General features: G+C 39.3%; 6 protein-coding genes across 9 annotated transcripts in view; 3 read left to right on the top strand and 3 right to left on the bottom strand.

The window, feature by feature from the left end:
* LOC124544425 (eukaryotic translation initiation factor 4 gamma 2) overlaps positions 1–6,824 on the bottom strand; it is a 10,224-nt gene extending 3,400 nt beyond the window's left edge. The window contains exons 1-4 of one of the 2 annotated variants that reach the window (XM_047122960.1): positions 6,665–6,824; positions 621–853; positions 259–534; positions 1–181 (exon numbers count right to left, since the gene is read on the bottom strand). The exon at positions 1–181 is cut by the window's left edge and continues 699 nt beyond it. In XM_047122960.1, coding sequence (XP_046978916.1) covers positions 1–181; positions 259–384 — 307 coding nt within the window. In that variant the 5' untranslated portion in view covers positions 385–534; positions 621–853; positions 6,665–6,824. Of the gene's footprint in view, positions 182–258; positions 535–620; positions 917–6,664 lie in introns of both variants that reach the window. The other variant, XM_047122961.1, reaches the window with a different exon arrangement.
* A 5,935-nt stretch (positions 6,825–12,759) lies between these two features.
* On the bottom strand, positions 12,760–24,434 carry LOC124544423 (tyrosine-protein phosphatase 10D-like). Of its 2 annotated transcripts, XM_047122958.1 has the most exons (14): positions 23,832–24,434; positions 22,293–22,554; positions 21,888–22,172; positions 19,518–20,096; positions 19,337–19,446; positions 18,876–19,184; positions 18,674–18,797; positions 18,432–18,604; positions 17,952–18,354; positions 17,799–17,878; positions 16,916–17,162; positions 15,856–16,830; positions 13,719–14,756; positions 12,760–13,483 (listed from the first exon to the last, which is right to left on the bottom strand). In XM_047122958.1, exons 1-14 carry the CDS (start codon positions 23,988–23,990, stop codon positions 13,452–13,454), a joined length of 4,776 nt encoding a protein of 1,591 aa, XP_046978914.1. In that variant the 5' UTR covers positions 23,991–24,434; the 3' UTR covers positions 12,760–13,451. The 2 variants fall into 2 exon arrangements, with proteins under 2 accessions (XP_046978914.1, XP_046978913.1); XM_047122957.1 differs by having other exon boundaries at positions 18,674–19,184.
* A 17-nt stretch (positions 24,435–24,451) lies between these two features.
* On the top strand, positions 24,452–29,165 carry LOC124544427. 2 transcript variants are annotated; one of them, XM_047122964.1, is made up of 3 exons: positions 24,452–24,807; positions 25,056–25,232; positions 27,997–29,165. In XM_047122964.1, the coding sequence occupies exons 2-3, from the start codon at positions 25,073–25,075 to the stop codon at positions 28,194–28,196; spliced, it is 360 nt and encodes a 119-aa protein (XP_046978920.1). In that variant the 5' UTR covers positions 24,452–24,807; positions 25,056–25,072; the 3' UTR covers positions 28,197–29,165. The 2 variants fall into 2 exon arrangements, with proteins under 2 accessions (XP_046978920.1, XP_046978919.1); XM_047122963.1 differs by having other exon boundaries at positions 24,455–24,766.
* LOC124544426 lies at positions 29,059–62,769 on the bottom strand. The gene is made up of 5 exons (XM_047122962.1): positions 62,446–62,769; positions 37,270–37,483; positions 37,038–37,151; positions 29,862–30,008; positions 29,059–29,393 (listed from the first exon to the last, which is right to left on the bottom strand). The coding sequence occupies exons 1-5, from the start codon at positions 62,446–62,448 to the stop codon at positions 29,188–29,190; spliced, it is 684 nt and encodes a 227-aa protein (XP_046978918.1). The 5' UTR covers positions 62,449–62,769; the 3' UTR covers positions 29,059–29,187.
* A 2,845-nt stretch (positions 62,770–65,614) lies between these two features.
* Positions 65,615–66,852, top strand: LOC124544463 (transcription elongation factor SPT5-like). The gene has a single exon (XM_047123028.1). It carries the CDS (start codon positions 65,824–65,826, stop codon positions 66,778–66,780), a length of 957 nt encoding a protein of 318 aa, XP_046978984.1. The 5' UTR covers positions 65,615–65,823; the 3' UTR covers positions 66,781–66,852.
* A 1,362-nt stretch (positions 66,853–68,214) lies between these two features.
* LOC124544435 lies at positions 68,215–70,264 on the top strand. Its single transcript, XM_047122985.1, has 4 exons — positions 68,215–68,415; positions 68,641–68,781; positions 68,909–69,062; positions 69,465–70,264. The coding sequence occupies exons 1-4, from the start codon at positions 68,367–68,369 to the stop codon at positions 69,598–69,600; spliced, it is 480 nt and encodes a 159-aa protein (XP_046978941.1). The 5' UTR covers positions 68,215–68,366; the 3' UTR covers positions 69,601–70,264.
* The last annotated feature ends 1,825 nt before the right edge of the window (positions 70,265–72,089 follow it).

Here is a 72,089-nt window from a genome sequence, read left to right as displayed (position 1 = left end):
CGGCGGCGGCGCGCCGGGCCAGCAGGTTCTGGATGCAGCGGTGCAAGATCGACTCGGCGAGGATCTCGAGCTTGCCGAGCTCGCCGATGAATTTGATGTTGCCGAGCATTTTGCATTTGGCTAGGTGTCGTTTTTCTTCTTCTTCTGGTGTGAGCGCCTTGTCGTCGAAGGCCGCGAACGCCTTTGGAATACAATGCGATTCGATTAGTGCTTTCGTTTACCTCGAGACATCGTAGGCGCGCCAGAGTGAGCACATACCTGAGCGCGGTTCTCGAACTCGGTCCGACATTTGTTAAGCAAAAGCAGCTTGAAGGTGCAAGGCTGTCCGGGCGGCTCGAAGTTCGGTGCCTCCTCGCTGAGCCGCTTGCAGAGCTGCGCGTACATAGACGAGTACTTGGGCTCATCCAGCGCCTTCTCGAATATGAGAAGTATGACTCCCTTCAGCACCTTATCCGAATTCAATTCCAGACCGAGTAGATCATCACTCAGTTTTTGGAATTTCTCCGGGGTGAGTTTGTTCAGTATGCCGCGCACCTGTGACAACAAACGGACTCAGTGAGCGGTCGCCGAGCGGCGCCGAGCGGCGCCAGGCGGCGCAGGCGGGCGCGGCGCGGCCTCACCTTTCTGTGGATGATGTCGTGTTTGGCGTCGCCGTCGGGCACATCGTGGTGCCGCAGCGAGGAGGGCGGGACCCAGCGCCGCCTCGGGGGGACCGGCGTCCGCCCCGCGGCGCGCAGCACGGGCCCCGACTGCCGCGCGCTCTCCGTCTTGCGGCCGGTGTCGCCGCCTCACGCACACTCGCCTCGCCTCCGCCTCTCTTCGCGACGCGCTCAGCGATCGCCTCCGTCTGGCTCTGTCGACGTGAACACTCGTCACACTCGTTACACTCACTATTGCTCCTTACTGCTAACCCTCTCTGCGAAATTGATAAGGCTGCTTGTAGTTTGGCTCGCCGAGTAGTCGGCGTGGGATTCAGTTATCTTTTCTAAAATGTTTACTACAGAAATCGAAAAGTATTAACTGCGGTTGCATATATCAATCGACTGTCCCTGTATGTGTATTGAGATTGTATAGATTTTATTGCTGTTTTATTTTTATTGATAAAGGCAGTAGCAAAACTCGTTGACTAGTTGAGTGCAGAAAATAGAAATAAAACATCACAAATAATATGCAAAAATAATAATAATTAACTCCTGAATAATGTCGATTCAATGTGAGAGCACTCCCTGCTTAGTGATCGTCAAACAAGTAGCACTTGTTCAGAAATAAATTCCTCAAAGCCGAACAGGGCCGGTGGCCGAGTGTGAACATTAGCCATGGACGAATGAACAAAAATTTTCTACAAAATAGTCAGCTGCGTTAAGATCGGTGGACTAATAAAATTGTACCATATACTTCAGTTTATTATTTGGGATGAAAATATAGCTTATAATGTGGTATTAGGAATTATAAGATGTTATGCAGCCTAACAAAATATTATTTTTTCAGTTGTAAATAATGTTACAAATATTTTTTGTAATGCTAATGGTAAATAATTCCATACAAAGTAAGTCTGCGTTCAAGTCGGTATAGCAACAAAATATCATAAGATAGATAATTCCCCAATACGGCGTAGGCCTGCGCGAACTAGCAGTGGGCAATTAGTGGTCGGACACGAGCCATCGGCTACTACCACAAAACGCTACCACCGGTATATTTTCTGTAGTTTTCACACATATTGTATGGATTCGCCGATTGTAGCGTGTGGCGTCAAGCTTTTTATGGTTGTGGCTGGTGGCTCGTTTGCGGTGACCCTATTATATATATTTCATGCAGATTGCTGCATTGGATGATAGGTAAGGCATTGCTCCGCTACATAACGTCCCGCCACAAGTGAAGTTGTAGCGCAAACACAAAAAGCTCGTTTAAACGTAAATACAAACTGAGCAACTTTATAACATAAACATGTGTTATTTTTTTACATTTTATAATTTAGAAAACCGTCACGTAGTGTCGTCAATGTCGTTTATTTTAATAAAAGTTACGAATTATTCGAGGCTTTATTTCTTTTTGAGTTTACGCAAGTGCAGTTGACCGAGTCTGAATCAATTAGGCTTATTTATAAACGTTACCGGAAGATAAGAAAACCATTTGAAATAAATACCAATTTAATGTGAACTTGTAGGTGGCCACCCTAAGCAGAAAAGTAAAGATGCTCCCATTCGTCACGTGCTGCATAGTCAGTCTAAAGACTAATTTTTGTGTATCCGCTCCTACCGGAGTCATAATCATAGTGAATGCATTTACTTTTACTGGCTGTTGTCTTATTGTTGACGAAGTGCTGGCTAGATGTTGAAAGTATTATCATATTATACCATTGTATTAACTCATAGCTCGCTACTCATGTACCAACTCGGCGTCAGCCGAACTCGCGGCAGGTGCGAGTGGCGCTCAGCAGCCGCCGGCCTTTGCGACAGTTTCGAGACTATATCATTCTGCGCTCGAACTCGGCGGATATAACGTCGTCTAGCTCATGCGATAAGTCGAGGGGTAGAGCCGGCCGCGCGGCGAGTGCGACATGGCCCGTCACTCGCTCGATAGCGCGGGGTCGCCGCACTCGCCGCTCGCCCTCTACTCGGGGCCTTGGGCTGCCGCGGCAAGGTCGCCGTAACGTGCGTTACACTCTCCGATCCAGAGATAGTCATTTGCAACATCGTTCGCTATCGAATTATACCGATCTCTAGTCAGGGCTAAGGTACACCGGACGTAATCGGACAGTCAATGACAGGCTCCACAATGAACATAAATTTCGATTTTCAACAGAAATTTCAAACGCGCGCATTAGACGTAAAGGATCATATCTAGTGTACGGTGTGTGTTTAGAGGAGAGAGGGCAGACGACACCGGTGCACTGTGCGGAGGGTCGTTGCGCGGCGCGGTGTCAGTGACCCGAGCGCGCTGCATCCCCCAGGTGCGGTGCTCGGGCGCGCGGGCGGCGAGCTGGGCGCGCGGCGCACTCCACGCGCGCCTCCCGCGCGGTCGACGACCCCGCCGCGCCGCCCGCGCGCCGCTCGCCGCACTCCCCTCCCCATCACACACACACCTAACCATTTTGGTGAACACCAACGCGAGAGCGGACCGATGCAAAATTTATAAAAATAAGCGTTGATATCGACAACTTCGCCTGCCTTGTCCTCAACAGTGTCGTATATCGTATAAGAGCGAAGCGACAGAAAGGCGTGCTGGCTGCTGAGCAAAGTTGACAAAATATTAATTTAACTGAATCTTCATTTGTATGTAAACTTTGTTCGTTTCTCACTGGACTTATACTGGACAGCGAATAGATAAAAAAATAAACATTTCGTAAACCTAGTCTAAAAGAAACGCGCATCCGAGTACCCTAACAGTGAGTGCTGGAACATATATTTTAGTTATCTTAAACGTTCGGTTAGTACTGCGCTTCATATGGTGACACTATTGAATGTTACCATTCAACGTGCCTATTTTATTCATATACAAATATTCTTTGTTTGGTTGATTTTTTCCAATTTCTACTCTATTAAAATAAACATATTTAAAAAAAGTTTCAGTCATATTTTTGTTTCGAGATGTAGGTGCATAAACTACTACACTCTTTCGAGTTAACATTTTATTCGAAAGAACATTACAATATAGAATGTGTATTATCACGGAACAGAGCCATAAACTGGGCAAGCAAACTGCTTCGACGGAAGAAACACCGCTTGTAGTATCACTACTGCTAACGTTGGCCGCATAATTGACGCAAGGGATGCTAAATTTTAACGAAAAATGAAAGAATGGAAAATTCTCGTAATTGATTTCATCAATAGTGTTCATACGCCCAATGGAATTACAATATTTGTTGTTAAATGGGTTTTCGAAACAACGAGGAGTCAAGAACCAAATCGCGTTCTGTGACTGACTGACTAAAGAGAGACAAGTTCAATTTCTTTTTTGTTTAAGTTAAATTAACTAACATTATACCTCATGTGAAATTACATTTCTTGTCATTTGCTATTCTACATATTTACATCTGCCAGTCATCGACATACCGTTAAAATATAGCGAAGAAACACGCATGGATTTAGGAATGCGAATCGTTGTCACATTTTTTAGATTCGCAAGTTACAAGTTTTGTAGCGTGGGACCCTTATGCCCGCTGGCCCCGCTCGCCCGGGCCTGTTGTGCGTGTAATCGCCGAAAAACAAGGAGTGAGAGAGACGCACGAGGAGGTTGCTGATGGGTGGCCGAGGGAAGGGTCGCTTTAGATGCGCTACCGCGACACTAAGCACAAAACTGAATTTGAGATTTTGGTGTATGAATATTAGCGCCGCAGCAATGGCGGGCGTCTCTTTAAGTAACGCCATCGAAAGTCGATACAATTAGATTATCGTAACGCTTACAACAAGCGAGTCAACTGTTCGCTGGTGAGTTAGTCGGACATATTTGCCGAATACGAAGCAGTCCTAAACTAGCGCTTTGTTTAAACACAATTAAAATTTATTAAATACTTCTGAATGTTATAGCCATTAGAATGAGCTGCTTGGAGGGCAGAAGGGTCGGTTTATATTGATTGGATTTACTAGTAGTATAGATTCGTAGTTCGCATCGGCAGTGATACGTGATCACGAAAACACTAGGATGGCTCATTCAATGTATTTTTATGTTTTGTTTCATTTATTTAAAATAAAACAAAAATGATACATGACATTAAATAGAATTTGGCAATGTAAACTCCGTACAAGTCTAATTTTCTCAGTATATGTTGCTTTCAATTTGTCATTGTGGGCGAGGTCATTAACCGTACGTACCTAACCTAGCCAAGGTCAAGATCTACGTAGTCCGGCCGAATGGCGCGTCGTCGCTTCGATCCGTAAATCGACATATGCGATCGCACTAATCCTAGCCTATAATATGATGATAGGAACGGGTAGTTTTAGTTGCAAACATCGATAATATCGAATAAGTAATAACCTATATGATACACGTTTATTTTTCGGGATAACTCATTCGTAGGAGGTAGGCGCGAGCGGCTCGGAGGTAGCAGGTAGAACGGATCCATAATAATCGCATAGCAATAAAAGCGCAATAGACAAGGGTCGCAGGGGAAGGGCGCGGAGCGGGGCGGGCGGGCGACCCACTTGCAGCGGCCGTGGCGTGCTGTGGCGCGGCCCGCTCCGCTACCATTGACCCAGATCCATCGTACGCGCCCGCTCCCGCTGCCGCTGCGTCTCCCTCGCTTCCTATGCACAGTACGAGCCGCGAAGGCCTTGCCGCGACCTGACCTACTAACCAGACTGCCTAACTCAATATGCATTATACAGCCATTTACTACTTTTTTTAACTACAAATATTGCTCTAGAAACCTACTTACAGTTGGATATTTATCAATATATTATGGTTTGATAATCAAACAATAAACACATATGCTTAAAATGTAGTATAACAACACAATAAATCAATTGTTATGTAAGTGTTTAAATATTAATGATTGTGATACAACAGAGCAAAGCGATCACTTGATCAACACGGACATTTCTTTCAGATATGGAGGAGCCGTTATATGCTTGTATATTAACGAAGACTAAGTTATTGGCAATTGATTAGAATCACAAACAAAGTGAATAACAAAAGTAAGTAATGCACTTCTGAGGCAATGAATAATTTATATAATTCATGGAATTTATTTGACATTGAAATATTATTTTCAAACAGCACTTCTCATGTTATAATTGAAGTATAGGGAGGCTAAAGTCAAACATGTGCAGTAAACACAGATAACAATGCTAGTCTCCTATCTGTGCATCTATCTATAAGGACTTGTTGTAGACTTTAGTGTGTTAGTCACATCAACAAGTGAGTGCATTATTTAAAAATATTATGAAATATTTATTACTATATTATATATGTATAAATGACTTTTTGCAACTCCCTTAAAAGGGATGCATACTTATACAAAAACAGAAACAGTTTTTTTTTTGTAATAGGGTATTTTAGTAGTGTTTGTAATATTTTTAATTGTTGGATTTCAGTAATTAATAATATTATCTTATTGCAATGAATATGTTTCAATCTTAATTCAAAAGCGGGCTTCAATTTATTTCACTCAATTCTCCACAAAATGGATTAAAGTGATATGCTTATTATAGAAGAAGATTAATAACAGGGTAACCTATTAGTTACAGTTATGGTAAAAAACTGTTTCGCCCATAAAAAAGCACATTGAAGTTATTCACTTCCTATACATGTTAAGGTTAGACCCGTGATTCGGGACAATAAAGAAACAGAATGTAGCAAAAACACACATAAAGGAACAAGCGGCCAGCTAGCGCCACTGGCAAAATACGACTTCCTTGTCCTTACTGTGATAGGTTAGAATGCACTTTACCCTCATCAAGTTATCGAATCTCCCGTGTTTTACTCATCTCATGAGTTCAATTCGACGTTAGTAATAAACAATGCACGAGATTCATACAGATTCTAGAATAACAGGAACTTGTAAAATGGCTCACAAAGGTGACGCATCGACACGAACCGATCGAATATTCTTGGCGGATCCTTAGCATCCCCCGCATAATGCGCTCTTCTTTCGTTATATTTAAGGCCATGGGAAACGTTTGGAAGCCACTAAATACACTATAATATATAAAAATCACAAACTTACGAGGCGATGAAAGTCAATTGTGGAAAGCACACGCACCGCAACGCGACAAGCGAGTTCTTTTGAACGCACACAACTGCCAAAATTTGTGACAGTACGGTTAAATGTTTCACACATTCGAATATTTTACTCACACTAACATCGTGACAGTGAAAGTTTTGCCATAGATAATCTCATATTCTATCCTACACAGTAGACAGACTATACAAAATACAGGTAACAAAGTTAACTTGCAATAACATTCTTTGAAATTTAATTTAGAACCTTTAATTAAATTTAGATTTACAAAAATAATCTCTTTAAGTAATCACATGAACTTAATTATTTTTATATATTTTATTTTAAGAAACATACAATTTTTAAAATATTTATTTGTTAGTCCAGTGAATACACTGATTGTTTTTTGTATTTTTCTTTGTTTCATGGAATATTTTTTCAGTTTAATTATAACTTTATATTAACTTAGCATTATCTAAGGATTTTTAATGTTATTCCAATACGTATAAGTAAATTTATTTATTTTTTTAAATTTCAGTTCATCATAATAACTAGTTTAAATATTCTGAAATCGTGTAGAAAAAATGTATGAGTAATATTTGTTTATATTTATAAAGGAACCTTCTTTTAACGTACATCTTACACTATATTATACTGTCTGAAAATAAACTCAGCCATAACATTAAATTAACTTTTAAACCTTTTTTATTTTTATTCCACAAAGATACGTTCAGTCATTTTGATGACGTCAAATTAATGAAAACAACAGTTGTGTATGTATGTATGTAATGTACGACTGGCACTCATTCAACATTAACAGCTATGAACATTTGGTGTTTATTGTCAAAATATTGCTTGTGTATACTTTAAACATACTAGCATTAAAACCTTAGAAAAGTTGTTCCATTAAATTAAATTCTTAGTTTCATGGAAAACTGGTTTCTTAAAGTGCCAGATGATAACGACAATTTTGCCTATCTGCCGCCACACCACTGCGGCTCGTGTTTTAGTCTCGTGATATACAAATTATAAATTACGACTCTTTAATTTTAATGTCATAAAATAAAATGCGCTTTTATTTTGTAAATTCAAAATGTTTAAGTTTATTTCTACATATAGATAATTTTTATAAAAAAATATAGTTTATTTTTTACTACTGAAAATACCATATAATTTAAAATATTGGTAATGTTTATTTCAAACGATGGTTATAGCATAGCATATGTTGTTATTCTTATTAAGTATTTGTTGCGAATTGACATCAAATCAAAGAAATGTAAATAAGTATTATAGATCTCTGCAGTAGCATATAATACATGCTAGCCTATGTATAGGTCTATAAAACTGTTTTATCGACTGCAATATGTATCAATACGAGTTAAGACTACAGTAGTATCTCGTCTTTGAAATCAATGTAATGATTTAAATGTACGTACCTACTGCATTTAAATAAAATCTTTAACATTAATTCCATTGGTACTTATGTTAAAGATTTTTTTTACCAGATTTAAGATTTTATGGTAACATTTTACATAGTATATAAAAAACAACTCATGAGTTGTTCCTTGATTTTTACTCGAAAGTCACCAAAGTAAAATACAACAGTTTTTCGCTAATTCTAAGAGATATTCTAGTTTTTACATTCATCATCAAGTCTGAATCATAGTTCGTATTTTTAAGGGTTGGTGGATCTCTTAACTTGTCAGATGTGGATTGCGGGCGGGCTTCCACATCTGTTAATTTTACAACTTCGGTGTTAAGAAATAATAAAACGTGGATTCTAAAAATAGTGTATATTTTAATAATTATAATTTTTATTAAGTAGATACCATGTCAGTGTCATCACACTCAAAGCATTTTTAATGCGAAATATTTTCCAATTTTTAATTGGATTTACATACCTTGTTTTGTAATTTCGAAAATTGTTGAATACATTTAGTCAAAATAAAAACTATTTGAATAAACTATAAATTTAAACCAATTTATACAAAAATGTAAACAATGAAAATGAAGTAGCAAGTAAATAAGAGTGTGTCGCTACCGAAAGTGATAAGAAAGAAAAATTTAAAAGTTTACATTTTATATATTTTCAATTAAACTAACATATTATACAAGAATACATATGACAGACGAGATACAAAATGCTCGATCAATATATTTGTAAAGCTTTTAATGAAAATTAGTACAATGTTAGATAAAAAAAGTAAAAGTCAATTGTATAAAATACATAGAGTTGCAGATTTAGTTTCACTTGATAAAATCAAATTAAAAAGTAAAGCTTAGTTTTATATATATATTTTTACATAAACATTTTTAGTTTTGCGATATTCATTTTAAAATAATATTCGCATTTAAATTATATGCAGCCAATGATGTTCTAGTAAACAGATATGTCATTAACGCGCAAAAAGTAAAGACTAGAAAACGTCCCAATTGGGACGTTTGTCTTTAGTCGTTTTACGTAGTAATACGTTTTAACACATCATAATTACGTAGTAATACGTTTTGCGTAATTAAAACATCTAGTTATCCCTTTTACTTATTGTTTTTAACAGGCTATCCTTTTTACTTGTAACGAAATGTATAATAAACGGTCCCCGGCGCGGCACACTTTTTTCTGTTGTTTAGTACAGGGCCGTAGCCAGGATTTCATTTCGGGGGGGGTTCGTGGTCCAGGAAAAGAAGCAACAGGTTTATTTTATAATAAAATAAGCGTAAATATATTAGAAGTATACACAATTTATACATATGTATTTAAAAGTCAACCGACGACTTTTTTTATATTATAGGGGGCAAACGAGCACGATGCTCATCTGATGGAAAGTGATTACCAACACCCATGGACATCTGCGGGGCTTGAAGGTGCCTTACCGGCCTTTAAGGAGGAGTACGCTCTTTTTTTATGGTTCCGAAGTCGTATTGGTTCGGAAAAAGCGTCGGTGAAAGATGGTTCAACAGAGTGGTTATGCAAGGAAGAAAATGTCTTAAAAATCGTGTTTTTGTGGATTTTTGAACATTAAGGTGGTGTGGGTGAAACTTTGAATTTTAACGAGATGTTCGAAGGTGAAATTCAGCAGCCGGGATTAATCCGAGCAATGCCTCCGAACATTTTCCATGAAATATTCGGTATAAGATGCAGAGTGATCTAACATCTCTACGCAAAGCCAAATGATCAAGCAGGTCGAAAAGGGTTTGATCGTCGATAATTCGAGCAGCTCTGCGTTGGATACGGTCAAATGGAAGGAGCTGGTACTGGGAAAGCGAGCCCCGCCAGAGGTGTGAGCAATATTCCATGTGAGGTTCAATTTGCGCTTTGTATAGTTTTAGGCGATGGGCCGGCGTGAAATATTGTCTTGGCTTGCTGAGCACATCGAGCTTTTTTGATGCAAATTTGTCTTTGCGTTCCATTTGACCGCGGAACTGAACGAGCCTCGAAATATCCACGCCAATTATTCCGATACTAGCTGTGGTAGCTATTGGAATCTTCTGAAATAGTGGAGATACGAGAAATGATGATTTTTTTAGCGACTAACGCGCAAACTTGTGAACTAATTTCAGCCGGGGGGTCCGAAGCTTCTAAGTGAGAGTACTTCCCCGCCATCAGATATTTTAATTGCAAAATGCAGTTCGAGACTTTGTTTAATGAAGACTCGATTTCAGACACAAGTTTCTTCCGGTTTTCTCAGACGTTTACCCGAGAAATATTAGCTCAGCCGGTTTTGAGGTGTCTACAGTACTGTCGTCTGCATAGCTGTGAATGTTACATATTTGCAAGAAGTCATTGATATGCAGAAGAATCAGAGTGGGTGATAGGAGCAGCCTTGTGCCAGCATTAACGAATTTTAAATTAGAGCATGCACCATCCTCATCCTCATCAGCATTTTGCTGTCTACTGTTGAACATAGGCCTCCCCCAGAGCGCGCCACGCTGCTCGGCCCTCTGCATCCCTCATCCAGCCTCCACCGCCGATCCTGCGAATGTCGTCGGACCAGCGGGTCGGAGGTTGTCCTACATTACGCTTACCGAGACGCGGTCTCCATTCTAGGACTCGTCTGCCCAAGCGGCCATCGGTCCTACGACAGATATTGCCAGCCCAGCTTGCTGATCCTCCTAACTATGTCCGCTACTTTAGTTTTCTCACGGATAACCTCATTTCTGATTTTATCCTCGAAAGAGACACCTAACATAACTTACTAGTGGACTCACTAGTGGACTAGCCTCACCGTTAGTGTCCACGTCTCGGCACCGTTCGTCATCACCGGTAGGACGCAATGATCAAAAACTTTCGTTATCAAGCGTTGTGGAATCGCCGACGTAAAGACCCGACGGAGCCTGCCGAACGCTGCCCAGCCTGAACGAATCCTCCTATCAATCTCCCTCTCAAAGTTGTGTCGGCCTACTTGGATAGTCTGGCCAAGGTAATCCTGCACAACCTCAAGGGGGATGCCGTTGACAGATATCGGTCCCGGCACGACATGTTTTTTGAACATGATCTTGGTTTTGTCCAAGTTTATGCCTAGACCGACCCGCCGGGAGGACCCATTAAAGTCGTCCAACATTCCTCGAAGCTCTTCCAGCGTCTCTGCAAAGATGACTATATCCTCTGCGAAACGAAGATGTGAGATGCGCTCTCCATTGACGTTGACGCCTCGCGCAGTCCAATCCACAGTCTTGAAGACGTCCTCCATTACGATGGTGAACAATTTTGGAGATATTACATCTCCCTATCTCACCCCGCGTCAGAGCTGAATAAGTCTTGTTCTCTGGTCCTGAACTTGCACGGTCACCGTCGCAGCGTTGTAGAGAAATCTCAACACGTCGATATATCGCCAGTCGATATGACATCGCTGCAGAGATTCCAGAACAGCCCAGGTTTCGATGGAATCGAAGGCTTTCTCGTAGTCCACAAATGCCATACACAGTGGCTGATTAAGCGCTTAGTGCCATACGCTATCGAAGGCCTTCGCTAGGTCCAGACTGACCGCCAATGCCTCTTCCTTGCTCTCAACTGCTTCTGCCCATCTATGATTAAGGTAATCTAGAAGATCACCAGCTGAACGACCCCGATGGAAACGAAACAAGGGGGTGATGGGTATTGGCCTATAATGGGACGGGCCTGAGCTCGTTTTAGGGATAGGATGCACCAAAGTAGTCTACCAGGAGTTGGGCTGCTTTCGTAGTCGGCGACTATTCGGTAAAGAGCGCCGACTATCCGTTTTTTTAATTATATAGTATGTAAATTCTCAATGAAATATACATATATAGAATGTATCAGAAATTTTGCAATCTGTCATACACATTTCAAAATGTAATGGCACTCTGTAAAAGGTTTATCCTCTTTAGTAACTAAAATTTCTAACATGACATTATGACATCAAAAATTAGTATCTTAATAAAATGTGAATAACGGTTTGATTATTATTGCCTTTGCGTAAAATGATTCATTTTGTTTAGATTTATTGTCGTATCTAGAACAAACGGCTTAATTTTCTGAAGAAAACTATAAATACTTAAGTTTTGTTTGTTTAATTAGCGCAAAATATTTTTTTGATAATACGATAGCGTTTAGGAAAAAATTTCGGGGGGGGTTTGAACCCCCAAAACCCCCGCCTGCCTACGGCCATGGTTTAGTATGGGTATAACATATCTGTTTATTAGAATATCATTGTATGCAACCGTATTTCTTATAGTATGGTAATCAAAAGCTGCAATTTATACATATACCCAGTAACACTGTGCAAATCAAGCTAAAATCAGCGCATCGTGACAACACCACTGTTACATGACCCTCGATGCAGTTTAAGTCCGTTTAAGTACAATTCGAAAGTAAAAACGTGTGTCGAGTTCCAGACCTACAGAAAAAGGTACTCGAGATAGGAAGCTGGATTGGAAATAGAACTTCTGTAGTTGTGAGACGATTTTATTGTTCCGCATAATACTGTTATGAAATACCGAGACCGAGAATCAACGCATTTGATGAATGAATGAAAGCGTAAGCTAAAATGAGATGATTTCTAAACGTAACGCTTGCCTTTGAACGCTTCCGCAGTCGCGTGTCCCGTTTTCTATTGGTCTGAGTAGTAAATACGTAATATGTTTTATTTTTTGGACGTTTTCACTGTCTTCCAGCGTTTACTAAAATGGGATACCCTTCAGGCGTGAGCCTACAATCTCATATTTAATTAAGTACAATTTGAGATTCAAGTAGTCATTGCTTAAAATCATATCTTCATAAAAATAAGTATATAGTGCCATAAATATATGGTTGATAAAAAGTAGGCATTACGGCGGGCGTCCAGCACGATCCTTTCTCCATCACTTATTTAAAATGAATCAATCATTCCTCCCAAAGTGGAAAAAAGGTAATAACCATTTTTTTACGGGCCCGATTCTAAGCGAAAATTGACAAGCGTCTGATAACAGGGGACTGAATAACTGACAATGGAAGTTTTCCAAGCAGCTGCGTAGAGCATCGCGAGACCCTACAGCCGGGACCCGCTCGGCGCGCGCCGTAATGCCTCATCTATACAAAACTACATCTAACTCAATCTATATACACGATTGGTCCGCTTTCTCAATGTACATTTTTACAAAAGGTATATTATTAAAAAACTTAACACTATAGTACAGATAAACTCACAGCTGCCCGACGACAGCTTTAAGTACAAATAAGAACCACGATCCGTTACGAAATGCAATTCTTGTGCGGGACGGCGGCGGGACGGCGGCGGGACGCGGCGGGGCGCGGCGGGACGCGGCCGGCCGCGCGGGACGGCGCAGACTAGCGCCGACGTCACATGCCCGACTCGGCGATGCCCTCGTCGTCTGAAACACACGGCAGCTGTATGGGCGCGCGCGGGGGCGGGCGAGCGGGCGCGGGGGCGCGGTTAGTGGGTTAGTGCAGAGACACGACTAAGAGCAAACGAGACGGCATGCGAGCTCACAGTTTCGCTTCGCGCCCCGACAGGCGGCGGCGTCGCTAGCGGCCCCCTGTCGCGACAGACGGCACATTAGTGGGGCGCGGCGGCCGGCGGGCGGGGGCGGCGGCGGCGTCACCTACCTTCGAAGGCGGCGTTGTGGTGGTGGTTGTTGGGCGGCGGCGGCGCCAGGTCGGCGCCCTCCAGCGCCGCCACGACGCACTGGTGGATGCAGATGTACTGCTGCTCCGTCTGCACCATCCAGACGCGCTCGCGCCGCATGGCGTGCACCATGCCGAAGATGTCGAGGCACTCGGCGTGCGCGTCGAGCTGCTGCAGCGCGCGGTCCAGCGTGATGAAGGTGCCCGAGCGGCCCACGCCGGCGCTGCAGTGCACGATGACGGGCCGCGTGTCGGGCGGGCAGCGCTCGCGGAAGGCGCGCACGAAGCGGGCCAGCGCCGTGGGCGGGTCGGGCACGCCGAAGTCGGGCCACGTGGTGAAGTGGAAGTGGCGCAGCACGCGCTGCTCGGCGCCGCGGCACACGGCCAGCTCCGTCACGGTCCAGTCGGGGTAGCGGCTCTCGTTGAGCGCCGTCACGGCGATGTCGCCGTAGTACACGGGCCGCGTGTCGTAGGGCCAGTAGCGGTCGCACTTCTCGCGGCCCTTCTCCACGCAGCGCGTCAACATCACGATGGCGCGCGAGCCCGACTCCCAGCACATGCGCCAGAAGTCGTCGCGCGTGCAGTGCAGCGGGCCCTGCGTCACGATGAACTCGCGCGGGGAGTTGTGCCCGGGCACGTAGTTGGCGTTGATGTAGTCGGAGCCCTCCTCGTCGTCCACCGGCTGCAGCTTGTAGCGCGAGTGGTCGTAGGGCAGGATGTTGGTGAAGCGGTTCTTGGGGCGGTTGCAGGGCAGGTCGGCCGCCGTGCACGGCTGCTCGCGGCCCACGTGCTTCAGCTCCTCGAACTCCTCGCTGAAGCGGAAGTCGGAGTCGGCCGACATGAGGCGGTAGTGGTCCGCGAAGTCGGCCACGCGCACGGGGCGCGCGGCGGGCTGCGGCGCCGGCGCGGCGGGCGCGGCGCGCGCGCGGCGCCGGCGCAGCAGCAGCGCGCCCGCCAGCAGCGCCGCCGCCAGCGCGCCGCACACCGCGCCGCCCGCGATCCAGCCCGTGTTGTCGGCCTCTGCGCGCACGGGGACACGGGGTCAGATCTGTTCTACTCGTGCTCTTTATATTTTTAAGCGAATTTAATCGATTCTTTGCCGAGCGTTCGTTCACAGAACTCGAATAGTAGACGTCCGAGGAATAACGGCTACCTGGCTGTTTGATTCATAAATATATTTTTTAAATTATAGTTAGTACGTTTCCATTAAGCAGACGAGTACAAATCTAATAGAAACTTTGCTCAATGGTGTCTCAATGATATCGTAACATAGACGATGAAATATCGGGTCAGGTCAGGTACACGTAAGTAACGAGCAAACTAATAGATACCCTCACGCCTAAGCTTCACTGTGTCGTTTGCCATCGTTTAAAACAATCGTAGACGTTACGAGGACATCGTCGGATAGTAACCGAGAGGTGACGGCCGGCTCGAAATAGACGATCCGACGAATCGCTCGGCGGCGAACACGCGACTGGCGACGCGCTCGATAGCGGCTATCAGCACTCGCGACTGGAGCCGATACCGATCGCTTATCGAGGCGAACGATCGACTAATTAAAGCGCCGCGACACTCGCTGTGTGTGGCGTGTGATTTTAAGATAAGGCAGATATTGCTCGTGTTTTATATCAAGTGACGTTTTATATCTTCAATAAACGGATTTGAAACGCGGAAACATAATGGCACTTTAAAGTGTTTGTTAAAAGATAGCAATTAAACAATGCCCTGCAGAAGAATGCAAATGCAATTTTGCTCAAATTCAAAATATACTTCGTTGGAGTACTGATGGTGGTGGTTAAGAAACTGGTGTATTATTCGAATTTATTAGGGCATCCATGTAACATTCGTTTTTAAAAATAAGTTTTTGTGGCGCGGCCGAGGCGATTCTCGGGCGGACCCGACATAAATTCGGAACTCAATCTTAGCGAAATGAATTTTGGACATCGAAAACATTAAAGCATGCTTTTTTTATATACAACAAATACAGATATTCTGTCATAAGTGAAATAATAATTTCAGTTACTCTTGTTTTGAAGTCTGGCAAAATTCAGTTTTTAGCTCTACATTACATAAATGACATCGACAATTTGATAGAACACCGCACAGCAAGGCGCCTCACCAGTGTACACGACGGTGTAGGCCGTGTCCGTGAACTTGTCGGGCGCCGTGAAGGCGCGCAGCTTGACGTAGTAGCGCGAGCCGGGCTTCAGCGGCCCGTTGCAGTAGGAGCGGCCGCCGCCCTCGCAGCGCTCCGAGCCGATCGTGAACTCCTCCACGGCCGACGAGTGGAACGGGTAGTAGGGCTCCGTGACCTGGTAGGGCGGCCACACGGGCAGGCGGTGCACGTCGCGCCACGACGGCAGGCGCGCCGGCGTGTCCGCGCGCGGCTCCTCGGCCAGCACCAGCGTGTAGGCCGTCACGTTGCCGTTGGCGGGCGAGAAGTAGTCGGCGCCGAACGACACGGCCACCGTGGTGGACGAGCGCCGCACCTCGGCCGGCAGCGCCGTGGGCCGCGGCGGCGCCGCGATGGCCATGCGCTGGCGCACGCGCGCCGCCGCGCCCTCGCCCGCGCCGTTGGCGGCGCGCAGCCACAGCTCGTAGTCGCCGCCCGCCGCCAGCCCGCCCACGCGGCCCGCGCGCGCCTCGGGCCCGAAGTCCACCCAGCGCGCCGCTCCACTCGCGCCCGCCGGCGCCACGTAGATGCGGAAGCGCGTCAGCACGCCGTGCGCGTCGCGCGCCGGCAGCGCCCACTCGAAGGCCAGCTCGGTGGGCGTGGCGTCGATGAGCTGGAAGCGCGTCGGCGCGGCGGGCGGCGCCTCCAGCGTGCGGAAGCTGCCGGAGCGCGCCCGCGAGCGCGTGAGGATGGTGGCCGGCGTGCCCGCCTGCACCACGACCGTGAACACGTACAGCGTGTAGGGCCGCAGCTCGGTCAGCGTGAGCGCCAGCCGGTCCGTGGTGCGCGTCTCGAGGCGGTCCTCGTCCACCAGGTACTGCACCTCGAAGTCCGTGAAGTCGCCGGCGGGCCGCGCCCAGGCCAGCGAGATCTCGCGCGCGCCCACCGCGGTGGCGTTGAGCTCCGTGATGGGGCGCGGGTCTGCGGGCGGGCGGGGCGGGGCGTTAGTGCGGCCGGGGGCGGCGGGGGGCGGCGCGGGGCGGCGCGGGGCGCGGCGGGTACTCACAGAGGCGCGCCTGGCGCTGCACGGGGTGCGACGTGACGTTGTGCGAGACGGTCCACATGGTGAGGTTGTAGAGGCGGCCCGGCGTGAGCGAGCGGAAGGCCACCTGCTGCTGGCCGGCGGCGTCGTCGGCGGCGTCCGGCGGCGTGGCGGGGCGCTCCTGCCAGCGCGCGGGCGCGTTGCCCCCCTCGAGGCGGAAGCGGTAGGCGTCGAACATGCTGGCGGAGGATGGCGTGGGCGTGTAGAGGACCTGTGCGAGGGGGGGACACGACTATGAGTTATGACACGTATATGACTGAAGACTGAAGACATATTCAGGGAAAGGGGTGGACCAGACTGGAGAAGGAAAGCTCGAGATAGAGACAACTGGAGGAAGGTGGGGGATGCCTAAGCCAAAGAGGCGACTTCCACAAAAGATTAGATGCATTTTTTAAGAATAATATATTTATATATGCAGTTAAATTAATGAAATTATATAATGAAATGGATAATTATTAAAATGGAAATAATATATAATTTAATATAATATGAATATTGTGAGCATGTTTTGTGGTAGAATAAAGGCTATTTATATATTTTTATTTTATTTTACGATATAATTTGTCATTTGACTGCTCGTCACTGAAACCCGGTTTTTCCTAGAACAAATCGAGTCGTAATAGAAATGGCGTGTACTAAGTATCGATCGTTGCAACTCATGAAGTTCCATCTATATTTGTATATATATAATATAGTTTAGGCAATGTCGATTCTAAGAAAAAAATCTGAATCTACCCTCGATCGCGATTACATTCCGGTAGATTTAGATCCGAGGATCGGAGACAGTTCTAGTGGGGATAGCGAGTAGGAAAATGGGGGAGCTGAGGGGGTTCGCATCGTGACGTACCAGAATAGCCGGCAGCGTGTCGTTGTCGTCCCCGTCACCGGACTCGTTCACGATCGTCATTTCGGACTGGATCAGGGGCCCTGCTCGACAGAAACGGCGGCGCTTAGAATCGAGACAACCCGCAGGCGAGCGAACGCAAGCGGCGATACGCACGTGTGCGCGTGTGCATGGTGAAGATGTCGCTGGCCAGGTCGTGCGAGTGCGCCGCGATGGACACGGAGTAGCCGCGGCCCGGCGCCAGCTCGCCCAGCAGCGCGCGCACGGAGCGCGCCCCGCCCTCCGCGCTCACGTTGCGCGCGCCCGCCGCGCCCGCCGCGCCCGCCGCGCCCTCGCCCCGCCAGCGCACCTCGTACCACTCCACGCGCCCCGCCGGCCGCGGCCACTCCAGCGTCACGTTGCGCGTGTCGGCCAGCTGCGCCACGTTGGACACCGGGTTGGGCCGCACGGTGTGCTCGGCGCTCAGCGGCTGCCCGCTGTCCACGCTCTCGCCGGCGGCGTCCTCGCTGGCCGTGTCCAGCTGGATCTCGTAGCGCTCGCCGTGCGTCATGTTGGCGATCTGCGGACGGGACGGCCGTTAGCGGGCGGCGGCGCGAGGCCGGCGCGAGGGCGGCGGGGTCGGCGACAGCGGCGCACCTCGGCCACGTCGGCGGTGGGCGGCAGCGGGTCGAGGCGGCGCCAGGCGGCGGCGGCCGTGCGGTAGCGCAGCACGAAGGCGCCCACGAGGCCGGCGCGCGGCCCGCGCCAGTGCACGGCCACGGAGTTGGACGTGGCGCGCTCCACGGACAGCCACTCGGCCGGCAGCGGACCTGCGCGGACGGGCCGTGAGCGAGCGGGCGGGGGGCGGGGCGGGGGCCGGGGCGGGCGGCGCTACTCACGGACTGGCTTCAGTACGGTGTGGCGCTCGCTGCGCAGGCCGTGGCTGATGGCGACCAGCTGGATCTCGTAGACGGCGCCCGGGTAGAGGTCCTCGAGCGTCGCGTTAGTGTCGGCGGTCACGAGCTGCGGGCAGAGGCGGCGGTCAGAGGGGGCGGTCCGCGGGCCGGTGGCGGCGGCGGGCGGGGGCCGGGCGGGGCGTACCGTGGCGTAGGGCGCGTCGGCGTCGCGGCGGCGGTAGCGCAGCTCGTAGCGGTCCTGGCGCGAGTTGACGTCGGAGCTCCAGGCGAGCAGCAGGGCGCGCTGCTCCGCGGCGGCGGAGCGCAGGGCGGGCGCCAGGGGCCTGGTGGCGGCCTGGAACACGCTCTCGTTGGACTCCACGCCGCGCGACACGGCCGCCACGGTGACGGTGTAGTTCCGGCCCGGCAGCAGCGCCTCCAGCGTCACGTTGGTGTTCGTGGTGGTCAGCGTGTTGCTGTCGTCTCGCGAGGGGCCCGTCTCGTGGTACGACACCTGCGACAGAGACGCCGGTCAGTCGGTCACGGTCAAAATCTAAATAATACTTTAACGCACTGCTTACATCGACATAGTTAGCTTTTAAAGACAATATCAGAAGCACCATATTCTTTAAAAACCACTTTAGTCGTCTGGCGCGTCAGTATCACCTTGTACTCGTCCTGGGTGCTACCGTCGGCCGGCTTCCACCAGAGGAACACGCCGCCGCCGTCCTCCGTGTCCACGGAGCGGCCCTGCAGGTCGCGCACGGGCAGCGGCTCTGCAACGAGAGGGCGCGTGAGGGCGGGCGCGCGGGCGGGGCGGGGCGCGGGGCGGGGCGGGCGCACTCACTGAGCGTGAGGTCGGCCGTGGCGGGCCACGACGTGACCTTGCCGGACATGGTCTTGACGGTGACGGTGTAGTGCGCGCCGGGCTCCAGGCCGTCGAAGGCGGCGGCGGGCGGCTCGTCGCGCGCGCGCAGCTGCGGCGGCAGGCGGCGGCCCGCGGCGCCGGCGCCGGCCGCGGCCACGGACACCTGGTACTTCTCGAACTCGCTGGGCTCGGCGGGCGGCAGCCACGTGACGCGGAAGGCGCTCTCGGCCAGCGCGCGCGCCGGCACGCTGACGTTGCGCGGGCGCAGCGGCACGGTGCGGTACTGCGCCGTGGTGGGCGCCGACAGCTGGTCGTCGGACACGGTCTGCACGGAGATGTCGTAGGCGCGGCCGGGCACCAGCCCCTTGAAGGCGGCCTGCGCGGGGCCCGGCGGCTCGCCCTCCTTCTCCACGTACAGCTCGGACTCGCGCGCGTCGCGCGGCTCGATGGACACCTTGTAGTGCGTGTAGGCGCCGGGCGGGTAGGGCGGCTGCCACAGCACCAGCAGCGTCGTCTCGTTGCGGAACCACACTATGAACTTGCCCGGGGTGTTCGGCTCTGAAACGTTACGCTTTATTTTCAGCTCTACTTGCTCTGCACGATGAGTGCAAAAATATAAAAATGTAGTATTTTATGCACTACGGGACTTGAGTGCGTTGTCTATTATAATATACTCATATTTTTTTGTAATTATATTTATAAAGTGTTGTCGCTTAAAATACAAACACAGCCAACAGTAAAGGGGTCCGGTTTGTATTTGTTCTGCATCCGTCCCCGAGATACGAGGACGCAGAGTACTTGTACATTAATTCAGATTACGTTGTAATTAACAAGGTCAAACTTGTAACATCGATAACATTACTAGTTGTACATAACACACACTAAGGCGCTACGAGGACATCACAACAACATAAGCCGGTATTGGAAGAGAACAGCAAAATAATAAAAACGAAACAATGGACACTTCGACAACAGCGCGCCGCGTGACGCGAGCGCCTCCATTTGTGCCGCTCATTAATGATATGCAATAAAAATTATGATTATGCAGCTACACGACGTCGCTATTGAATTTAATGTGCTGAGAACATATGAATACTTCGACGATTTCCAATAAAAATATAATTGGTTTTCTACTTCTGGTGTAAAATTGAAAAAGAAAAAAAAACTGTTATTTGATGATGACGATGACAACCTTGTGGCTGGAGTTACACTGACTCACTCACCCTTCAATCCAGAACACTAGAAATATAATGTTTTACTGCTTGCACAAAGCCCACCAAGTTAAACTTTGTCAAAAATAATTTTAAATATTGTTATAAAAAAGCGTATATAAATGAATAAAAATAAAAAAAATGTATATAAGAAAAACTGAGAGACAAAACATAGAAAAGCCTGGATTAATGGTTATTTTTTTCCTACGATATCAACCAATTTACTCTATGATAGTAAAAACGATGGTCTGCACATGATAGTCAAGTCAAAATGGCAACCTATAGTCCTCGCGTAATACTATCTCATTTTCAGCTGCTACTAATGCTCGATTTTCAACAATAAAATAAAGGAAAAGTTGATTCATCGACCCACTGGAAATAGTTTAGTTTATGTTATTTAACATTATTGGGCCGCGACTGAGCGAGGCAACCATTTGTAATTTATCAATGTACATATCATCTTCATCATCAAATCTTCAAATAACAATTGAGAGCGTAATATATCTAATAAATGAGTCGTGGAACTGATGCAGACGGGCGCAAGCGGCAGGCGGGTGCGGAGCGTGCAAGACTCGAACACGATACAACCAACGCAAACAGTACGGGAGCGACAAACATCATGCAACAAACGAAAGTAGCAAAAATAATGTCGTGCCGCAAACTAAACGGACACCGGTCCGGGACGCGCGCCCGCCGGACCCGGCCAAGCTACGCTACGTGCGGCGGGAACGGTTAGTTTGTACCAGCGCTGGCGAAGTTCCGCGCCCGGCGCTACGGACCCGGGGCTGCGGCGGGGCTCCGCTGCTGGCCGGGAAGGGCGCCCATATTAGTATCCGTAACATGATTACATCTTACACGTTATATATGTATGTTAATACTGTATGTACCGGCGACGCTGCGCCGGCATGTGTTCTTTATGGTTCGGGAAAACTAAACGAGCAATATTAGTGATCAAAATATTTGTTAGTTTCAGTGCTCGTGTCAGTGACCGATCAGATTCTCCAGTGTGACGCGCACGAATTGCCACACGCTCAAACACTCCGTCGCAATCGAGGAAGCTTCATCGACATGTCCGACGCGCCTCGGCCTTCCCGAGAGTGAAATCGGAGCGACCTCGAAGGCTCGCCCGAGGACTCACTGGTGGTGAAGTTGAAGGATGTGTAGGCTGCGCTCTCCTTGTCGTGCAGCAGCGTGAAGGCGTGCAGCTGGTACGTGGCGCCGGGCGAGAGGTCGCGCAGCACGTGCGACCAGTTGCCGGCGCCCTCCACCGTGATGTTGCGCGCGCCGCCCTCCGCGCGCTCCGACAGCGGCAGCACCTTGAAGCGGAAGCCCGAGTAGTCGCCGTGCGCGGGCGGCGCCCACGAGATGGCGGCCTGCTTGTTGCGGCCCAGCGTCACCGTCAGGTTGGTGGGCGGCTCCGGCGCTGCAACGCCCGCAAAACGTCTTTTACTTCAAATGCTCATTTTAATCGGTAGCAATTCGATCCCTCGCCGTGCATGCGGACGGATCGAGGGGAAAGCTAGAGCAAGAGGAGAGTGAGAACCGGTAATGATGGTCTGGTTCCATGTGAGCAGGTCCGCGAAGGTCGCGTTGGAGTAGTACAGCATGAAGTGGTACTTGGTGCCGGGCAGGCCCTGGAAGTTGATGGTGGAGGCGCGCGCGGGCACGGTGTAGTTGGGCGCGGGCGAGCCCTGCGGCGGCCGGTAGTCCAGCCGGTAGTGCGCGCCCTCCGCGCCCGCCGCGCCCCAGCCCGGGATCTCGATCACGAGGTCGGCCGCGTCGCCGCCGCGCGCGCCCCAGAGCGCCTGAGCGCCGATACACACGATCATACATATTCACTTCAATCATTCGGAATTAGTCATTTTATCTATCCTAGACGATACATATCGCGCATAGTGGTCACAACCCTCAGTAATGAGGAAACGACTAGGGAGAAGAAGACTATACATGTTTCCAGAAAACTTGTCACATAGCAGTAACATAAGTACCCGCATGTTTATTATATAAATAAAAATTGTTTGCAACATACAGAAAATGTTGATAACAAGATTTAAGCAAACCAACTTTCCTTGGATATTCAATTAACATCTTTTTAGTAAATATCAACGGCACCTGGTGAATACTTGTTATCCTGCCGTTTGATATTGGACTGATTAATTTGTACTGAAGAATGATTATTTGTTACGGTGTACCGGTGCAATTAGATAGACCCAAAATATTCTAGATGACTATACTTATATTTATACAAATCATTATAACAACATTGTGACATACTAATTTTTATTCTAAATTAGTAAGCTAGTTATCTAAAGTAGAGACACAGGTTCTATAAAGTTAACATCAAATATGGCTTGCTTTCTGTTTTTATTTAGTCTAAAATGAGCTTCATAAAGATGCATGTTGCTCTCAGTATATGATTCAAAATGCTTTTCATGTTCATTGGTAGATTTAAAATTATACTCATCATATTAAGAAACTTATAATGAATTGTTAAAACATTCAAATTATTTCTTTGATAAATTAATTATATTAAGCTGTGTAATCAGGCACTAGCTTTTTTTTAAGTAACAGTATTTTATTAAAGCATGGAATGGTAATTTAATAAACATTGTGTAATTAAATATTTTATAATTTTTATCATTTCCTGATAAGATTTTGTTACAATCAATAGTCCATGAAAGGGAAATTCATATATAGGCCCAATATAGCTATGTTTGCATCTAAAGAAAAGCAAACATCACTATACCATGCACTACACATTTAGTATATTTTAATAGACGTATCTATCGCATTTGAAATGATTAATAATGAAGCAGGAAAACATTGGACAACTTTACTAAGATTAGTTACTAGTTTATTTTTTTTTTATTTAATTTTTCTATGATTGGGCTATAGAAAGGTCTTACACTAGAGTTATGTTAGTAAAATTAAAAGGTTTATTGTACTTGTTGTTAGTGAATGAATGCGTTTAATTATATTAAACGAAAGTTATAACTACGTGTGTAAACAGGTTCCTAAACAATAGCAAGTTTAAGATGAAGGTGGAACTGTAACGTAAAAAGCAAATAGTGACATGGCTCACAATAACTGCGAAGAGCGCAAATGTCAGGGTAGCTGGGGCGCTCGTATGTCCAGCCTTCGCTTGCACAATCGACCTCTTCCACATCATTGAAGGCGACTCTCTGATTTCATATGACACTTTCTCCTCCAAGCAATCACTATTTTCGTCCCGTGGAAGCATGATTTGTTTACTGCGTCGTGTAGAATCGACATATCAACGTTTTAAATCATATTTGTAAAACACTTTTCTAACAAAAACCTTTATAAAAAAATAACAAAATATTGTCATAACTCATATGCCAGGCTAACAAATTGACATTTCAAAATAGTACCAAAGACTAAGAATATTTATGATTGCCATTTGCCAACTCTCATGATATTTTATTTCAAGGCAAGCAAAACTTAAATCTCATAGCTATACGTTCATAACATTTTTTTATTATTATGGTATAGAATAACACTTTAGCTAGTATGAAATATAAGATTACAGTTAAAGTTTATGATTAGGTATATAAGATCCGTTAAAATAATAATATGACGCACAAGGTACGAAGAAAGTGAAGTTATTGTTTGTATATCGTATATGAGTTGTGTCACTATTATACTGTTTGCTGTACACTGTAGACTGTAGGTGTAGAGAACCTTAGTTTGTTTATTTCATTTATTTATCCTGTAGATTATAACTGACCGATGACGTTGACGGTTGACGGTGAAAGCTAACGGAGGCTGGTGACAGTGACAGGACAGCACGACAAAGAGTAGTGAAGTGTGAATTGCGATTTGCGAATCAGAACAGTCGTTCTCGTTATGACATTTACAATGCATATAAATCAAAAGTTTTTAAAGTTAGTTAAATGTTAAAAACTTTTATGGAAAGTGTATAAAGTGTAAAAATGAATTACAAAACCTTATTCTTTTGTTCGTTAGTAGGAGTTCTATTGATTAAGGATATTAATTGTAAGTTATTACTAGTTCTTTGACACGGATACGTTTTCAAGGTAAAGTGAGAGTTTAAATGGCTTGAAAATGAAACTTCCTATTCGCTTAACTCACGTTACCTTTAAATGAATGCTCAAAGTAATTATAAGTGAATCGTATATATGCGGAATTACCATAGATTGTTATCTATAAATAAAATGATCAATCATAGTTTAAAAAATATAAAGTCCTTAGAAATTAATTGATATATATCTTATAATTTACTAATTTATACTAAACTTGATAATTAAATATAATATCATTTCAGGTTTACATAAACGTTGTATGAAATGTAGGTCAAGGGGCGAGCTAGGAACCTGTGGAGATCCTTTTCCATTTAATGCCACGGAGCCAGAGGTGGAGGCAGGCATTCATGTAGTTGCATGCCCTTCAGGGTGGTGTGGGAAAATGATAGAAGGGACTACTGGAGCCTTTCGAACTGATGGTGAGTTCAGTAAAATGATATAATGAAATGTGTGGTGAACAAAATAATGAATAGCAAATATTATGGTAATGAATTTCTGATTAAGAATGGAATATCTTTTCCTGCCTTATTTTACAAAGATTTTGTTAATTCAGGTTGTTACTAAAAAAATATATGAAATGTGAATATAACAAAATATGTAATAAGTAAATTTATGTTTTACACAAAATTTAAAAAAATTTATTGCCAAATTCCTCCATTAATATTTATATTACTTTAAGCAAACTTTTGATATAAGTGCATTCAATAAATTCCATAATTATAAATAAGCGAGTACAGACAGATTAATACTTCATGGCTTTTATTTTTTCTGTAGAGCAGAGAAGCAACTTGCTCTATAGCCATCATTATATCTGTCAGCTCAATATTTTATTTTATTTACATGAGTATGTAACTATTATGAATGATATAATCATTTAAGTATATAATGTACTAGCAGTCACCCGCGGCTTCGCCCGCGTAGATAACGGTTCATAATCAGTCTTCTAATATCCCTACTGCTGAGGCACGGTCACATTTGAAGAATTACTGCAACCGCCGCTTGGATCAATTGTGATAAACCTCAAATTCGTGATCACAACACCTCAGCCAGACCAATATCAGCGAATCTGATGAGGTTCTTAGGGTCGGAGGCCATTATGTCCTCTAAGGACCGGAGTTAGAACATTTTATAGTTCTATCTTTTATAGTTTAGGTATCATACGCAAAAAATCTACTTTTTTGGTAGATTTTTTTCCTTTTTTGTCCGAAAAACCCAAAATATCTTACGAAACCCTATTTTTTTTCAAAATAAAATTTAGCCTATGTTATGTGGGATTCATTTAGCTTTCGAATGGTGAAAGAATTTTTAAAATCGGTCCAGTAGTTTTTGAGCCTATTCATTACAACCAAACAAACAAAGTTTTCCTCTTTATAATATTAGTGTAGATATAAAACAACTGTAGTACTTTAACACTATTTTATTGCAATGGATCACTTAATTCTTCTCTATATTTCCTGGATTCAGTGCTTGATTCCTCATTAAAATTGTCCAGAATTTATTCTTGAGTAAACAAAATATATAAATCCTAATTAGAGACAATATAGTTTTCGTTCTTTCGTCCTGTTTTCAGGCGACACATATTAGCATACGCATTTTGTAATAGATCTAGCATTTTCTCCGTGGAGGAGTTGTGCTGCTTCTAGTGACCAGTGCTTTGATTTGTGCCCAGATTCGTTCAAAGCCCTTGTACCGACGATGATAGTATTTGCCGGCTTTTTATTGATTGCATACTATTGTGTTTTCCGTTTTTAGTGTTCATATGACACTTTCTCCTCCACGGAATAAACCCTCCCTCGTTAATCTTCTCGTGACACCCTCAACACAAGTGTTTAGCAAAAATCCTTTTCTAGTTTTTGACAGCATATGAGTAACATTTGATTTGTCTTGTATCTTTTGTCTTAAAAATAAATTTTAGCAATAGCAGAAAGGTATTATGTAGCAGGACACTATTTCGTAGGGATTATTCCACTAGGTAGTTATTTAATCTCTTTTCTTCAGTATTAGTCCTATATAACTTGAACAATAGCGTTAGCGTCAAAACTGTCAACTATTGTCATATGTCACGTAACACGTTACGCGACTGACGTTTTTCTTATGGCTGACGAATTAAACGATTAATCGTACATAGCGATTCGAGTTTTCTCAGTAATATCAAATAGTCCTGTCGTCTCTCCACGATAATATAATGCGTCGATTTTCAGTGCTTCCCGAAGATCTAGCGTATAATTTGTCGTCTGAAATAACACAATAGATTTTTTTCATTTCATTTTCGATTTTTTCCGTTATATGACCCGCATACGATACATACGTATACAGAAAATCAATTCATATACGTCGCCATTTTGATTGTAGGTAATGCTTTGAAATAATTTGTTTTAAGAAAATACGATTTCATTTAGTTTTTAACCTTAGATAGCTATTAAATCTTGTAAATGATTTGCGCATGTAAATAATAACGAGTTTTAATGATACACTAAATAAAAAGTTTACGAATGTATAAAAAATACAAATAAATCGGTTACAAAGTCAATTATAGACTGTCAAAAAAAATGTGGCCAATCGTTGGGCACTCAGTTAATGCACACTAGTGAAAAAAGTATGACGTTTGGCGAGTGTCAAGCGCAGCTGTCACGCCAAGATCATCATCGGCAAAATTCGTAAAACCAATCACATCCGAATTAAGTACGCTATATCTAATTATCAATATTTACTTTTTATACTTGTAATATCATATGCCCTAATATATTCGTCAATTAAACACGTTGATTTACATGCACTTGCTTTCTCGGGTTGAACGGTTGAACTGACTCGAGAATCTATAGCGACGAATAGCGTCGAATGGCGCGATAGGGAGCTATTACTATTGGTTGTATAAATCGGCAGTAATCGGTTTTATTGAATTGCCGATGCTACATTTTTACATTTAATAATTACAACATTTAAGTTGTGTCGTACTATAATTACGTTGGCTCTTTACTTTACTGTTCTGTCTAGATATATAAATAATCGGCTGTAACTTAGGGACCTGACATGTTTTCTTAGATGTAGATTCAAGGTGTTTTTCGAATTTCATTACCATATTATCCACGTAACTGTTCACAATGGAAATTATGACCTGAGTAGTAAAAGCATTAAATTATTTATTCCAGTGATTTAATTATTTAAATTTGTTTATATCTGCAGATTACGGTGCGGCGACTCAGCGAATGTGCCTCCAGAGATCCCCCAGTGATGACGAAGAGAGATGTGCCTACACGATGTGGAATCATAGAAAAGTCTATATGTGTTTTTGTAACGGTGATCTCTGCAATGCGGCGTTTCAAATATCGACACCACCACTTTTCCTGTACACTATTTTAGTCATTGTCAAGTTTTTATCTTAAATAAAAATCAGAATTCAATTTCATGCTATGATATTAGGACATTCTCGTGACTTCAGAATCCAGGGTAGTTCCGGTTAAAGAGACTTACCTACTTATTAAAGACTCGTCAGATGTGTGGTTTTTTTCGAGAAGTCTTAACAAAACCATATCTGAGTTGAGTTCACAATCATGTTCGTTGTCCCTCGCTCTCATTGTGTCGTTAGATCTCGTTGTCACTGTCTGAGAAGCCTCGGCACTTTGATGAATATGATGACTCTTACTTGAGGATTCGGGTCTCGGAAATCGGAATCTGTACTCGCGGAACTACCTTCGATTAGTTGGGTGTGGAATATTTATCTTTTATTAATGAAATTGAAACATATTGTACTTCAAATTATATAAACATAGTATCTTTTCATACTGTAAAATAGAAGTATATTTAATATATATGATGTAATTGTAAGTTCTTTATAACTCTAATCTGTGTATAAATTCTTGTGATATAAAAGTATTTCTATATTCTTGAAATGCTTGCAGTGTGTTTATTGTCAGCGCTCACGCGTGCTCATGCGAGCAATAAATCGAAGTCGAGATTGTTACCTTACACTGTAAACGTTTTAAAAAATACAATGCTTAGACTAGTTGTATATACGAGTGCAGTGACTATGTATCGGCTCCAGTATAATTCTCGTTGTATTCATTCCGTCCTATGAATGTGATTCAAGCATAATTAAACATATCGTACAATTGTACTTAAGTTAGTTTTAGACACTACTCATAGATGTAACATTGTTAAGTTGATTCGTACCTAATGATCCGATCGGATCACTTTTCGATCTGTAATGTCAAGGAAATGCTCAAATGGAATAAAAGTAAAATAACATAAGACGAGGTATTTTTATATATTTTTGTAAATGCAGTCGGATAGGTATTAGATATAAGAATGAGTATTTTACATGTATCCACGTTTACAAATATACGTCAAACAAGGTAGTTTTGTTTCATTTGTACGCTAGGGTCGGTTGTACGGCCAGCTCTGCCGTATGCTGGCGATCCGGTGCGGCTTGAGGTTGTTTTGAATTCTCAGTTCCTGGTTCGCGAGCAGCGACTCGATGTGCGGGACGTCGTGGAAGTACAGGAGGCCGTGGCGAGTCGCCCTCGCGACCGCGGCCACGGCCTCGGAGCCCTGCAGCAGGTACGGGTCGCCCGAGCTCTCATCTGGGGACGAGGCGTCATATTACACGACATGCGATCTGTATCTCAACGAAATGACGGACCTTCACCGAAGCAGCTGATGCGTGCTGTTCCGGTTGTTGATGTGTTTATTGCTAAATAATGTCTCGTAAAAACTAAATAATCTGTCAGTACAATTTTCTCTAATATATTACACGCCTTTCAGTAACCTTTTGTTTGAATAAGTTTTGAAGGCATTCCCTGAAATGCCACGAAATTGCCTGTTCGTAATAGCAATCGCGATCTCTCTCATGTATTAAGTATTGGAATTTTACTTAGTATGTAGAATGGGCACTGTGAAGAGCAGTAAAAGATAGTGTTAATAATTACTTTGTGAGAGTACCTTAGTGTTCATCGGCTGTTGACATATGAGCATAATCATGACAGATTATCAAGTATTTGACTTTTGGTAGAGTTTTAAATACAACCCGTGTGTGGTGGCAATAGACTGACCGGCGTGGCCGCCCGAGTCCGCTCGTCGGAGGGCGGCCGGGCCCCTCGCGGCGAGCGGCGGCAGGAACAGGCCCAGCGGCCACAGCGACTCCGGGTCGGGCGAGTCCACCCTGTAGGGCGAGGGCGGCAGCACTCGGATCGGCACACCTGGCGGCGTTGCAGCGGTTACAGGCGATCGTATGACGACGCGGGGCTCTTTTTGTAGATCATAGATTATATATAGTGTTGGAAGAATAATAAGGCTACGTCATCGTGGTAGGGATGGCGAGTGGTGGCAAAGAAAACGTCTATAAAAGTCGCTGCGCACTTCATATGGCCGATTTTCTTGCCTGGTGACAACAAGTGTAAGGGGAAATTCTGCCTGTTTGGAAAGTCAAATACGCCTAATTTTGTTAATATTTGTTAGTGTTTTAAAAATCTTAGTTCAATTGTTAGCGTGTTAGAATTCTTTACATTTTGTTTTATTTTTGTTAAAATTCTTTTAAATAAATGATTGTGATTTGTTTTTTTTTATTTAAATTCCACTACTGGTCCCTAAGATCAGATGTGGGATGATAAATTCACGTGGCCTAATTCGCTTTGCATTCCTGAAATAAGCCATGTTTGACTTTCTAAGTTACGTTTAAAAGTCGATTTAACTTACGTACCCATGTATTACGTTGGCAATGTACAGTTTGAGAGATTGCGTGGTAAGATATACGACGTTAAAACTCCGGTGAGTACGTTCCAATTTTTATTAGCTTACTACCTACATACATAGTGATTCTGATTATAATTGCGAACTACGATTGCAAATACATTTGCGAAAATTGTGAGCCATTTTGCTGTTTATGTTTACTGAACTACCCGCATATTGTGATTTTTCTACTTTCTCTTATTTTTATGTTTTGTGTGCTTATTTGTTTTTCATAATTAACTTCATTACCTTTAAAGAAAATGCCTAACCGTAATCGTAGAAGTAGAAGTCGCACAAAAAACCGTGACTCGCATCCTAGGCGCAGAGCTACACATACTAGTGACAGTGATTCTGGTTCAAGGCACCGAAAATCTCGTTCTAGACTCATATCAAAACAACTTGAGACCTCTAATAACGTGATGAATAAAATTTTAAATCGTTTAACAGCATTAGAAGGACAACATCACTCCTTGCCGCCGCAGTCTCATGAACTGGGCTCCGGTGCGCCTGCACTGACGCCGTCGAGGCGACCTGAGACTGCTACCACAACAGAGGGGCGGAGGTCGGTGGCGGAAGGTCGAGGGTCTGTTATGCCGACTTCACCGCGGCGTCCCGTGAGTGCTGTTGCGGACTGTGATGCCAGCGGGACGGATCGTATCATTGATGCGATACGCTCAATCAACACAACGGTGAGACCAAACCAATCTTATTACATATCCAATTTCGATCCTAGCATCCACGATATAGACACCTGGTGTGAGGAAGTTGACCGTGCCAAGGCTATAAACTATTGGAACGATAACGAGTGTCTTTCTCGCATTGGTAACTGTCTAAAAGGGGATGCTAGGACTTGGCTTAATGAGTGGGTCACATGTGATCGTAGTTGGAGTAATTTTAAGAAAGAATTCAAACCATTGTGCCCTAGAAAACCGGATATTGCAAATATTTTATACGAGGTCATGAGTACTAACTCTGATAAGTACCCAACATATGCTGATTATGCTCGCCGGTCCTTATTGAGGTTACGCATAGTTAAGGGGTTAAGTGAAGAGCTTATCTCGGCTATAGTAATACGGGGTATTATGGATCCACAAATCCGTGCTTCAGCTACGAACGCGAAATTGATGCCAAACGAACTTGTAGAATTTTTTTCTATTTATGTCAAATCGAATACGTCAACTTTTTATAAGAAATCTGGTGATAACGTGCGTATTGAACGTTTGTCCAAATCGAATCAAAAGTTTAACAATATGAAGCGTAGATTTGAGGAAGGTAAATGTTTTTTATGTAACCAACGTGGTCACACTCGGTATCACTGCCCTAAAAAACCTAAAACTAACACCAATGATGTTAGCAGTAAGGATAGCTCTATTCAAAATTTAAATAAATCTGAACCCTGTGCATTCTGTAAGAAACTCGGTCATAAAATTGAAACTTGTTTTGCTAAAATTAAGTCAGATACTCGTAATACGGTTAGTATAAATTTTTGTCAGGAAAACAAGCATGATAAAAACAAAGATATAGTAGTAGCGGTCATACAGAGTATTCCTGTTGATATTCTCATAGACAGTGGTTCAAGTATATCCTTGATTTCTTCGTCGCTACTAAAACATTTTAAATGTGCACGAAAACCAGCTTTTAGAATTTTAAGGGGTATAGGTGGTAAAGAAATTGAGTCTACTTATTTTGTTACTTTGCCAATAGAGTTTAAGGAGATTACTTTAGAGGTAGATTTGCACGTTGTGTCTCCTGAATTTATGAACACTCCTATTATTGTGGGTACCGACGTCTTAAACCGCGAAGGTGTTACTTATGTACGTACCCGCGACCAGCAATATCTTACTTGTGAGCCTCGTACCATACATGACATTATGTGCACCACGTCTCCTACGCAGGTTCCCATTAAGACGTCGTTATCAGATCAGAGTTTAGGTAAACTGTTAGACTTGATAGAACAATTTTCGATGTTTTTCATTTCTGGAACAGCGACATCGACAGTTAACACCGGTAGCATGTCGATTAAATTAAATAGTTCTACGCCAGTTAATTATAGGCCTTATAGGCTTTCTTATCCCGAAATTTTAAAAGTTCGCACGATAATTAAAGATCTTCTTGAAAAAAATATCATTCGCGAGTCTGATTCTGAATATGCGAGTCCTATTCTATTAGTAAAAAAGAAAGACGGATCCGATCGCATGTGCGTAGATTATCGTAAACTTAATGAACTTACAGTCAAGGATCGCTTTCCTCTACCGTTGATCGACGATCATATTGATCGGTTAGGCAAACATAAGTATTTCACAAGTCTCGATATGGCCACGGGATTTCATCAGATCCCCATGGACAATGCCTCGATACCACTTACAGGATTTGTTACACCAGAGGGCCATTATGAGTATTTGAAAATGCCCTATGGTTTAGCAAACGCACCTGTTGTTTACCAGCGCATAATGTCGAAAACTCTTCATGCTTTCCTTGAATCTGGTGAGGTTCTGGTGTATATCGACGATGTACTTATTTTGAGCCATACGATTGATGAAGGTTTACTGACTCTACGCAAGGTGCTCCAAACCTTGACCGATTCGGGTTTTTCTATTAACCTAAAGAAATGTTCTTTTTTATCAACTAAAATTGAATATTTGGGACGGACTATCAGTCAGGGTCAGGTGCAGCCGAGCAAACAGAAGATCCAAGCTTTAGTCGAAGCCCCCATTCCAAAAACTGTCAAGCAAGTGCGACAGTTTTTAGGTCTTGCGAGCTACTTCCGCCGTTATATACACGGTTTTGCTATTAAAACGGCTCCCATTACTAAACTTACCAAAAAGGGCGTTCCTTTTGCTTGGGGAAGTGAACAAGAACAAGCACGACAAGACATAATCTCACAACTTACGAGCGAACCCGTCTTAGCCATTTATGACCCAGCTTTGCCTACCGAAGTCCACACGGATGCCAGTTCTATTGGTTATGGTGCCGTGATTATTCAGGTTCACGAAAAAGGATACAAACGGGTAGTAGGTTATTTTAGTAAGCGGACACAGGGTGCCGAGTCAAGGTACCATTCCTATGAGCTTGAGACCTTGGCCGTGGTTAAAGCCTTGCAACATTATAGACACTATCTGATAGGCACTCATTTCACTGTTATTACGGATTGTAACGCGTTAAAAGCCACACAGCTCAAGAAAGACTTAATGCCTCGTGTAGCCAGATGGTGGATATACTTGCAAGACTTTAATTTTACCCTAGAATACCGTAAGGGTACCTCTATGTCGCACGCTGACTATTTGAGTCGCAATCCGATTAATGTTTGCGAAACACGCAAACAACAGAACTGGGCTCAAGTAGCACAGGCTGCTGACGAAGAGACCCAACAATTGCTCCAAAAATTAACAGAGGGGGGCCTAGATTCTAGCCACTATGTTAAAAAGAACGATATTCTCTATTACAAGTATACCCCAGTTGGAGAAGATCCCAGGCTTTTATGCTTTGTACCTAAAGGTCATAGACTCAGTCTGCTTAGAATATTTCATGACGAGCACGATCACCTGGGAGCTGATAAAACATTAGAACTAATTAGAAAACACTTTTGGTTTCCTTCACTTAAAGCATTTGTTCAAAAATACGTTAGTCATTGTCTTATTTGCATAACTCATAAAAAGATCCCTAGAAATCCGCATCAGCTTATAAATTCATGGGAAAAGCCAGGTATGCCCTTTGAAGTCATTCATGCAGACGCCTTAGGACCCTTACCCCAGTCTAACGGATATAGATATGTGTTAATTGTAATTGACGCCTTCTCTAAATATTGTCTTTTGTACCCCATGTTTGGCCAAGATGCTGTAGAATTGAAAAAGCTTTTCAAAAATGTTATTTCTTTGTTCGGTACTCCCAAATTAATTGTAGCAGATCGTGGTCGCATGTTTTTAAGCAAAGAGTTCACAAAGTTCATAACAGAATTAGGCGTTGACATGCATCTAATTACTCCAGAGATGCATAATTCCAATGGGCAGGTGGAACGTTATTGCAGGACTTTGCTTAACATGATTCGCATAGAATGCAATCACGGGCAGAATGAGTGGTCAGATGTTATGTGGCGACTGCAGTTGGTTTTAAATATAACTAAGCAGAAAACCACCCAATTGTCACCATTAAACTTGCTAGTGGGTATAGAAGCAGCCACGCCTCTCATACGTCATCTAGTTCGAGATGTTGCCTTGGAGAACTTTCATCAGAATCGTCAAGCACTGAGAGAGATGCGTAGACAAAGGACGTCTGAACGCTTGGAAGCCAATCGACTTCAGCAAGATTTAACTGCAAATGCTAACCGTAGACCACCCCGAGTATTTGAAATTAATTCATTCGTTTTTGTTATTAAACAGGCACAAGCAACTGGAAAGCTTGACTCGGGCATGCGTGGGCCATATCGTGTGGTCAAGGCGCTTCCTCATGGTCGCTACGAGCTGCAATTGTTGGCAGGCTCATACGGCAAGGTGACCCAGGCTGCGGCAGAACTCATGGTGCCGTGGCGAGGAGAGTGGACTCCTGATACATGTGCTGCCTTCTTCGAGGGTGAGTCCGTGATGTACCTGTCTGGCTAACGATATACAAACGTTGTCTATGCCATATGGGTCTTGAGTGCAGACGGCTCTGCCGTTTGTGTTTTTGAGTGCAGACGGCTCTGCCGTTTGTGATTGAGTGCAGACGGCTCTGCCGTTTGTGATTGAGTGCAGACGGCTCTGCCGTTTGTGATTGAGTGCAGACGGCTCTGCCGTTTGTGATTGAGTGCAGACGGCTCTGCCGTTTGTGATTGAGTGCAGACGGCTCTGCCGTTTGTGATTGAGTGCAGACGGCTCTGCCGTTTGTGATTGAGTGCAGACGGCTCTGCCGTTTGTGATTGAGTGCAGACGGCTCTGCCGTTTTGTGTTTTCGAATACAGGCGGCTCTACCGTTTCGTGTTCTTGAGTGCAGATAGCATACTCTTTATGCCATTTGTGTGGAGTGCAGATGGTATGACTATGCCATTTGTGTGATCCTTATCTAATCAAAAGTCGAAGTATTACATCATGTAGGCTAATTACCGATGCCCCGATCTGATACATATACTTTGATGATGTTCTCAGGTGCAGACGATGACCCTGTGGAGTCCACGCCCGAGCAAGCTGCCAGGAGCAATGATGTGCCTCACGAGCCACCTACAGAACACGTGCCCGCCTGTTCGATTGACACAATGCAACGAGAGGCACAGGAGTCCGAGGACGTCCTCCCGTCAGGAGAGGCCGTGTTGGAAGAATAATAAGGCTACGTCATCGTGGTAGGGATGGCGAGTGGTGGCAAAGAAAACGTCTATAAAAGTCGCTGCGCACTTCATATGGCCGATTTTCTTGCCTGGTGACAACAAGTGTAAGGGGAAATTCTGCCTGTTTGGAAAGTCAAATACGCCTAATTTTGTTAATATTTGTTAGTGTTTTAAAAATCTTAGTTCAATTGTTAGCGTGTTAGAATTCTTTACATTTTGTTTTATTTTTGTTAAAATTCTTTTAAATAAATGATTGTGATTTGTTTTTTTTTATTTAAATTCCACTACTGGTCCCTAAGAATAGATAGATTCATAATTCCATACATTATTTTCACCGCTATCTACGTTTTTTTTTTTCAAATCTATTTTTTTGTGACATGGGTGGACCTTCAAGTGGGTGACCTAATGTTAAGTGATCACCACTGCCCACATATATTGACGCAGTAAGAAGTATAAATCATTCCTTACATTGGCAGCACATCGCTAACCTTGGAAATTGAGATGTTGTAACCCTTATTACTGTACGTACATTAACTCAGCTTCCAAACCGAAACGAAATAATATTAAGTATTATAGTTTAAATTTAATATATAATTGTTTGGAATATTATAAATTAGTAATTACTAACTGGTATCTTTGTCCTACTAAGTTACATTGTCTCTGATAGAATAGTAATAAAATATCTGACATTATGCCAGTAGACTATGCGAGAGTGGGGTCTGTGCCGCTGGGCTCAGTACTAATAATCAGTAGGTATACAGTGTAGGTAAATAGTAACTGAACGACATAAAGAACTCAATAGTGATCATACAATAATGAATATAATAGTGGATGATGATGATTTTTTCAAACGACTTATTATCCAAATGACCTTATAATAAAGCATTAAAGTAAAGTAAAAGTAAAGTAACAGCCTGTAAATTTTCCCACTGCTGGCCTAAGGCCTCCTCTCCGTTGGTGGAATGCACATGTGGCAGAATTTCGATGAAATTAGACAAATGCAGGTTTTCTCACGATGTTTCCCTTCACCGCCGAGCATGAGACGAATTATAAACACAATTAAGCACATACATATAGTGGTGCTTGCCTGGGTTTGAAGCCGCAATCATCGGTTAAGATGCAGGCGTTCTAACCACTGAATAAAACATTAACTATTAACAATTGTGTTTTTGTATTATGGAACGGTTAGAATGGTTTCCAATCATACTCATGAAGCTGTCATATTGCCAGGGCGTCCCGATCGCCTGGTGCGGGACTTCCTCGGCCTCGAAGGGTATCGATGGTTTCTGTCGCGGGTACCCAGCAGGCGCGTGCGTCGGCCCTGGAACATACGTTAATTGTTACAGCGTATTTTTTATATCTTTTCCTGATGCTACATTTAAAGCATTTCGTAAATAAAAATTCACAGTTCCCATTAAACGCAACGAACAAAGACTCACTTCGCAACCTCTTTATTGGCGGGTTCTGAGGGTGTCGTTGGTGCGCTCGTCGTTTCAACACCGGTATCGGGTCGCCCACCCCGTGAGCGAAGCTGCGCGCGGGCGAGTTGAAGCTAACGTGCGACGCGAACTGCGTCCCCGGCGTGCCGTGGCTCGCGTGGATGAGGTACAGAATTACGACGGAGACGCTTTTGCATAAGTAGCTCTGTGCTTTCTGAAATAGGAAAAAGGATAAAGTTTTACTTTCAAATTGTATCACGACCATTCATGTCATTTTTTTATCATTATGACTTTAATTTGTTATAGGAATATACTTTTTGTTATACTTTATTCAAGTAGGCTTACACAAGCCTACTTGAATAAAGTATATTTTGATTTTGATTTTATTTGATTTGCTTTGATCTATGCTGAACCGAGTACTGCTATTTGTCTGTAGAAAAATATTTGAGTGAAAACCTTACTTATTGTTATTTTTGAGCTTCATCCTATTATATGTAAAGATAACAACGGTATATATCGGTACTATCTTTATCTGTTTATGTGTACCAGTAGGTAAAGCTATATCGTAAGATATACAGTAAAATAATCTACAAACAATTCAAGTAATTTAAACTTGACACAGAAAACGTACTGTTCCTGAAGTGAGTACGTACGTGGTGAGTCGTTATAATGTTTACTTCCCACGACCTTATTTTAAAGCGTTTAATTATGATTAATATCAGCATTCCCCTGTGATAGAATGATTCGTTAGGGTACTTGATAATGTCGGTTAAAAACTTATGCGAGTACTTTCTCAATCAAATCAAACCAAATGTAGAATTCATTTATAACGACGTCGCTTATAACGACTAACCGTTTTTAGCGTCGATATTGTTTACTCATGTTCGGTTTAATAGTTAGATACTGAGAAAATGTAACCGTTTAGTGCGACTTCGGTTTGAGCGACAAACCGTTTATAGCGACCATTTTTTACGATAATTCGTCCGTTTAAAACGACGCGCCGTGTTTTGTTTCAATTTAGGTAACGAAAGACCAATACCTCGGCCCCCTCACTTTCCCCGCGCGCTTCACCGTTCAATTCTCCTTATTTACGCGCGTAAATCATAGTTAGTGTTTGTCACCTATTACGACAAGTTCATAAATTGCTATAAAATGAGTTCTGTGAAAAGAAAGTGTTTTACAATTGAAGAAAAGAGTGCAATATTACACAGATTAGAAGCTGGTGAATCAAACGCAACCCTCGCAAAGGAATTTGGAGTATCTCATTCTACTATACCAACAATAAAAAAGAATAAATACAAAATCGAGCCGCTATTTAATGCCAATGTTTTAAAATGCAAACGTGTGCGAACTTCCACTCATGAGCAGTTGGATAAAGCATTGTTACAGTGGTTTAAGCTTCAGCGCGACCGGGGAATACCTCTTAATGGACCTCTGCTACAAGAGAAAGCAAATTTTTTTGCTAGGCAGTTAAACATGCAAAATTTCATATGTTCCATGAGTTGGATAAATCGTTTTAAAGTAAGACACAACATCGTCAGTGGAAAGATTGTTGGCGAGTCTTCGTCAGTACAACAGAGTGATGTACACGATTGGTTAGAAAAAGTTTGGCCTACTCTACGTGCTCAATATAGTGATGATGAAATTTTTAATGCAGATGAGACTGGGTTGTTTTATAAATTAACCCCAGACAAGACGTTGAAATTTAAAGGTGAAAAATGTGCAGGAGGAAAATTATCAAAGGAGCGAATAACAGTGATGGTGACAGCCAACATGAGTGGCACAGCTAAAAAAAACTTCTCGTAATCGGGAAATCTCAACGACCCAGATGTTTTAAAAATGTACGGCATTTGCCAGTGGATTATGAGAGCAATCGAAAAGCCTGGATGACTGGTGACATTTTCACCAAATGGACACGCGCATGGGATCGTGAACTTACGAAAAAGAATAAGAAAATCCTGCTGTTGGTTGACAATTGTCCTGCACATCCCCATATTGCAGACTTGAAAAGCATAACCCTAGTGTTTCTACCTCCAAACACGACATCAGTGTTGCAACCCATGGATCAAGGGATCATTCGAGCTTTGAAAGCACATTTTCGTAAAAACCTTGTTTTAAAAATGATCCAGATTCTAGATGGCGGATGCAGTAGTGTTGAGTGCCCGAAGAATTTTGAACTGTTACAAACATGCTGGTTTTGTCCGAAGCAATATAGAATTTACCATAACTTCAGATGATTTTAACGAAGAAGACGACGTACCGCTGAGTATTTGGGCGAAGGCTATTGATAATCATCAGTTACCCATAACAAACGAGGAATTTGAACAATACGCGTGTCGATGATGCTTTCGCCACTTGTGAAGAGCCGTCTGATGAAAACATTGTGGATAATATCATCGCCGACGATGCGAATAGCAAAGATAGCGACGGTGGTGATGACGAATCAGAGTTTTATCCAACCTTGAGTGTATCTGAAGCTCTGAAGGCTGCGGAAACGCTTAATCTTTTTTTTCAGACTAACTTTGATGATGACCATATGAAAACAATGATGTCACAAAATCACAATGCTGTCCGAAGTTCTTACTACCGAACAAAAGTCTGTCAAAAACAAACCCAAATAACAGATTTCCTACGTTAGTGACAGTATTACAGTACATCACGTACCTATGTTTGTAATTTGGTATGTACCACTTATTTGTGTACATATAAGAATAATTAAAATAAACATGTGCAACTGATTCCTACAACATGTTTTATTTACCTAAATAAGAAAATCAAACTTTCGCACTTATAATACATAATTACATACATGTGTAAATATCCGTTTTATACGACATCCGGTTAGTACGACATAATATCGCCGGTCCCTTGAAGGTCGTTATATCAGGATTCTACTGTACTTAATAAAATTTAGAAGCATTACCACTTATGTACTTATCGATTATTAAATTTGAAAACCCGAGAAGAACCGGCGACATAAAGTCAGCGGTTTATTTTCCTGCTTTGTGATTGTTTACATGGTATTTTCAATATATCAAAACATCAGAATTCGATCGCTTCGTTGCCAGGTGTGCCATCGAACATAAACTCTAATATGATAACCTTTTGCGCACAAGCGTTACTTTACAACATTTTTTAATTTGGCGCCATAAGCATTATTTACGCTCTCTGGGATTCTGTTGTAAAACTGTGTTCATTGTCCCACGTATAATTATATGCAGTCGAATATCATGATTACTATACATATTAATTATTTTCTCATAGAACCCTCAATACTTTCCGATAGTCGATACAGATACATCACAGTCACATACATTTCGTAAAAAGACCACGTAAAGTTTTTGCCTGCTTTTCTGTTCATTGTCAGGTCTACATACTTTAGTTTTGGAAAAACATCTTCATATCGATGTTGGTTTGCCGTGCTGGCCCTCGTTGAAGGCGCCGGAATACCTAGTAAAGAAGCAGCTTTGTTGTTTGCTTTGTGTATTACGATTACGACCGAAGGCTTTATGTGGGCAGAATGTATGTTCTGATAATATTAAATACGCTAATAATAACGAATCAATAATACATTACCGAGATGGTATATATGTAAACACATATAGATGATATTGATTAATATATATACGAAAACTGTCACAAAGATACCAGGTATGGGGTTCTGTATTAAGTATTATATTTTACCTACTAAGACGTGCGGTGATTGTCAGCCTCGACACAAATAAAAATTTGAATGTATTTAATTATACGTATATCAATTAAACCCATTTTTATTATAAAGTCGTGTGATTTAGGCCAGAACGGTATTTCAAGGGAGATCAGGACACATGTGCGAGCAAGCAAGTGCGTTCTCATATAAGAACAAGCCATGAATTAACATGCTAGAACAAAGTCAAGTTGCACTGACGTGGGGCACTAGTGCTAGCGTCTTTGTTGTAAGGTCTGTTGAATGTGAACAGTCCTCAGCCGAGGCGCGGGCGCATAGTCTCACGCAGCGGTTGCAACACAATGACGACGGCGTCGTTTGAATTGGGCCTGTATGGCGAAATGATGAGCTATAAAAGCTTAATTGTTGTTCTCTACAATTTGACCATTTTGTGTTTTGATACAACCTCAGAACACTAAGCCTTGACAAGCCTTTTAGTATGAACCATTTAGAAATAACACTAAATAAGGATTTATTTTAAGCAGTAAAATATTTATATGCAAATTTAAGGTTTCTTCAATTTAATTTTATTGCAGATACGACTAACCGTGCAACAACCCATTCAATGAAGTTAATTATTTTATGAAACTTTATACCTTTAAGATATATTGAAATTGATTAAAGTAACGGCTTTGGCGTAGACTGGGAAAGTGTCTGTCCATCAGTGAAGGAAAAAAAGAAATTCGATACATTTGGCCGACGACGATGATGGTATATTAAAATAATATTATTCTAATTGAATGTTTCGCAAAACGTATTCAGTACTCGTACGCAAACAAGTTCTCATAATAACAACATCCATTTATCGCCGTTTACTTTATTTCACATAGTAAACCATTTCTTGTATAAATGCATTTCAGCTTTAATAAATTCGACACACGTGGGAAGAATATTAATGAGATATTTTGATGCATATTGTACGAACTTTTCCATGTATCGCAACCAATGATTTATTGCGTATTAGTTACAGTTAACGATGCGATTACATTATTATTCATACATTTTTTTCGGTCCTGACTACTTATTATAAAGTTGGAACAATCTTACAAATATATTCGGGACATGGCTAAGAATATGACTAATTCCGTAATAATTGGGTATTGAGGGATTGTCTTTGGGAGTGTTATGCTTTACGCAATTACATACCTATTTGATACCGTTGGTTTCGCTTATCTGATAGGAACTCTGTAGGTACTATGTAGATAAATTATCGCTGTTTTAATAAAATGAATACATGCTGTTGCACGCCATTAATAATATAACGAGGAATGGCGTAAATGATGTGATCTAGATCTTTTCCATGTAACTTATTTAATACTGCATTGAGTTTAGAGAATTAGTGAGTCAGTGTGTTGGATGAATGTGGATCAGGGAAGAATTAATTAATATTCTTTTTGAACACTTCTTGCACCTTAAGCATTATAATGTCTAGTGCAGAAGGCCTGTATTTTAATTAATTTCGACAAATATTCACGAGGTTAATAGTATAATACTGCTGTCTGCTAATAAATTTACAACTTGTACTTATTAACTAAACATGATACTATGTATATCTCTGACATAATATGATCTCAACCAAATTGCCAATTACTTTTCAATGGCAACATGACGAAATAAACCAAATATAACCTTCTTGAAGATGTAATAAATAGGTCTCTTAACGATCGAACAGCTCTCATGGAAGCAAGCTCCACTTTAGCTCAAGGTGACGCAGACACTACGATCCGTAACAACGGACTCATCTGTGTATCCGCAACAAAGACGAACAGACAACATTCTTAAAAACATTAAAGTACGCAAATAGATCGTAACTTATCGCTTGAAAAACTTTAATAATAATTTAATTGCATTCATTTAATTTACTTAGATTAAATGAATATCTTATCTTCTGTAGCGGTTTAGAGGTGGCGAACTGCCTTATACACATGGATGATATGCAATATTCTCAAACCTTTCCCTAAAAAATCATTAGAAATTAAAATGAATATGATGTGGTTTCATATGATAAATAATAGTACAGAATACATAAAGATCGAAAATATAAATGAACGCTATAGAACGCATGTAGCTTTCAATCAGAGTTAGCGGGAAAACAGATTTGTAATTGCTTTGTTTAAGGAAAATAAACGGGCAGGTGTAAAAACAACTTTCTGTCTTCTTATAATAATACGAGAACAAAATTATAAGCTACCTCCTTAATCAAGAAGGCTTTCACAAGCACTTTTGTATCGGTATTTCACAGAATTGTAATGAAAATGTACCACCACTTCAGAATAAGTATTCTACTGATGAAAATCGGCATGTTATTCAGTTGTGAGCAAGTAAAAGTCAACAATAGACACCGAATATCTATTAATTAGCGCACTTGTAGAACGACCTCGAGGAGCAACAGTCACGACGGATCTAGAAGAAAGATTTGTTTTAAACTCAAGGCGGTAGGATCGCCGTCATTTGAAGAGACGCTTTTTAGTATAAGTTTAAGTAGATTCAACTGAGAAGAACCGGCAAGAAACTCAGTAGTTATTCTTTTTTAACATTTAAAAAATACAAAGTCATGTTAATTGAATACAATTATTTAAATTAATATATCCTGCTTGGAAGTCAACAGGTATTAACTCCACGCTTTTTTATCATCTATAAAATCTTGTATCGAATAATATGCTTTTTCTATCAATGTATTTTTTACAAACGATTTGAATTTACTAAACGGCAAAGTTAAAAATGTCTGCGGAATTTTATTATAGAAACGGATACCTTGCCCCAAGAAGGATTTATTGACTTTGTGGAGTCGGAAACTTGGCGTTATAAGCTTATCCTTACTCCTAGTGCACATACAATGATTATCACTGATTTTATCAGTGATCAATGTTACTGTGAATATACATAATATTGTTGTAAATATATTGCGACGCAACAGTGAGTATTCCCACTTTCTTAAAAACATCCCGAAGAGAGTCTCTAGCTCCAAGATTATAAATAAACCGGATTGCTCTCTTTTGTAAAATAAAGACAGATTCAATGTCTGCAGCGTTACCCCAAAGTAATATGCCATATGACATAATACTGTGAAAATAACCAAAATAAACTAAACGAGCGGTATCAATATCAGTTAGTTGTCTAACTTTTCTAACCGCGTATGTTGCGGAGCTGAGTCTTCCTGTTAGGGATGCTAAATGAGAAGTCCACTGAAGTTTGGAATTCAATTCTATTCCTAAAAACACCGTAGTATCAGCTACTTCAAGACGGTCACCATTTAAATATATATTATAATTTTGTTTGCTAACATTGGGTAGGGTAAAAACTACACATTTTGTTTTTTGGGCATTCAAAACTAAATTATTTACAGTAAACCAATTGTGTATCTGTGATAATGCACCGTTCACATCGTCATAGTCACTTTTTTCCTGTCAAACTTAAAAATCAGCGAGGTATCGTCAGCAAACAACACTATGTCACAAATACTCTTAACATAGAAAAGAAGATCATTTATATATACTAGGAATAGAAAGGGACCCAAAATTGAACCTTGTGGAACTCCCACTTTTAATGTAGATCCAGAAGACTTTATTCCATTAATGAAAATTTGCTGGATTCTTTGACTTAAATATGAAGCAATGAGATCAAGAGCTTTACCCTTAACACCGTAATATTTGAGCTTATAAAGAAGCGTTTCGTGTTCTACACAACCGAATGCTTTAGATAAATCACAGAATACTCCAATAGCGTTCTGTGATTTCTCCCAAGCAGGTAAATATATTATCATTAATATGTGATGAGTGGCTAATCGACCCATGCGGGCTACAAGGCTCAACCACTAAGTAAAATGTCTCGCCGTCTAAGTACGATTAATACTTACTGTCTGTATAGGTCCGTATGTCGCACGCGGCTAAGTGGACAGAGAGTCACGGCAAATGTCCAAATCGTGAATTTGCGTGTTTAGTTACAGCGTAATCTTACATCCAGCATCAGCCCCATTTTAAATAAATAGGCGACTATTCAGTACAATAGCCACTCTCTTTGAGGGCCGTCTGTTATTTGTATTATTTTGACAATTATTCTTGAAAATCTATTGATTAGATTTTGAAAAAATTTAGCACATTTTTCGAAAGAAAATTGAGGAGGTAATAGTAAACAATAACATCATATAAGAGTTCAATTTAATCAACATTATTAAATTGAGTTTCATTCCGTTGAAAACGTTTTTTTATTTAAAATATTTTGATATTTAAAAAAGATCAAGCTTACATTGATAATAAATTACAACCTGTCTTAAGGAGTGCGTGTAATTAAAACGCCTACTCAGCATTCACAAGAGATCACACACAAAGGACAATCACTTACCAACGTTATCCGAGACTGTGGCGATCGTGCTCGTGGAGTACGAGTATCTACAGATTACCTGCCATAAATCAATCGCAAACGATCGCTGGATGTGTGGTGCCCGCGCCTTGCAAACGTGACTGAAAACAAAGCGCCTCCTAATTACCGATCTACTTGTTGTTACGAATATTGAGTGTTACACCACTTCGCTCTCGAGCTAGGATCGCGAGACGAAACTTTGATTAGGGTGCTCTGCGTAATTTCTGTTCAATAAATTGTGCAATTTAGGCAAGACTGCAACAGATATAATTACATAGAAGACTTTAAATGAAAATCCACAGTCTGCGAGGATTTCTTCCATTATTATTATATAAAACAATATATACATTTCTTTGTATTAAGGTGTTAGTCCTTGAAAGAAGTGTGAATCATTACTCATACTTTCAATGCACCGCTAATCGTTGCATATTTCGAGCAAAAATAAAACGGAGACTGCGACACAAAGAGGTCGCCGAGGAGGTGCGATCGTTGAAGTAAAAACCCCTTACGTCTGAGTAAATTTCACAAATATCATGATTATATCAAATGTTGTCTTAGAATATGAAAGGCAATAATTATATCTCAACGAGGGCAATATTTACGACAGGTTCGCATTTTAATAATGAGTAAGCAAAATGTCTAGCAATCTATATTTTTTCGTTTTCGTAAAATCATCACGCATGATTACAACTAGAGCCAGTCACCGTACTGATGATACTTCGCATTTTCACAATGGTGCTTTAATACAGTGCCTTTTGAAAATTCTTCGTTTCATGAGCAAATTATTTAGCACTTAATGAAGCGCTATAACTCAAAAACGCAGTAAAGGTGTGGTTCAGTTAGTAAGCCACTATACTTAAGTGACCCACCCTAACTAACCGATTCGATCCGTATTGATCTACCCTTTCATAGTACTCGATGTAGACCATGAGCTAAACGTTTTCTAAAATCTTCGTCAGCTCCCTAACCGTAACGGATGTGCGGTGACATCACAACTGGAGCCGTAGGCGACATGAATATATCACGATCTTTTGTCATGTCGACTCGAGCGTGTCACGAGCCATCACGGGATTAAACAAGGACAAAGACTTCTATTTAAGCAGACGATCCGATTTGTTTGATAGCTGCAGTGTCAAGTGTTGCAAGTGCATGTGCAACGACACCGACAAATCGGTCAAGTGCGCGATCCGAAAACACTACAAGACAAACAACTCACATTCAATATTTTATTAAGAAGCCGACGTGATCAGAGCCATGCCCAAGTATATTATTGATACCTATAAAATAAATGCTTAATTGTAAAAAGGATCCGGCACATTCGACGGCACGATCAAACATTTCATTTCGAACTGATGCCAATTCTAAATGAATTGATTACATCAGTAAAGACATCCCAAAAAAAACAAGCAAGTAGTTTTTAATAAAAACGTGATCTGATAGAATATTTGTATTGTTATAGTTAACAGGACGTAATAGAAAGGACTCAATTAAAAACAAGCGCTTTGTGGAGCGCTTAAGGAATAAAGTGTTCAAAATTCACCGAGGCTTCGTTGCAAAGGTTTGGGAGTTTAAGTTTAAGGGATAGTTTAAAAATTTGAGAACCCTTTTTAACAATTTTAGCTTGTAATTTCCCTTCAGAAACACGTTCTATTGTTGACTGAGCCCGCGGCCTTGTACGTTTGAATTTAATAGAAAAATATACAATTGTAGCTTAAGTTACTCCTTATTATATCAGTTATCTGCCAGTGAAAGTCCTGCCAAAATCAGTCCAGCCATTCCAGAGATTAGCTGGAACAAACAGACAGACAGAAAAAATATGTTATTTTAGTACATATGTACCGTGCATACATACATATGCATTAAGTAACTAAGGGCTATTTTAATATTACAAAGAGACACTCCAATTTTATTATATGTATACACAAAATAGATTTCTCAAAACAAGGTCCGTAAAGAGTTCAATAACCTGACTGCATTTATAGTAAAGGTGTAAAAATAATACCAATGAGATAATCTGCTCATTGAGATATAAAGAAAAGCCATACTTGGATGGAAGAAATTACAGCGGGCTCGAATGAAGCCAACTAAAGAGTGACGTAAGAAGTATCTATATTCAGACTATACGATCCAAACAAAAATTAATACAACTCCTATATACGCATACACACAAAACAACTTAAAATCATATTAACATTTTACATTGAAGATTTAATAAGATTTAAACAGGTATAAAACTATATTAAACCACGAACATATTCGTGCAGAGTTAAGTGTTGATGCTAGTATGTGAGTGTACTTAGTAAAATACTCGATTCTATAAAAAAAAATTATTTTGATGATTCATGCGGTGAAACAAATTGTGGTCGAGTTTATGTTGCTATCGAGGCATTCGTTATTGAAATTCTATGTAAATATATGAACAGCAATTTACTAAATTACTTTAGTATTTATTAAATTATATTTATTTGCTTAACAAATTTAAAATAACAGAATAACTGATTTTGATTAAAACTCCGATGTCGTAATCTGCTCGTAAAGCTTGAGTACTTTAAAGTGCGAGTACGAGTATGGCACAGAGTATAATATACGTAGGCCTTTATTTAGTGTTTAGGTAGGCGAAGTGGTCACCGCCACCCTCATTGGCACTGTAGCAGTTATTAAGCATCACTAATGCGTCATCAACCTTGGGACTTAAGACACTAACACTGACTCACTAACCCTTCAAACAAAGCACAACATTTGTAAAGCCTCATAATGTCACCTCATACTTTGATCAACAAGATTCGATAAGCGATAGGGATTTTATGAAACAGGTTGGGATTAATACAGTTGCCATATTAACGAACTGAAAACATAATACGTATTTTTCAATGGTTTGTCGGGCTAAATGTAATTTAAATCGTTTTCTTCAGGAACCACGTGGGTTGTTAAGTTAGCAAGACATTTTATACAAAATTATTATAATTTTATGTAAAATGTATATTTCATATGAATACCGAGTCGAGATGGCCCAGTGGTTAGAACCAGTGCGTCCTCACCGATGATTGCGGGTTCAAACCCAAGGCAAGCACCGCTGATTCATGTGCTTAATTTGTCTTTATAATTCATCTCGTGCTCAGCGGTGAAGGAAAACATCGTGAGGAAACCTGCATTCCACCAACCCGCATTGGAACGGCGTAGTGGAATATGTTCCAAACCTTCTCCTCAAAGGGAGAGGAGGCCTTTAGGCCAGCAGTGGGAATTTACAGGCTGTTGTTGTTGTATATGAATACCGTCAAGGCCAAGTTCACCTGAGTACAACAAGATAATGAGACGGTCCTTTTCTATCATATTATTACAAAAAGCAATGAATAAGCATTTTTATTACATTTTCGCTTCTAATACGTAAGGCCACTTGGCAGTTAATATTTGTAACTAGCGGCGCGTCCCGGTTTAGCACGGTTGGACATACGAGTACGTTTTTTTAAATATTTTAACTGCGACAAGTGGTTTTGGCAGTCCTCTCGTGATGTTAACCTGGCACTGCCTAAGAAATTCTGCAGAGACCGAAACAGATGAAAATCTGAAGGTCAGGACTATACGGCGGATGCATTAATACCTCCCAGCCAAACTCTCGTAATTTTTGTTGAGTGGCTAAAGATGTGTGAGGTCTAGCGTTGTCATGGTGAAAAACCACACCCCTTCTGTTGATCAATTCTGGCCGCTTTCTCTCAATTTCTTGCTTCAATCTCATCAATTGTTCGCAATACAGTTCTGAATCGATGGTCCTGCCGGGCGGTAACAGCTCATAATGAATGATGCCCTTCCAATCCCACCATACACACAGCATTACCTTGTTGCGAGTTAATCCGGGTTTTGCCACAGTCTGTGAAGCTTGACCGGCCTTTGACCACGATCTTTTTCGCACGTTCTTGTCGTATGTGATCCACTTTTCATCACCAGTTATCAGCTTCTTCAAAAATGGTTCGGTTTCATTACGTCGTAATAAAGAATTACAAATGAGTACACGGTTTATTAGGTTTCTTTCAGTGAGTTCATGAGGCACCCATATATCGAGCTTTTTTGTGTACCCAGCTTTATTCAAATGAGTCAAAACCGTTTTGTGGTCAATTGCCAGTTCTTCAGCTACATCGTAACTACTAATATGCTGATCTTGCTCCACTTTTTCAAAAATGGCATCAATTTTGTCCGTAACAGGGCGACCAGAGCGAGATGCATCTTTGATATCAAAATTTCCGGCTTGAAAACGCTTTTAAACCAAACTTGCGGTACTCTCACAGATACTGCATTAGGTCCATAAACATCACAAATTTTTTTCGCGGCTTGAGTTGCATTTTTACCTTTTTTATAGTAAAATTTTAAAATGTATCGAATTTCTTCTTTAGATTCACTCATTTTAACAACAACAAAAACAAATGAAAATCACACAAATTCCTAATTTGAATTTGGAAGTGCCTTCTTTAAAATTAAAACTTTTTAATGATACCAAAACCAGCCAGATACAAATGGTATAGCCAAAGAGATTTTATTACAAGTTCATACATACTATATGCGAAAAAACTTTTTCCCCAACCTAATAGTTATGGAGTTAGTATCGCGAACATACAGACAGACAGACGCGGCCGGGGGACTTGTTTTATAATATGTAGTGATACTGGAAGCTTTTTGTCTACACTTGGGTCTGTTGCATCATTCAACGTTTTACTATTTTGATGGGAGCGGTATCGATGTTTGTTTTTTCAAGCACTCGTTGCCGAGATATCGCAATGTGAATTCGTCTTTCCGCGTATGGAGAGTTGGATATTAAAAAAATATTTTCATTTCTACGCAATATGTAACCTTAGTTGTTTAATGTAAAGAAAGTATATAAACATATAGGAAGTTGATTTTTATATAAGTAGGTATGTATAGTACGACACAACTTAGATGTCGCATCGGCAAAATTCGTAAAACCGATCACATCCGAATTGAGTACGCTATCCCAAATTATCAATATTTATTTCTCATGCGAAAATGATCTTTGTATAAATGCAATAACTTGTAATATCATATGACCTAAAATAATCGTCAATTTGACGCGTCGATTTACATGCACTTGCTTTCTCTGACGCGTGAATCTATAGCGACGAATAGCGTCGAATGGCGCGATAGGGAGCTATTTATATTGGTCGTGTAAATCGGCAGTAATCGGTTTTATTTTCATTCCATTGCATTTTTCTGATGCTACATCTAATTTGTGTCATACTATAAGTGTCACATCGAAAGAAAATGTATATCTAATTCGCAAGGCAATATAATACTCTGGGTCCAACAGATTTAAAATTATGTCTCAAAGTCCAAATCAGATTTCGTTTAGTTGCTAAGGCGTCAAAAAAGCTTAGTTGAGGCTTCTTCTCAATCACTTATCCAGAGATCTCAATTTTATCTCCAAAAGTCTCAATTATAATCAACTGCTTTCCCCAACCCAATTTTTTTTTAGATGTTACCTCCTGTAGGTACCATCGACTTGATCTAATCTAATGATGGATACGACGCGGAATAATGAAAGTGTCTTTAATGGCTATTTTTAAACTTGACAGCCGAGAGCACCGTGGTGGAATATTAACCGAAGGTAACGGAGAGAGGCAGAGCGAGCATCATTGAATTATCTTGTTAATCACAAGTATGTGATTAGCGTTTGCAATGAATCTGAAGCTGAGTCACTAAAACAAACAATCGTGAAAATAACCTTTTCGTATCGGATGAAATTCTCTCTCGAGTCTTCAACAATTAAGTCGTACTTTTGCAGTACGGTAGTGGCTAAATAAATAATAGTGGCTAATTACTCGAATCTCGGCTTATTTTTTACCTGAGTAATTTAAGAGTACATTATACTGATAAGGACTTTTTTTACTATATTATTTATATTTTTCATAGAAGATATATTCGCGTCTATAGAGCCGTCTTCAAAGACAGTCTTCCGGTGCATAATTTGAAATTAAACTCTAGTGGATTTGAATAGACTGCTTAAAGTACCAAAAACTATATGAATATAAAAATACCTACTTTAGATCTAAAAAGTGCGCAAATAATATAAAAAACAAGTACGTATATACTTTCGCTTGAAACAATAGCCATTCGACAATTGGGTTTTTGTGTTTCTTGACGCAAATAAATGACTTAGTATTTAGAAACCATTTAGCACCCTGTGTTTACTCAATGTAACTTTGCCATCACTTCGAGAGTTTGTTATAGCTAAGTATCCGTGTACAAAGAATCTAATTATTTCCGTTTTGGGTGTTTATTCACTGACGATTAATTTAAGTACATAACTTAAAACATACCACGTAGAAAAACATTAACGTACTTGTTGTAGCGTGAATTACTCACAGTGAAAAGTTAATCTTTGAAAATTTCAGCACCTCCTCGCCTACTTCAATGCTTTAAAGAATTAAATTTTAGATAACGAATTAAACAAGTAAGAGCAAACTAAGATATACGTTCCATTTTGAACATGTAATTAAAATACACCATCTTAAAAACATCTTTTTATAATGCTTTTCATCGACTGCTGCGAGAGATGAAAAAGGCCCAAGTACCAAAGAGAAACGATTGTTAAACTGGAGACTCTTAGGTATCTAAAGTTCACATCTCTTTTCGACTTCGTTCGAAGGTGGGTGTTTTTCTCTAATAATATATTTTTTTGTACTTAGATGTAATAGTTTTAGTACTTTAATATTTATTCGCTTGTAAGTCTTTGGTGTTCATATCGAATTGAATTTACTATAAATTGAAAAAAATGTAGCTTTCTCTCTAAGAACTTACTCGTTAAGTGTCTTCGAGTGTTCGCTACTCGTTGAGAATGTCGGACACGATTCGTGGATCGTATGAGCGAAAGCATCTGCAGTGCCCGGGCTCCCTCGAGAGCGCTCCTACACTTTCACCCGGAAAATCTAAATGTCGTTACAGTTTCCTATCGCGTTCGCAGCGTCATGTGTTGTGTTCTACGAAAGAAAAGACATTGTGTCATACCTCATCTAGGTACTTGCCCTACATAAATAAACAACATTATTCTATATAGAGATCTTATAATCTATTTAAATAAGACACATTCTTCGTAGGGCAAAATTGTCATTAAATATTTGTATGTTTATGAATACAGAAGTTCTTCTTCATACACTACCTACACTACCTAAAAACGACACCACCGCCAATCAGATATAGTAATATATAAACTAATAAAGGTAGTTTCATTTAATAACAAAAATATGCTATTTGATTATATAAATTATTTGAGAATGGCTAATATTTTTTATTCCGTTAAAGCGTGTATTTCACAACATATTATGATGCTATAGGAACAGTTACGATTCTATTACGTTTACTGTTTTATATAAGACCATAGAAATTTAACGAAAACTTTAGACGAAATGATTCGTGTGATGCGATTAAAATGGGATTATTTTGATTTTTATTAATTAGTGTCAAGTATTCGCTCATCAGGACAATTGTAAATGACTGCTGGTTTAAGAGTGTGCTAATAAAAAAGTAATAATAGACTGACGATATGGCAAAAAATACTCAGAGTCATTCATACAAATTGAAGAGGAGTTAAACGATTCGAAAGTGACGCGTAGATAGGAATCGTTAAAACAAACATCAACAGAGGCAACAAGCGTAGAACGTCTCGTAGTGAAGTTGAAATAATTGTGTGCGTACTTTAATCGTACCAACTTAAACGGTTTAAACACTATTCAGTGTTAAGCACATAGCATTGTCTTCTGCTGTTAACATTTTAGCTGCCAAACGGAACCCTTGCGAGCGCTTATACCGGGTAAGCCGTTTTCACGGATTTTTTACAGGGAATGTGAGTCAAATATTTATCAGTTACTGAAACAAAAAAAACTGTCAACTTTTATCTATTTTTAGTAAAAATCCTCAATTATCATTACTGATCTTTGACAAATTATTATTTGTAAAAAATGTATGTTTTACAAAAATGTCTACATTTCAGTGAACATTAAATCTTTCGTCGTTTTTCTGTAAACACTTCATAAACGAGCAAATTACTTTCTCTAGAATGCTTTTATAAAAAAAATTATTCATATATTTTTTAATATAAATTTATATGAATAATTTAAGATATAATTTAAGATCCAAACTCAACCTACTGTCAGTCATTATATAATTACATCGTTAACGGAATTCTAACTGCGGTTTAATTAAGTCTTCGATTTTAACGCTTATTAAACTTTTCTACTATAAGAAAAATATTTTTTAAAACAATATGATAACATCACATCAGATGCTTTATATCGATTAGCTTGCCTGTAGCAGTTGTGCGTATACACGTATACTCAGTTACACACACACACAAGCTGACAGTAACTGAGAAGCTGCAATTGAAATAAGCGCTCTTAAGGTAAAAATGTGATTATTATGCAAGATTAAACGTCACTAATCTATTAGTAGACCCTCCAAGAAACAATAGTCGTTAAATATTAGCAAGTTCATATTGTAGGCTTACCTGAATATAGTTTGATAGGGTAGGTGTCATTAAACATATTAATTGACATGAATAAATTTATAGTATGTAACCTCAGGCATTAAATGACCTATGACGGTCATTTTGTTACAAACTTTCCAGTCGTTGCATTCGCTAGGAACTAATCACTTAGTTATTGTATATCGTAGCCAGGGCAGATGTAACTCAATCTTGTAAGACTTGTTTGTATCTTAACTGTTGAAACTCAGTCCGTTCCGAGAGCGGAACAAAGCTGAGACGTACTCAATCAGTGACCACAACTATTGCCCTTTCTTTATTAACCGACTTCGTACTAGGGGATAACAAATACCGTTTTATATTCTGTTTAAGAGCAAATTGAACTCCCGACGTTAAAGTTATCATTAGTGCGCCGACTCGAACATTGAATCTGGAGTCTCGGAATGTTTGGGCTCATAAACTCGCAAACACGTGACTTAAAATTTTATATTATCTCACTATCCAGTGTATATACAGCAATAATCAGTGATGCAATCACAATGACTTTCTCACTGAGGCACCGTACCAGTTATGCGTTTATGATGTGACTTCGATTATGTATGCTTACAAAGGGTCCTTGGGGACGCAAACACTGTGGAATGTAATAGGTACGCCTGCGTGTCGCATCAAGCGCTGTAAATAGAGCAATATTTTAAAACATGTTACACATTATTGACGTATAGTATGAAACATAAAAATTATCTACCTGGCAATGTAATACCTGGCAAATGCAATGGCTGATTAAACAATGATGAAATCGATGAAAGGACGCTACTGATCTATTAGAGCGTTTTGTATTTATCAGGTTAAAAAGCCTATGTCATCCAGCCTACATCACCTAGTATATGTCACCTAGTTGATATCACCGCTCCTCAGTCGATAAAATAATTAAATTGCTTATGAATTTGCCATTGGTATGACTTATAAAACATATAGAAAAATTCTCTACATATGCAAGAGAAATAAGGACAGTCCAATAATCTTAGTTATCCGTAATACTAGTTACGATGCATCCTAATGTCACAGACGATGTTTCATTCGTCGCAATATGAGTCTGAGTTATAATCATAAATCAATAACTCCGCTTAGGTAATGCTAAATTATGGCTATGTCTTAAGAACCTCGGAATGTAGCCGTCAGTGGTAGCTTGGAAATGACTCGGTTGTATTTATGTACCGATACACAAGCCTCGAAGGTTACGCATATTACAATATGAGTAACTATACTCAGCCCGAAGAATTCGCTCGAATAAGTGAAATGTTTTATTTTGTTGTTGCACTGTGTTTTCTTTTAAAGTTATTTCTATAAATATCGATCCTCGCAATCTGATTGTTTCAACTGTTCTAAACAGAGCACGTCTCACGTCATCTCAGAAGAAAAAGCAGACTTTTTCTTCTGAGTTGTCCTGCGTCCATTTTTAGGGTTCCGTAGTCTACTAGGAACCCTTATAGTTTCGTCATGTCTGTCCGTCTGTCCGTCCTGACTCGTTTAGTGTCTGCACCGATTGCCACGAAAATTGGTGGAGAGATGTATACTGATAATCCAAAAATTGGTTTTTAAAATTATCGAAAAATAATTATTTTTTAGCACCCATATTTATTAAATTAGTAATTGTGAATACTATAAAAAAATAAGGGAGACCTATGCTTTGCTTGTTATTGTTTATTTATTAAGCAGTCGTGGTTTTGTATGTAAAGAGCGCGCTGTACCTATACTAATTAGATAGGTATAATTTAAGAAAAGTTGTACCGAATGAGTTCTATACATTGATAATTGAAGCTCAGATAGCATATGAAGCTAATCAATATTTGTAAAAGCTACGCTCCGAGCAATCATGACTACGTGCAATGGATCAGCATTTCCTCGTTGAGGCGTCGAGTCGTCATCGTAACGCACACATTACATTAGGTATACTATCAAGTGTCTAGTATTTATTTCGGACATCTATAATATCGTTGTCTAATAACAAATAAACTCAATAATTGTATAATTAACTTCTCATATGAAAATACAAAAAACAATCAATCAATCAAATCGAATTAAAACTTGAACGAAAAACGATCCTTTAATTTTCATCTCAGTCTTCGATATTTGAAGCCCGAAGGTCATACTTACCTTTCAGTAATTTAATATAGTTTACCGATAACGATTGCTCAATGTGATTGATTAACGAACCATGATTAATATTTATTTTATAATAGGCTGCCTGGGAATTATTTATATACCCGAAAATAACACCTACAGCCACGCATTAATAATATATATAAAGCGAAATGGATTACCTATATAGAGATTGAGACTCATAGTTTTTTCAATCTTTAGTTAGAATATCTTAAATTGTAATATTATTACTTATAAGTCATGATCATAGAGTATATAACTGAATACCTACTCACTCTATTTTCCCAATGAAATATGACAAAAAAATAGAAAATATTTATTTTCTTGTTAAATGTGTATTGTTTCAGAACCCATAGTCACCAATGTTCCACTCTTTTGCCTGGGTGTGAATTATGCCGTCGGTCTTGGTGATCCGTTGTGGGACTGTGACAGCGTTAAAATTTAGCGTCAAACTTTCGTATTATGGAATTAAGTTACATCGGGAGGCGCGACCAGATACATACGTCGCGACAACGCCAACCTTCGTCGAATCCCGATGTGGCCTCAGAGTGAAGTCATTATTTACGATGTATTAATTTATTAGTAAGGCTGTCATTATTATAATAATATAAAGCAGATTTAATTAAATGGCATTCGTGCAGCTATTTATTTTCAGCTTTAAAGTGGGTGTGGCTGATGCAACGAATATAAGGTAAATGTAAAATAACTAGAGCAGCGTGATCGTGATACACGTACACGTACGATCGAATTCAATTCGTGTGTTGTATGCACTAATGCAGGATACCTACTAGCCGCAACCGGTTCCAACTGAAGCAGAAACATAATGCTGCCCATTTCATTGATGACTTCGCTACGAATCATTACGCAAGTTCTATGAACTTTGAGTCCATTATCAGTCTTGTTTCATTGTCATTATTTATCAAGCAGTAGGTATGCGTTGCGTACATCGTCATCACCATAATCATCATCATTCGTTAGCCGTCTTCCATTTGGACAAACTTCATTTAATTACAATAAAAAAATTAATAATAACATTAAGTGGTTAAATATATACAAATATGAATTAAAAATATTTACTGTGTAAAGCTTGACAGCGTGGAATGATGGCAAGAATTCTAGCCAATTATTATAATTACATCGAAAATAACTTATTACATTTATAACTAATTGTATGCTTACATATAGTCTGTAGAAGTTAGTGCAAATGGAATACGGCAACCTTAATGTTGCCTGGAAATAAGATCACCGTGTCAGCGACAAGGCCGCCTCTTGTGCATCTTTCTTGGATGTGACTAAAGTACCTATGCTTTGTTCATTGGTGTACAATAAAGATAATTTTGATTTGATTTGATATTTACATAAGAATTATTAAAATTAAATCCTTAAAAAATTGTGGGTGCTCTATTGCTTCTAGATTCCCGAATATTCTGGATTCTCGTGCGAATGTCGACGGCTTTTACGTGTTCGATTGATGGATGCGCTTAACCAAAACCATTAGGCCGGCTCTCGCAACCGCCGCGACGAGAGGTGGGAGAGTGCAACTATTACTTTAGAAAATTCGCTAGTTTTTGTACATCTTCATTATAATTATTGAGAGCTTAATGTATACGTTAATTGGTATAAAGGTATTTTCTCCGCATCATAAAAAGCTGTAGGTATAGAGTAAGTTATTCTATACCGGAAAAACTTTAATTGCGGTTTTACTTTATTCGATTAAATTAAGTATTAACGATAGCTTCGGTAGTGTAACACACCAGACACAAATAATGATCCAAGAGCATCATAGGTTTGTATACTTGCAGTGACAATACATAACGTGCATCCCATAAACGCAAATTACCAATGCTTACCTTCCACTGTTTGCAATAACAATTATGATCTTACTGCACGCGTAATATGGTAGTAAACTTGTACTGTTACTTGTACTGCTATTTAAGCCTTTCGCATTCTCCTATTACGAACCTCATAATTGGGTACTAATACAAGAACATCATATTATAAATTAAGTTTAATGGAAATCTTTTAGGATCCTGTCGACACCTACTATAAATAACGAAGTACCCAAAGTCGAATCGCGTTAGCAATAACTTTAACCTCAAGGATGATCACGTTACGCGTGATATAGAAATTCGGTAATGATTTCGACAAGTTATCGTTTTGTTAAACAAATGATATCGTTAAAGGGATTTACATCCGTAATTGTTTGAAGGTTGTTATTGTTCGGAGCAAAGCTTAGTTATGTACGATATCAATAAAATGTTATTGATAGGTTTATGGGCAGGGAGTCGAAATGATCGCCGAATTCCGAACACGCTTCCCGAAACACTTTGAGAAGACACAACATATACACGATGTGAAATCGAAGCAATTATTATAAATTAAAGTATTATAAGTAATCAACGAGTATTCTATTCCTAAATATGGAAATGGTATTGTTCTCCTTACAAACCTTGTTTTTTAATTTTGTTTTTGTTTAATTTTTTTAATATTACTTAAGGTCTAATTTTTTCAAATTTTTAATTTAATTCATGTGTAGTCTTATTTTCTTACTAATACATATAATTTTACTTAATGCATTTAAAACAAATTGTTCTATAACAGTTTATGTCGAACGAAGTTAAATTAGAGTGAGTATTTTTTTAAATTAAATTTACTATTCTCATTATTTACAATTATACTTTGCTATACATCTGTATTTGCACAGTTTGTTGGGTTGGCTTATTACTTAAAAGCATAATAAATGAAAAAAGGAATAACTATAAAAAAAAACAAACAATATTTTAATTTATAATTAATAAGTTAATAATTTCTTAACATTTATATAGTATGTAAAATATGCATTTTCAGAGTTTTATTTCAATAATTTCCGGTCATTTTTTATAAGTTCAGTTTAGTGACGTGCGTGTACCGGATGTGGATATATTGACATAACGACTATCGGCGGTACACAGCCATTAAAAATTATATTTGTACAAATTGGGATCTAATTAATCAAATTGTTTGTAAAACGTGATCATTGCTTAACGAGATTGACCTTTCAAGGTTAACCTTTTGTCCATTTCAAATCAAAACGATGAGGAGTATATAATTAACATTGAAAGCCTACTACTAATAGAAGAAGCAATAAAGATAAACAAAAACACGATTTTCTATTAGCCCTGCCACATTAAGTACTGCAAACTGTGACTTTATTAATATTTCTCTAAAAATATGTAATATATAAAATAGAAACTAATCTTCAAGAGCCTACATGTGGCTCTTGATCGTCATCATTATCATCTTGACATATGAAAATTTTAAATTATATTGTAAACAGAACAGTTTTGTTGGATTAATTCAAGTACCTATAAAAATAAATATATGGATATTGTTAACTAATTTGATTCGTATTTCATTTTAATGATATAAGTTTTATGCTTGTATTAACATTAGAGTTTTATTGATGTAAGGTCTTAATACACATAAAACTGAAAATAGTTACTGTTAAAATCATGACGTGGAGGAATGGAAAAATACTATAAGCATAACCTCGTAAAATCGCAATTCTGATTCTCTCAATAAGAAATGAACCCGTCACCAGTACAGGCAATAAGGCGAGGTGTTATATTTTTAATGAAGTTTTCTGCACAACTAGTCCAAGGATTTTAACTACAACGGAACAAAGATACAATTTAGAAAAAGAAAGAAAGAACAACTGTGCGATTTTCTTGTCGTTTCTTCTCAATAGTCGCTCCTTTAAAAAAGCTTGGTAGAGTTGATATATTGACGATTCTGAAATGTTCTAATATAAAGTTTACTTGAATAAAATACATTTGTATTTTTAGAATATTTATAACGTTAATCTTCAGCTTTTCAGCGGGGGCTCCTGACACGAGACGGAGCCAGCGCATCGCATGTAGAGTACCACACTAGGGTCCGACCGTTGTATCCGCCCTCGTCCATCTATATTATAATTGTTACAATGACGTCCTATATCCCTTTCTGATACATCACGGCGGCGTTTGCGTTGGCGTTGAGTTTCGAGTTAAATTTTTTACAATAAAGGTTTTTTTAGAGTTTAATTTTTGACAAAATAAAAGTATCATTCAGCGTATTGGCGATGTGGCTCAATTACACTTCTATATATTACTCTTTAATGAGTATCCTAATTTATAAAAAATAAGTCAAAATTTTCGACTTAAATACCTATTAAATATTTATTACTTATAAATAAAATTATTTGTGTGATCTTGCTATACTACGTTACATGTAGATTTTATTTCTTTATTTACACCTTACATCTTGGTCGTCCTTACGTCCAAAAGGGCGTCATTGTCGTCTAAGGACTGGTTTCAACATTCTGTCTTGAACTATGAATATGAATTATAATATATACCTATGATATGAAGGCTATTAGACTTAGAGTATATTCTTTCTATAAATGTAATTATATGCATCGTCTAAAATTATTCATTTGAAAATTTTAAGGATTTTAGACGTTGTTTATAAAACAATTTATTTGCCAATACAATACAAGCATAAATAGGGACACAATTTTAAACCAGCATCAGAATATTAAAATTTGTTCTTAGTGTTTTTACCAAAGTGTCAGTAGCACTAACCTAACAATAATGAGCTACCCACCTGAGGCGGTAGAGTCTGTGAGCTTGGTGACACCGCTATCCGTGACGTGTTAATTGTATGGATATAATAGGAAGCTCAATTATTTGGTATTATCGAGACATTGACAAAGATTCTTCAAAATATATTTTCTTTTAGCAAATGTGACTTTTGAACCGCACGTCGTCGTCATTTAATTCGTCTAATAATAATGATGTAATTGTATAACAGATACTCCAAACCGCGAAATAGCCTTGTGGCTTATGATACCGATTTGTGGAAAAGAGGTGAAGGAAACCTTGGCCCACTGTTGGGATTACATTACAAATTATGTTCTTTAATGTTTGATGAGGAAATGTTCCTTGCGCCTGGAATTACGTTAATTCTTCTGGCTTTCTGTTAGACTGACAACCACTATGGGCTTGCGGGAGCTTGCTGTTTGGCCAAAGAATAAAGTTAGTTGCCAAGGTGCTGCCTTGTGAAGTTGATGAACATTAAAACACCCATGGTAAATGAAACCGAATAATGTGTGCCATATCACGTACAAAAAATACCTGCAATGTATTTTATTTTGAGTCGTACTCGTAGACTATATTTAAAAAAGGTGACTTTATTATTTCTGTTAAGTAATTTACGTTGGGTAAGTGCAATGCGGCGGCGAGACGCCAGCTTAATTGTTCAATCTAGACAATTTTAGTTTTTTATAAATTATGTTTCTGCTAACAATACTTAACTCGATAAGTGTTTCACTATCACTGAGCAAGGACTATTTTCAACATACATGTACACCCAATGAGATCGACGATTGAAAAAATATCAGTATCAAAATATCAAAAAAAAAAAAATCAAAAATCAAGCTGAAAAAATTTGATACCTCCATACACAAAACGTCTAACATTTCGCCATACAATCAAATAATCATTACTACAAAAAGTAAAAAGGCACAAAAAAGTTTACGCTTCCAACAAAAACATTAAGATTTGTATCATCAAGAATATAACTAACACATTAGCTATACGAGTACACCGTTTATAAGCCGGAACTAGACTGCTTGTATCCAGCAACATGCAGAACATTACTTAGCTTTGAATTTTATATTTATTTATTTATTTATTTAACTCTTTATTGCACACCAAATATACATAAAGATACAAAATATATTTTAATTTAAAACAAAATTGGCCAAGCAAAAGGCGGTCTTATGGCTTATAAGCCATTTCTTCCAGACAACCTTTGGGTTAGAAGGATAATGTGTATGGAAGACGGCAATATATATTTAAATTGAAAGTAAAGAAAATATCTACTGTTGCATTTTTTAGTATAAAACATATGTTATTTAACTAGCAACCCGCCCCGGCTTCGCACGGGTGCAATGCTGATACTTAATATACTACAAAATTTGTTTATTTATGACATCATATTAGAAACTTCTAAAATTATCAGTTTTTCATTACTATATTGTCAATGTGTTATACACAAAAACGTTCCTCTCGAATCACTCTTGTCTATTAAAAAAAATGCATTGCATTGCGTAGTTTAAAAGATTTAAACATACATAGGGATATGGGGCAGAGAAAACTTTGTTTTATACTATGTAGTGATCATCCTCATAATCATTAAAGTATACCGGAGATATTTTATTTTATATTTCCACTACGGTTAAAATTAACAATTGGGATAAGGATTTGAAAAAAATTACAACCGATATGTATTTTTTTAACTTTCATTTATACAATAAGTTCGTTATAATGTTTTGAGTTATGGCACGAAAGGACATTACTATTAGAAAAACAAGAAAACAAAAACATGATAATATGGTATCATTCTTAATGTAAGCTGTTATAATAAAATAAAATTATTGTTTACTCACCATTTTCTGAATGCTGTTTAAAAGTTCAATGAAACGACGACCACTTCTGGCACAATATAAACTCTTTGAATAAAATCAGACAACCCGACTCGATAATAATTCGATCGTACTGCGGCCCGTCAAATCTCGCGAAAATGATAATTTGAATGTGTGCGCATGCGCGATGTTCCCGCGCGATTTGCCTTCTGCCCGTGTTCGTACTATTTCGTATTTCCCACAGCCCACGCGCACCACCGCTCACCATCGTAACTGCTTCTTTCTCCAAAGCACGTGATGCGCCTTTTGAAAGCATTGGCCGTGGAACGATAGAACTTTTATATATGTTGCTCTTTGAATATTATAAACTGGTCAATTTTAAATCCAAAGCGTTGGGTGTTACTGCGATATTTGACTGCATTGCATCAATTTTATTCGGTCGGATATCAACAAACAGAAACGGCATGCTACTCATTATAAGCTGCGGTTTTTCGGTAATGAAAGCTATTTGTGCCGTGTTTCGATGTTCTGACAGTTTAAAGCTTACTCCGTGGATACGTGGGGAGCGGATGAGCCACTTTCAGTACAGGCACTAAGTAGAACCTTGAATGGAATTCTTGTACGTAAGGAGTACACGACACATGTTTATTATTTTCTCGTTAATAAGACGAGTTATAAAGTTTTTAAAAATCAGAAAAGAGAAAGAAAAATAAAGAGCATTAAATTTTATGTGTAAATGTGTTATCGAAAAGAGTGTATGTTAAGTAAATAGAGTGTCTAGTCACTGCCTACTTCGTGTATATGTGTGTATGTGAACTTTCGTCTCGTAGTTGTGGACTTGTGGGTGAGATATTTACAAACAAATTTAAAACGAAGGGATGCGTAATTACAAAATAAACTCTAGATTCAGTTTTCATTAAATTCGTTCAGCATATTTATCGAACCGTAGTTTCTCGATTATTTTAATTATGTATACTCTATGCTTGTATTTAAAATAGCTTCACATAGTATACTCGTATATACATACTATTTCATATTTCATACGAAGAATATAAGCATTAAGAGAACTTTGGTATAGGTGGTAGGCCTAATTGGTATATCTGATTTTTGAAGCATTATGTAAGTAATTATTAAACATACATAAGAGTTAAACTTTATAGAAGAAAGTTTTTTTTATATATTATATAAACCAAATTAATTTATAGTAGAATGTTTGGACAGTGGATATGTGTTACTTATTCAAATTTATTTTTATTACCGTTACACAATAACATAATATATTCTATACAATATCAACTTTTCATTCATCAATTCATCCAACAAAAACAAACTTATTATACATAATTGTAATAAAATATGTAACGTAATAATATATAGGTAGATAATTTATAACGTTTTAAATGTTGTAAGTATATAAATAATTATACCTTTTTATATCTTGCTCGCGTATTTCCAAGTCTAATAGAATTAGAGAAATAGTTACATTTAAATAACAATAATAAGAAATCAATATTATATAATATTTATAAAACAAATCACTCACTACGGACCCCTTTCTGGAGTAAAGGCGTCCTCCATTTCCTGCACTTGCGTCTAGCTATTGCTACAGTATTTCCATCCAGTCATTTCCCACTGTTGACAGTATTACGTCGAGCCACTTCTGCGTTGGTCTACCTCTTCTTCTCTTTTCCTCTCCAAGTGATTATCTTCTTTGTCCATCTATCATCGTTCATACGTTCAATACGGTATTGTAGATCATGTATAAATGTCGTTGTATTTCTCACATATCCATATGTCCTTTTTATGTTTCAATTTTATATTTAGAGTGCTCCGATACATACCTCTTTGGGCGGTTTTTATCTGGCCTGGCTGAGCTGAAGTGTCTGTTGAATATCATTGTCTGTGATGCATAAGTAAGAGAAAACAGGATTCTAGAACATTTTTCTTCTGTCTCGCTAGATTCTTTGACTTAGAACTTCACAGGTCTAATCAGTAATTCACCTCGGTGTCTAGATCTTTTGAAACATACATATATTTATTACTTGGTGGTAGGGCATTGTTTGCAAGCACGTCTGGGTAGGTACCACCCACTCATCAGTTATTCTACCGCCAAATAGCAGTACTCAGTATTGTTGTGTTCCGGTTTGAAGGGTGAGTGAGCCAGTGTCACTTCAGGCACAAAGGACATAACATGGCGCATTGACGATGTAAGGATAGTTAATATTTCTTACAGCCTCATTGTCTATGGGTGATGGTGACCACTTACCATCAGGTGGCCCATTTGCTCGTCCACCAACCTATATCATAAAAAGAAGAAAAAGTCATGCAGTTATATGTTTGCTATTACTATGCACATATGTCTCTGCTCATCCGCCAACCTATACGATATATATATACAAATATTTGCTTGGCTCGTTATGTAGGTAGTTGCGTAGGTACTTTTCACCATATTCCAGAGCGTTGTCGACGATTATAGGGAATGTTATTGTTTTCAATTGTTTTTTTTTGTGTCTAGTAGCAAACTTTTCCTGATTAACCACATGTATTTCTTTTAATCAATCATATATCTGTCTTCTTAGTTTTTAATTTATCTCAAAATATACCTAAATAAAAAAAAATACTTTCCAAATTCTTGATTTAATCTAGAATAGCCGCTCACTGATAGGGTTTCAGGTGGAAATCTAATTGATTTCAGATGGATCTGTTAATGAATCAAACACTGAACGTTGTACAAACAATATTCAGAATTTCCGGAATAGCGTATTATCTTTAAATCTGTACTGTACAAAGTAGCTTTCCGCCATCTGTATGCCTGGATCTTAAATTTCGTGATTTGAACGCAATTTTTATAAATAAACAGAGTGATTCAAGATTAAAGCTTATAATGCATTAAGCTTAAATTGCATATTATGCAAACTACACACATATTATGGTAAAGAAAAACCGAGACTTCTAAGTTTTCTATTTTATTTTATCTAAGACACTTAGGGTTACTTATTTTATCAAAAAAAAAATTAATACTTGTATATAAAGTTTAGATACGTATGTATCTCCTTTGAATAATTTATTAATATTGCAACATTTAAAAAGTATATAAACAATAAAAATTATAATTATGAGTTATAAGATAGACCTGTCAATTTTTTTGTCAGATTTTCTTTTTATTTATTCCAATGTTTGATTTTATAGATAATGTTCGTCATGAACTTTTACAAGATTTTATAGAAATACTTGATTTAATATCTCTTACCAGTCTTAGTCTATATGATAAAATTACGGAAAATTTAACAGTCATACTTAGATCAAAGCTTAGTAAGACTAGATGTGAGGATAAATTTTTGGTATGAAGTAAAGATAGTTGTAATATTAACTGTATAAAATTGAGCAAGTGCCAAAGTAATCATGGATGGAAGTAAGTCTGTAATTGCTGACAACGATGAACAGAACGAAAATAATGAAGCAACGATTCCAGAAGAAGAAAAACAAAGTCATGAAAATGTCACGAGCAAATCTGAAGAGAATTTAGAAGAAGAACAAGGTGAACATCTCGACGAAGAAGAACTCGATGATGAAGAACAAAAACAGAAAGACAAAACTTTACAGGACGGTGAAGAGGTAAGCCCGGAGGAAATAGGGGAAGAAAAAAATGTAGAAGAGGAACAACTAGATGAGCAAGAGAAAACAGACGAGCAACAACCTCCAGAAACGACTGAACAAGTCGAAGAAGAGGAGGAAGGGTATGTCGAAGAGCCACCGCCAGATCCAGCCGCCCCTCTTGACTTTAGTGAGTCTAAAGAAATGCTCAAGCCTCCATTCGACTTAAGACCGGACCAAATAGCAGAAGTTGAACAACTTTGGGAGTTATATCAAAACTACACACCTGCTTATACTGACCTCGATGGATTTATAACAGAGAAAGAACTCGTTTATATGTTAAAATCACTTTTGCTCATGACATACACCCCTGAACAATTGCAAGAACTCATTGCATTTTGTGTGAGGCCCCCGCATCCTCAAGGCCATATCAGCTATGATCAATTTCTGAAAATGGTAACTCTGAGGCAAAGAGATTTTCCTGTTGAAGACGAACTTCGTTCGTCTTTACAGGTATTGGACCCAGGTAGAACAGGGTCAATAGACAGGGAATATTTAAAAGAACTGTTAGCGAAACAGGGTCACAAAATGCCACAAAAACAGTTAGATAATCTTATAAAAGAAGTAGACATAAGTAACGACGGCACAATTGGAATTGAAGACGTTGTTGGTACCATGTGCATAGATCTCAATAAAGACGACTTGTTGATGTTAATGGCGTCTTTAAATCCTCCAGAAGAAAACGCTAACACAGAAGAAGTATAAACATCAAATAAGCGATTTAAATGTTACAAAATTGTCAAATTATTATTTCGCTTTTAGGGTTTCTTTTTGATTCCGTATCAGTATTAAAAATATTTAAATCAAAAATACATTGTTTCTTATTTTCACGTATAAAACATTATATTATCCGAGAATTTTGGCATTTTCATATAGTATCTAATAGTTCATCTGTATTAATCTGCGTAATATATTATACCTAGTTAGATATTGATTTTGGTGTAGAAATTAGGTGTTTTTTTTTTAATCAAAACCATCCAGGTATTCTGTAAGTTTGCTGTAAGGTAAGTTTATCTTATAGATTTTCTGTAAACTAAGCACCACTCCAAACGAACAATCAAAAGAGTATATTAATATTGTCATTAAGTAATATGGCAATCAACATATACAATTTCATCTTATGCAGTTTAAATGATAAATGTAAGAGACACTGCGGATTTATTAAATCAATGAATATTTATTAAATCAGTGGTTGGCAACTAAGTGATTGCGGATTTTGTGGATATGTGGACTTCAATCTTTCTTTTGTTTTGTGAAAGTGGTCAAAGCTCCTAACCCACTTTTTTAATTTAGTAAAAAATATATATCGATTAGTGCCATAGTTTTGTTTTTATCCCATTTAAAAAATAGAAGAACAGGACGTGCACTCCAAACATGTTTTATTAAGGGTGTTGTTTTCCACCATGATAATGCAAGGCCCCTTCTTGATAATGCAAGACATCTTTGGTTACTCACCAAAAATTATTGAAACTGGCTTGGGATGTTTTATTACATCCACCATATAGCCCTGATCTTGCACCATTAGATTACCATTTTAGATTTTAGAGATCAGAATTTTTACGAACTTGGACTTTTTCCACTGCCAGAACGATGGCGAAAGGTTATCGATAAGAATGGATAATTTGTCATTTAATAAAATTATATTTTTAAACAAAAATTTCAAATTTTACTTCTTATTTGAAATCGGAAACACTTAGTTGACAACCCTAAATTTTGATTGTATTTTTAATATGTTTATTACTGCTTTGAAAATATTAATCAATATTTTTGGGGTTTAAAGAAAATGGTGGATTTTTGAAGTTGTAATTTTACCTTGAAAAAAATTATTATAGTTATGATAATATGATAGTTCGACTCAATCTGAGATTCTTCACACTGTAACCTTATATTATTGTCAGAAGTCTAACGCAGCTGTTGATAAATATATGATATTATATAAAATTAATATATCTACACACCATAAACAATCAACACAATTATTTTATTACATTTTATTATTTCTTATAATAACAGAACAGGCATTGATCTATGTTGAGATTTTTTCGATAGTCCTGGTCGATGGTGTAGTGTAGACATTATGCACATTGACAGTTGCATTGAATTTGAAAATGACAACTAATTAAACAAAATTGACATTGCATGTTGACAGTTGAAGTTGATCCAACTTTGTTGTATGACAAAATACAAAGAGCCAACAATTTGACCGGTGATCAAATACATAAAAAAAAACGTTTGAAGTTTTATTATTTCGTGTAGTCAGTCAATTTACATGTTATAAAGACCTTTCAAAAATGCGAGTATTATTTACTGTACTAGCTTTGATATCAAGTTTGAGTGGAAGTAAGTAGTTAAAAGTTACAAAGCTCGCGTTGTTGTAAGAGGGTGTGGCTTTGCCAGACTTAGTGAGAGGGAAAGAGGATTATGAATGAATAATAATTCGATAGTTGCAATTCAATTTTTTAACCTACAAACGAAATGGATTAGTTTATTTATTTATCTGTAAAACCCTTTCACAGTATAAAGTGAATCATAAGTTGCCTTGTGTTTTATGGTAAATTTTTTCAGGCTTTGCAATTTGGTGTTATCAATGCACTACAGCTACGCCGGGTTGTACAGAACCATTTGATTGGCGTGGCGTTGGATATTTGGGCAATCCGTGCCCAGAGGCTGAAGATGTTTGTGTGAAACTTATTGAACGGAAAGGAGGTACTGTTTGGTATTAACTAAACTCGTTGACATTATATTGCCTCTGTTCAAAGTCAGTAAAGATTTTATTCTAATTCGCTCTAATTACCTCACCTAAAACCATTAAGACAACTTTTCTTTTCATCAGCTAAGGAGATTATTACCAGGGACTGCTTGAGTAATTTCAAAGCATTTAGAACTGACATACCGGCTGACACATATGAGGGTTGCCGACAAGCAGCAAAAGATGTAAATTTAGCTAACTTTGTCAACAATACTGTAAAGGAATTGGACATTAAAAGGTAATATGAGTAGAATTTTTCCCTGACTACATAATTGTTTATTTTCCTTCCAAAATTCACTTTTGTGAAATCACTAGCACAATTTACTTTCACATGTATCACCCAGCATATAGTTGGCCAGTGACATTTTTAAACATCTTTATTTAGGCCTACTTGTGATTTTGACCCGTTGGCTTACTGTAGTAGTGGCTTCTAATAAAACAGCTTAAGTCGGGTGCAGGCTCTCTTTGTGTCAAATTACATTAAGATTGATGGAATTTTGATGAATTAACAAATAAACAAAGTTACCATTAGACTTAAATACTAATCTGATTTAAAATTTGTTTCTTATTTATTATTAATATATAATGTATATGAGCTATTAAAAAAGTATATATTAAATGTTAATATTGTATTTTTCAGAGACTGGTATGATGAGACAATATGGTGTTTCTGTTTCCTTGATCACCGCTGTAACGATGCATCGGCTAAATCACATTCAATGCTGCTGTTAGCCTTGACAAGTGTATTTGTGTTGTTAAAAAGAGCATTGTTTTGATATTCATTCATTCTGTACAAAACTCAGTACTCATGGTTGCTAGACTTGAACAATGTTGGAGTACTGTGTAGGATCTGATTTTATTATATTGTTTACTTTAAATCATGGATATTGTAGAATATTTGACTGAAGACTTTAGATTACAATCGAGTAACTATAAAAGCTTTACATGAATAATACAGTGTCCGTCTTGCACAAGAAGTATAAGTACAGATTGCTGTACAACTTGTTATAATTTTTTGTAAAAATTATATTGATTATTCTGCCATGTAAAATGAAATAATACATATCATTAACATTCTAGCAACAACTATAGAAATTAAGTTTTAAGTGTGAGTGATAAAATATATTCCGTCCATTTTAATAATTTACAATGTTTATTTATGTGTAAAGAAATGTTGATATAGGTCATAATTGAATTGGATCTGCCTTTTTTGACAGCATCTCTTTGTATAGGATAAGACATGTTCCCTATATTTTATTTTATTCTAATTCGAATTTATAAAGTATAGTTATACTCTTTACACAATAAAAAAAAGGATGAAATGAATACTTTGTACGACTCAATTTGCTTATATAAAATTTATCAACTACCCTCCGTAACAGTTATTATGAAGAACAATAAATGACTGAAATTTATGAATATAAACAATTATTTTAATGATTTTTTATTTATTTTTCACACATAGAACACTTTTTTTGATTAGAATATCTTTTTTGAATAAAATGTATCTTCTTTGGCGGTAGTTAGTTCAAATAACAGGAAATTGCAGTTATTTGACCATGAGCGTGGTGGACAATTTAATCATTTTTACCTTAGTCGATGTATCCATCTGCCGCATGTCGTAAACGGAAAACTGCGGCGGTTTCTCATTGATCATCTTCAACATTTTAATAGCTTTTCGTCCCTGGAAATATGCACTAAATAATTAGATCGCTGAAAGCAAAACTCATAACATTTCGATTTAAATTTAGATAACAATAATCAGACAGAAATCACTTTAAGAATGACCGCGAAGAGGAGCAGGACACTTGTAATTGGAACGTCATATTTCGTAATTGGTTGTGGCGCTAGTAAATCTTCTAAAAACAAATTTCTAGTACTTCTTATTTTTTCTGCATTTCATGTCAGGATTTGTTTAAAACTCAAATCCAGACAGCTCAATAACATGCCTTCCTGTGTTAGCGACCGAGCCATAGATAATATTAGCCATAATTATAATTAATTTATAGCCATAATAATTTGTATTGGAGAGTCACCCCCATGGACCGACTGACTGACAAATTAGATGTAGCATAGGAAAATACAATGAAATGAAAATAAAACCGATTACTGGCAGTTTACACGACCAATAGAAATAGCTCCTTATCGCGCCATTCGACGCTATTCGTCGCTATAGATTCTCGCGTCAGTTCAACCCGAGAAAGCAAGTGAATGTCAATCGACGTGTCAAATTGACCAATATATTAGTTCATATCATATTACAAGTTATTACGTTTGTGTGAAGATCATATTCACATGAGAAATAAATATTAATATTTTGGGATAGTATACTTAATTCGGATGTGATCGGTTTTACGAATTTTGCCGATGCTACATCTAAGTTGTGTCGTACTATACTTAACTACCATTGTAGCCAATTTTATTATCGACTTATAGTCGTGTAAAAACGTCGTAGAAACATCTATACGACTGTTACACGGCATTTAGTCGTGTAACCAGCGTTTTGGCAGTAGAAACGTTTTTGCGACTTTTATCCCGACTATAGTCGTATTAGAGTGACGTATAAAATTCCTAGACGAACTTAAGTCAATATGACTTTTTCACGACTTTTATACGACTGAATGTCCTGAATAAGAGTTTTAAAATACACTAAATATTACATATTCATTTGCGTCTTTGTAAAAATAATTTTACATAGTTGAAAGGGATAGAAAAAGCTGGACCAATATATAAAAAAGTGGCCACCTTAAGATAAAAGTTAAAAAAAAAATTATGCATCATTTCTTACCTCCAATTGTATTATATCGAATATAAGTAATAATAATATTTAGTACGGTTTTTATTTTTAAATACGTTTTTTTAATTGAATTAACATGTATTAGTATGATCATTGATTCGGTTATCGACACCGTTTTGTGGGACTCCCGTCACATCCTCTGTGCCGCAAATAGCCTTTTCTGCGTCCTGTGCGAGCTTCTATAACTGCGCCCTCTTTAATCAGATCCTCTGCCTATTTTACTGTCTCACTCACTAAAACTTAAACGCAGGTTCACTCCTGCAAATGTGTTGCCCATTAACGATAAACACTAAACACAAATGCGCTCGTGCGCTGCCAAAAAAATGAGCGCGATGTATGTTTTTAACGATACTAGCATGTACGTAAGTTTGTATTGGAATCTAAGGGCTCAGCGGAATGTTAACAAGAGCAAAACAAAAAAACAATAATCCTGTCCAGTCTGTCTATTCTTGTGCCCCCGAGAGTCTA

Source organism: Vanessa cardui, chromosome 4, assembly GCF_905220365.1.
Source record: "Vanessa cardui chromosome 4, ilVanCard2.1, whole genome shotgun sequence".
In the NCBI taxonomy this organism is placed as follows: domain Eukaryota; kingdom Metazoa; phylum Arthropoda; class Insecta; order Lepidoptera; family Nymphalidae; genus Vanessa; species Vanessa cardui.
This window is presented reverse-complemented; position numbering and strand designations above follow the sequence as displayed.

Excerpts from the sequence above, each read along its gene's own strand:
- LOC124544423 (XM_047122957.1), bottom strand. The coding sequence starts at position 23,990 with ATGCTTCCACGGGACGAAAATAGTGATTGCTTGGAGGAGAAAGTGTCA. Across the intron at positions 18,605-18,673 it reads CACCGTACTGAAGCCAGTCC|GTCCGCTGCCGGCCGAGTGG; the intron begins GTGAGTAGCGCC and ends CCGTCCGCGCAG. Across the intron at positions 17,163-17,798 it reads ACACGCTGCCGGCTATTCTG|GTCCTCTACACGCCCACGCC; the intron begins GTACGTCACGAT and ends CCCCTCGCACAG.
- LOC124544427 (XM_047122963.1), top strand. The coding sequence starts at position 24,703 with ATGAATTACAAAACCTTATTCTTTTGTTCGTTAGTAGGAGTTCTATTG. Across the intron at positions 24,767-25,055 it reads ATTGATTAAGGATATTAATT|GTTTACATAAACGTTGTATG; the intron begins GTAAGTTATTAC and ends ATATCATTTCAG. Across the intron at positions 25,233-27,996 it reads TGGAGCCTTTCGAACTGATG|ATTACGGTGCGGCGACTCAG; the intron begins GTGAGTTCAGTA and ends TTATATCTGCAG.
- LOC124544426 (XM_047122962.1), bottom strand. Across the intron at positions 37,152-37,269 it reads GCCAATAAAGAGGTTGCGAA|GGCCGACGCACGCGCCTGCT; the intron begins GTGAGTCTTTGT and ends CGTATGTTCCAG. Across the intron at positions 29,394-29,861 it reads GGACTCGGGCGGCCACGCCG|ATGAGAGCTCGGGCGACCCG; the intron begins GTCAGTCTATTG and ends CCTCGTCCCCAG.
- LOC124544463 (XM_047123028.1), top strand. The coding sequence starts at position 65,824 with ATGGATGGAAGTAAGTCTGTAATTGCTGACAACGATGAACAGAACGAA.
- LOC124544435 (XM_047122985.1), top strand. The coding sequence starts at position 68,367 with ATGCGAGTATTATTTACTGTACTAGCTTTGATATCAAGTTTGAGTGGA. Across the intron at positions 68,416-68,640 it reads GATATCAAGTTTGAGTGGAA|GCTTTGCAATTTGGTGTTAT; the intron begins GTAAGTAGTTAA and ends AAATTTTTTCAG. Across the intron at positions 68,782-68,908 it reads ACTTATTGAACGGAAAGGAG|CTAAGGAGATTATTACCAGG; the intron begins GTACTGTTTGGT and ends TCTTTTCATCAG.